General features: G+C 38.3%; 2 protein-coding genes and 1 non-coding gene across 4 annotated transcripts; 1 reads left to right on the top strand and 2 right to left on the bottom strand.

The window, feature by feature from the left end:
• Positions 1-8,120: 8,120 nt before the first annotated feature.
• On the bottom strand, positions 8,121-9,787 carry IAA31 (indole-3-acetic acid inducible 31). 2 transcript variants are annotated; one of them, XM_088982682.1, is made up of 4 exons: positions 9,362-9,787; positions 8,796-9,001; positions 8,458-8,554; positions 8,121-8,351 (listed from the first exon to the last, which is right to left on the bottom strand). In XM_088982682.1, the coding sequence occupies exons 1-4, from the start codon at positions 9,529-9,531 to the stop codon at positions 8,297-8,299; spliced, it is 528 nt and encodes a 175-aa protein (XP_088838808.1). In that variant the 5' UTR covers positions 9,532-9,787; the 3' UTR covers positions 8,121-8,296. The 2 variants fall into 2 exon arrangements, with proteins under 2 accessions (XP_088838808.1, XP_088838809.1); XM_088982683.1 differs by having other exon boundaries at positions 8,458-8,527; positions 9,362-9,612.
• A 7,511-nt stretch (positions 9,788-17,298) lies between these two features.
• On the bottom strand, positions 17,299-49,014 carry LOC148860939 (Flavin containing amine oxidoreductase family). The gene is made up of 9 exons (XM_088941791.1): positions 48,449-49,014; positions 46,573-46,758; positions 46,342-46,426; positions 34,402-34,549; positions 34,238-34,318; positions 33,812-33,983; positions 32,140-32,299; positions 31,906-32,009; positions 17,299-17,828 (listed from the first exon to the last, which is right to left on the bottom strand). Exons 1-9 carry the CDS (start codon positions 48,926-48,928, stop codon positions 17,529-17,531), a joined length of 1,716 nt encoding a protein of 571 aa, XP_088797917.1. The 5' UTR covers positions 48,929-49,014; the 3' UTR covers positions 17,299-17,528.
• Positions 49,015-61,010: 11,996 nt separating this feature from the next.
• On the top strand, positions 61,011-61,117 carry LOC148860938 (small nucleolar RNA R71). Its single transcript, XR_016095336.1, has one exon. It is a non-coding gene; the product is annotated as a small nucleolar RNA R71 (small nucleolar RNA).
• The last annotated feature ends 4,778 nt before the right edge of the window (positions 61,118-65,895 follow it).

Raw genomic sequence — 65,895 nt, 5'->3', positions numbered from 1 at the left:
TTGGAGGCTTATGATGAAGAAACGATTGATGACAAGCTCACATTTGGATTGTAGTTTACCAACAAAGAGTAGCTCGGTATTATAACGCCCGGGTTAGAAAATGACACTTCCGTGCTGGCGACCTGGTTCTTCGAAAGGTTATGGTACCTGAGCCCGGTGCAGGTAAGCTCGGACTGAATTGGTAATGTCTGTATCGAGTAAAGCGGGTATTCGGGGAACACATATGAGCTCGAGACATTGGAAGGGAAGCAGGTACATTGAGCATGGAATATCGATAACCTAAGAAGGTAATACTTATGAACTCGTGACTCTAAGGCAAAATTTCTCAAAGTCTATGTGACCACCGAACTGGTTGAAGAAAACAACTGATTGGAGAGAGGACTGTGAGTCACTCCCAGAAGCCTAAGGGCTATGGTGCCAAACTGACAAAAGACCTCGGCACTACAATAAGTCCTAGTCGCCTCTTCGACATAGGCAGACAAGTCCTAGTTGCCTCTTCGGCATAGAAAGACAAGTCCTAGTCACCTATGAGGCATAGACAGCTCGGGTACAAACCCTACGATGTCTATCCACCTCGGCATACAACAACGTAAGGTTAATCCCACCTGGAGTCCAGCTCGTTAGCTCGACACTAAGGGATAACCAACACTTAGGCAAGTGAGTAGCCCGTGCACAAACAAGTTGTGTATGTACCCTACAGTGTCTATCCACCTTGGCATACAACGGTACGAGGTTATTCCTACTTGGAGTCGAGCTCATTAGCTTGGCACTTCGGGATAACCAATATTTAGAAAAATTTTTACTCAAAAAAGATTTTATTGTACTCACACACATGAAAATTTTGGAGTATTGCACTTCATTAACAAAAGTTCCGAGTACAAAAAAAAAGCTTCTACAATCGAGCTCGGAGGCCCGGGATATACATCATATATAGGGGGTCCAAGAAAAGAGGCACGTCTAAGCATCAGATCTGCCAGAAGCTCCTCCAGCAGGTAGGTCGATCTCCATGTGGTCCTCCTCCACGTCATCTCGGCCTGCCTCCCTTGATGGTCTCACCTCAAGATTTTTGTCATCACTTTCTCCCTTGGAGGAGTCAGGTTCCTCGTCAGCCTCCTTCACCATCTCAGGAGTGATGGTGGACATGGAGATAGATCTGAAGTCGAGCTCAGGAAACTTCTGCCACATCAACCACTTGCAGAGCCTGAAGCCCAACCAGTACGAGCTAAAGCCATACTCGACCTAGAGGTCGTGAAACTCAGGGGACTCCTTGAACTCCTTGGTGGTGCGATCTCTCTCTTGCATTCGCGCCTCTTGAATGGCAGTGTCAAAGATCTCAGTGCACTCCTTGATCATCGCCTCGAGGTTTTTGTTCTCCTAGAGGAGAGCTTCCTTCTCCCCCTTGAGCTTCTTCTTCGACTCCGTCAGCACAAGGATCAGTTCCTCCTGGCTCCGAGCTCCCTTCTTAGCTCTAAGAACTTCACCCCAAGCTAAATCTAGCTCGCAGTAAAGCTTCCAAGCATTTTTTTTCGGCCTCCTGAGCTTGCTTCAAGCGGATCTCAGACTGGTAGATGAGTGAGTGGATAAGCAAATGTAAGTACCATTAACAAAAGATTAAGAAAGTAAACAAAGGGCCAGGTTACTTACCACCATACAATAGCTAGCTGCTCTCCCTCCGAGCTGACTCGTTGGCATGTCAGCCCACTCCGTGACCTTCACAGGAAACACAGAATTCTTGCTCTTAAGAAGCCCGACTCGTCGAGTCATTATGCTCTCCTTCGCTGAGGGGAGCTGAGGCTCGGGCACCAAAGTACCCTTGGGCTCGTGAGGTGGGGTCCCCTTATCTTGGTCCTCATCTAGGTCAACAACCGGAGGCTGGGGCCGAACCTCCTCCCCCGGGAGCTCGACAGAGATTGGCTCTGGTGCTGCGACCTCGGGTTTGATAGGAATCAAAGAATCGGCCTCCTCTCGACGAGACCTCTTTGAGGCCTTTCTCTTCTTTCCCTTCTGAACACTCCTCAGAAGGTTAGCAGCGTCAACACCCGTCATAGCTTTTGCAAGAGAGAAGAAAAAGAGTTAGCTGCGAACTGAAGTAAGTGTGAAAAGAAAAAAGGAGAAGTAATGTGTGTGTCGAGGTGGAGGCCTACCAGGAGGACTCAGCCCAACTCGCACAAGCTTTTCCTCAGCCAAGAAATCTTTCATTTCAAGGCCGAGGTCCCTCCAAGAGTTGATGACCACCCTAGTCTCAACATGCAACCTCACCCTAGGGTCCTTAATGGCCACTCGCTAGTGAGTCAGGAATGGCCATCCTTCAGGATTCCGAACAAAGAAGTACCTCCTCTTCCAGGCCGATACCTTGTTTGGGTTACCGAATAGAACCTTGAACCCAAGGCGAGGGGAGATGTAATAGCTCTGCCAGGTGTCCCCGCGCAGGCAAGAAGAGTTCTTGATGGAGCAAATCGAGCTAAAGATGTCTAGGGTAAGAGGTCGGTTATACTCATGGAAAAGTGAGGTCGTGCCAACAATGGTACGGATGGAGTTCGGGTGTAGCTGGTCAATAGTGATGTTAAAGAATTTAATGATTTATATGATGAAAGGGTGGAGCGGGAAGCACAACCCAGCTACGAGCTGCTCCTCAAAAACTGTGAGCTCATGATGACCATGAACCCAAGGGTATTGACCCAAAGGAATACTGAAGACAAGAGTGTCGGGGAGATGGTAACGGGCTACCAAGGACAACAATCTGTCTGAGGTCATCGTGGAAGGGCCAAAGTTGTTTGGATCCCGGCCTCGAGAAGAAGATGGGACCCCCTCTCTAGAGGTCAGTTGCTCTACTTGAGGTTTGGGTTCCTTAAGCCGAGATGTCTCGACGTCAGGTAAAGGCATTTCTCCTAAAAGGCGTAAAGAGGAGCTCTCTAGCGAAGAACTGGCCCCATCGGCGGGAGCTGAGGACAGCACCTCGGCACCCTCGGCCTCACTAGAATCACTAAGTAACCTATCTATGCTAGCACTAGACATATTGGACAGGAAAAGGAAAAGGAAACAACTAGTGAAAGAAGATGAACTCACCAAAAAGACGATAACGACTTCAGACACAAAGAGAAGAATGGTGAGCTGAAGGACTTTGACGTGATCTCAGGAGAGCTCAATTACACGATTTATGGCGAAGGTAATGGGCCCTTCCACCCTCTATTTATAGTCCACCACATTCAGCAATCAACGGTTGAGACCTGTACAATCCAACGACTCCCTTGAAAACCAGCTGCATGCTACCCGAGGAGGAAATCGGTTGAGCTTGCCCTTTGGCGTTCGCAGAGTTTATAAATAGTGTGACATCCGCACGTACTCGAAACGCGACCTGGGTCATTTCATGGTTGAGCCAGATGGTTGAACAGGCCCGACCAACGGTTTGCCCTTCAAATTGTCTAGACTTTGTGCCAAATCAACCTAGACTTGTCATGAACTCCCTGCACCGGGTTAGGACCCTTGGCACAAGGAGTGGGGGGCAATTGATGACGGGTAATTTGGCACGACCTAGTAAGAAGGGGACACGTAGACGTGATCTGCTCGAGGGGTGTCAACTCATCCTAACGAACCCATTTCGCAACATTCGGAGCTCGAGTATCCAGTCATCTCGGCCTAAAAGACCACCTTGGCATAGAGACACCTCGATACCCATTCCAATTCGGGACTAAAGAATCGAAGTGCTAGTTCAGAGTTAATGAGCCGAAACGCCACATAACCGACTTCAAAGGCCTCCCCAACGGACCCCAAATTTCTCGGGATCACGATGAGACTCGTCCTAGCACCGCCTGAATCGGAGGTAAACGATAAACCTTATCAACATATTGTTCTCCTTAAAAAATGGAACAAACCTTATCTACATAGCCCGGAGATCCCATAGCTCTTTCGTAAGGCCCACGACTACTCCTTTATATAAGGACATGAAACCTTAATGCAAAGGTATGCGTGATTATTTTACTCACTAGCACTCAAGCACTCATGTATTCAACTCACATTCGTAGTATAATACTGACTTAAGCATCAGAGTGACCTCGCCGGGTTAGCTACCTCGGGTTCTCTGATCCACTATTTTGCAGATTGGTCCAACTTGTCGCACAATTGGAGTTTGGATCATCTTCTAACTAAGAGTATCTAGATCGCACACCATCAAATATCATTTCAACTAGAAAAATGCATGTATAGGAGAAATATCATATTTAATGTTTTAAATAGAAATAACAATTTGTATGATAAATTTAAAAGTTTCATTAAAATTTTCTCACACAGATTTTATTTGATCAACCCAAAACACAATCACAACACAACACCACCATACAAACCATCCCCTAGCTAGTGGTCATAATTGGTAGTTAGGTAGGAAAGGCCCTATAACCAAATCATTGCACTTATTTCTTCATGGCTGATTAGTATAAGACCATAAATTTTGAGAGAGAGAGATTATATAGTATCTATCCTATATTAGCCTTTTATGGGAGTGAAAGCATGCATGTCTTTGTTTTTAAAAGCTAATTTTTCTTTCTTTTTTTCTAATTTTACAAATAATAATATTTTCTGAATTAAATTATAATGTTTTATTTTATTTGAAAAAAAACCATGTATTCATATATATATATATATATATATTATGGTGTGGTATATTTTAGAAACAAGAAAAACAAAAACATACACGTTCATTACCTTTCGTCAAACATTACTGTTTCTGTGATGGGCTTGAAATGGAGATAGAATTGAATTCCACCTGAATCAACAAAATATATTTTGTGTCCATGAGAACATTCTAGAAAGAATATGAATGAAGTCAACCCCCGCTTTGAAGTTTGGGGAATTCAGGTATATATATGGTTGTAAACTCCAATCAATAAATAATAATCCCCAAAAATCGTAGTTTGAGTACCAAAACGATCCGTAAGTGTGAAAAGCATAAAAATGAATAAATTAATTAAATTCTCTGGCCACCATGTGAACCAAATTATAGTCTGATCCTTGATGGAGTGCGTGAAATTAACTTTTGACCTAGAAAGCTGAGGACTATGTTTCGGTAGGTTCAGCATATCCATGCTAGATGTGATATGGTCTGTCTCTAACTCTTTATAAAGCAAATTAAAGCTATATATTGCCATTGGTATTGGACCAGTTTGCCTGGCCACCTTTCCGAGTACGTAAGTGGAGATCTACCCATTTTCTTTTTTAGCCCTAAGACAAATTCCATTCATCAAATCAAAAGCTACATCTCATCATGCTTACCTTACAAAGTCTGGAGTGATCGACCAGATCATGGAGCAATGGTTTTGGATGGCAAAGTTGTTAGCCCATGGGCCAGAGTCTATTACACGAATGAGATGTGAAAAGAGAGACATTGGGCAACGAGGATCTGCCCAAGTTTATAAGCTTGAGAGTTGAAATATTGTAAAATAAAGTTTTGATTGAAATTAAGAAATGGGGTGCATTTAAAAGCTCAAAGTACCAACCCATGGGTCTTCATGCATGTGATTTGGTAACGAATACATTGTTTGAGCATCTTTTGAAATGAGCCATGTCAATATATATTAATACCAGCGGCCCCTGTGCGGTGTATAGAATTGGACTTAAAATTTATTGTGCTATGGAGCTATACAATCCATGGGTAGGGATGGCAATTTTCTCCATCCCTACCAAGTACCTGGCCTCCCCAATCAGGTGGGGATGGGATGGAGATTGTCTTAACGGGGACAGGGTGGGGATGGAATTAATAGGAATACCTAATTGGGGATGGGAAGTGAAGTCCACACCATGCCCTAATCCTGATTATTTATATTAAATATATAATGTTATTTATATTATATATATAATATCAAAATATATTTAAAATATTATTTGCATTTTAATGTTTCCTTTGTTTTAAATAAATACCTTTATAAAAACAAACTTTTAGTAAAAAAGTTTAGGGGATTCACGTTCCTGATAGGGATGCAAGCTAAAATTTTTTATAAGGATTAATTTAAAACTCGAGGTTGGGATGTGGAGTATAAGCCCCGCCCCAAACCCGTCCATTGCCATTCTGACTCCACCCCAACCCCAATTATTTATATTAAATATATGCGTATATGTGCATATATAATATTATTTATGTTATTTATAATATTGTTTTATTATATATATCAAAATATGTTTAAAATATTATTTGCATTTTAATTTTTCCTTTGTTTTAAATAAATATCTTTCTAAAAACAAACTTTTAATCAAAAAATTCAAGGGATTCAGGTACCTGATAGGGAAGCCCTCTCTATCGAGGACTGGGGATGTAGGCTAAAATTTTTGACATGGATTAATTTAAAACTCAAGGTCGGGATGGAGTATGATCCTTGCCCCAAACCTGCCCATTGCCATTCCTACCCTGGGGATCATCCCCTAAACCCATAACACCCCCCAAACCCATAAATATAGTTCCATTAATTATGGTAATTATAAATGTAGTATCCGATACTTATGGAAATAATTAAAATTTTCCAATTATTTATTTGTAAAATTGGAAGTTTTATAATTTAAGTTTCACTAAATTAAAAAAATCACTAATTATTGCTCAAAATTAAATTATAGTAAATATCAAAATTACTGAAAATATAAAAAATAAATTTATATTTATTGAAATTAATTTTCCACTAAAAAGTTAGTGAATTTTCTAATTATTGTTTGATAATATCATTAAATATTAATAAATTGGTCAAAATTACTGATAATATCAATAACTACTTATTGCTAAAAATTACTGATAATTTTTAATTATTAAATTTGTATTTATTAATACTATAATTAATTATTATTTTTTTTTGTAGTTATTGATTTGAATAATTAATTTTCAAAAAATTCTGAAATTAAATTACCAAAATCAGTAATTTTCAGAAAGTAATTCTTAGTAATTAAAATTTTCAATTTACCAGAATTATGAAAAATTATAGTTTAGGTGTTGACATTTACTAAATAATATTCAATAATATCAGTAATTATTGAAAATATAAAAGATACTTCAAAAATTAATTTAACTACCCAAATTAATTTAATTAATTAATTTACCCACATTTTTTTTGGATGATTTATAATATAAATTAAGAGGTGTTTTAGGAGAAATTTTAGGAGGGGGTTGAGCTGATTGGTAACATCTGAGAAAGAGACTTGGAGTGGAACTCTAGTGAAGAAGAGAGGGATGCCACGTGGCAATATAGATTAAGATGTGTTTTAGGAAGAATTTTAGGTGGGAGGGGGTTGGCTAAGTGATTGAAAACATGACGGAGAGATTTGGAGTGGCCCTCTAGTGTAGAAGAGAGGGCTGCGACATGGCTACATGAAAATGCTAGGAAGGGGCAAGGGAGAAAGGAGAGAAGAGAAAAGAAGAAATGGGAGAAGGAAAAGTCTGCTAACATGGGACCTAATCGGTTTATAATATAGTATAGATTACAGCAGCAATAAGCATAGACCTAAGGGGGTTGTTAATTAATTTGCTCTTGATGAAGTTGCCAGGTGGAATAGTTTAATTAGCAATATATATCGACCAGAGCTGTTTGATAAAAGCCACTACCTAACGTAGCTTAGCTAGGATTGGATTTGATAGTTGATAGTTGATGTAAGCATGCGGATTTCTTCACATTTCCTCAGTACGAAGGCAGTCAAGGCACCTTTTATTTTGTGATACGCACGTTGAATGAGCACTGGGGCTAGAGCTAGCACAGATTTAATGTTCAAGCAAACATCTTCTTGGGTGTGGGTGCTCTAGGAAGATTCTAATCTACAACTACTGATGGTGCTGATCACAAGGAAGTCTTTTGTATTTGATTATATATTTATATCAGTGCACACGCTTACGCAACTATGTGTCTTCTAATTAGCATCCAAATCCATTAATTAACGAGCATTAAGCAGGACCACATCCACTTAACAAAGCAAAAGAAGAATTGAAAGAAAAAGGACTGAGAAATATGAAAGCTAGCTACTACCCATCTTCATTATCAGACTATAGGTTAATTACAGGCTTCAGCTTTGCTTTCTTTCTATATCTCACATTTGACGACTCTGGTATTCGACCCTTAATTAAATTATATTGAAATTGAATAGCCAAAGGAGAAAGATAAATTAAAAAGCTATATTTATTACTTGATCATCATTTTGGTGTGTATATTGCCTGTACATCTATTCTGTAATTAAACAAATTCCTAGTTTGGTTTCTCTCGGGTATCACCCATGAAGACAAAAATGTATAGAGAGAGAGAAAAAGAGAGGAGATGGTGGATGACGCTTATGAACATTAACATTGGTTTGCCCTAGTGATCTTCAGTCTCTTCACAGTGGTCAAGAACATCCTGGTAAAGGAAAAGAAGAGCCAATTGAATAAATATTAGATTTAATTAGATTTAGAGTACTGAAAACCAGAGAAACAGACCAAGAAGGTGAAGAGGTTGAACTTACTCCCAAGGAACATCTCCCACCATCATCCAATCTCCTTCCTTATCTTCATAGGTTAACACATGATCATTGCCTGAAAGAACCTCATCGATATCAGGGCCTGTATCAAGAATTTAATCTCTAAATTAAAATTAAGAACGTAGAGGAATCCTTAATTACTTTTTAAATTAAACCATAGGGACTAATATAATTAAGATTAACTATCAGAAAAAATCGCATAAATGTTTTGTATTCTGCAGTGTGATAAACAAATAATTAGATTAGATTGAGTCATAGAATCAATCCAAACTCAGATCTTTAATCTCTTTATCCATGTCTCAGTCTCACTGATCTTCACTTACAGAGGATGGTCGTCCTGAACATTTGGCTAAGAGTTCTGACTAGGCTATCATAATTATTGTGAGCAAACAGATCCAATTTCCTTCCAATCGGAATTCCTTCCATGTAGACCTTGACAAACAATGTGGAGTGTTGCCGGTTATTTCCTTTCTCTGCAATCGTACACCGCAGGAGAGGTTTAAGCGATGGCCAATCGGATGGTTGCTCCCTGTTATCCAATAAATAAATAAGAGGATGCCGCAGTAGAATTTAGAATGAAATCATATGTGCAAAACTGAATAATATTGGAAGAATTTCTAGCAGAAGAGAAAAAGGTGAAAAAAGAAAAATCAGGTGCAGCAACTTATAGGGGAATGAAGCGCCGCTAAAACAAGGGAATAAAGAAGTAGAAGGAATGAATAAGAATGATTGATTGAATGAGATCATGACTGATGGGTTTTGGTTCTAATTGAAATTCCAGCACCGTTATAGATCAAAAGAGAGAAAGAAAGAAAGAAATGAAATGGGTATTAGTACAAAGCTTGAAAAAGGAAAAATAGTAGAAGGGTTTGAGTTTGTTGAATCTAACCTTGAATTGGATGATGAGTCATCAGGTTGAGAGGTTGAAATGCTGAGTCCAAGTCTTAGATCGGTACTGAGGTCTCTCTTTGGTTGAGGAAGAGAAGAAGTTGCAGAGGAAATAGACGGGTGATTGCTGCTATCAATTGATGAAGATGAAGAGTTGGTAATCTTGCCCATTGCAGCGTTCGTCTGATAAAATTAGAGAAACAGAGAAAGAGAGAGAGAGAGAGGGCCGCCACCTTAGGCTTAAATAGGGGATGAAGAGAGAAAGAGAGAGAGAGCAGAGAGGAATATCGACAGACTCGTTGGGTTGAATTGTCGTTAGGGTGGCCGACATTTACACGTGGCATATACTCTCAGGCTCTCTTAATGTAATCGGGTCGGCTATTCGCTGTCCCTCCTATTACTGTTATTTAGCTTGGAAGCTGAAACCTCCTCTCTATTCTTCTCCTCTTTTTCTTCATTCTTCTGATTTTTTTTTTTAGTTTAGTTTTGGCGTGGGGCTTATGACTTAGACAAGTTGATGGTCCAAACAAGGAAGTTTTCAAATATAAAAATTTGATTTGATTGAATGATCTCAACCGTCGATGGGGGGTGAAAAGTAAAACCTGTATTAGGAAGTGAATAGATACATGAGCTCGTAGGGGTGTGGGAGACCACTACACACTACAGTGATGATATACTGACATGAATCGGACGTCCTTGTTCCTTTAATTCTTGCTGTGAACTCCCTTAAATCCCTGTCTCCTTAGATATATGCTACTCCACATGGAGTAATATTAATTAGAGTAGTTCATAGACATAGATGACATAGAGTGCTGATAATATAACAGTATGGCAGTAGTACTAGTTTTGTGGGTACATGTCCTCAACAACATTAACATGCATGCCATCAACATTAAGGATTTGCGACACTTGGGGCTCAACGCCGTGGCTTGTTATCATATTTCACAAATTTGAAGACAAATGGCACAAAGCCGGGATATCATCACAGAAATTAATATTGTCTTTGTTTGCTTGGCAGTAGCAACCAGCAGCAGATCTGGACTGACGACTCCTACCAGCCCATATGCATCACCAACCGACAGACGGCCGGGACTAACTTGTTCACTGTCTTTGCCTCTCTGCTGCTGCTTTGAGCCTTTTTAGGGTGGTAAGTATGGTAGTTGGTGAATGAATATTGGTGATGTTCCCAATTCTCAATTCCCAATTCCCAATCCTGGCCGCCTTCATCATGATGGGGTGGTGGTCTTGAGATGGTTTCATTTGGAGTCATGGAGTGGGATGGTGGGCGCGTAGCCTCACTTCTTCATGAATGTGTTTATAAGTTATAACTTAGTGGCCCGGCCCCTTGAATCCTTTGAGCATACCAAAGCACCCCATGAATCCCACAGGCGTTTAGTTTGTTTATGATGAATATGACATATACACTACCTTTGCTTGGTTGGCTAATATTCTTGATTTAGTCGTTCTCAATTCAGTTTCGAGTTTGGACCATATCTATTCTTTATAAATATATTTGTTTTCTCGATTCATGAATGCAAAGAGTAATTCAATTTTTTTTTTTTTTTTTTTTATGTTTGTTTGAAATTTGTACAAAATATGGATTTCATTATTAAAAATGTCTTAATCATTACATTTTTGTATGACAACAAAACACTTACAAATGTGAATCAAGGTTCATAAATACCCCGATTCAGTGTTTAATTTGCAAACAAACGCAGCCTTAATTTCCAGATTTTAGTGGTAGAGTAATTTGGGGGGTTGGCTGATTTGACTTGGTATTTTCTTCCATCTATCTCGTTCTACGAGACCCCGACGACTCTAAAATAATTTCATTTCATTATAAAGATAAGATGAAGCGATTTTCAATCAAATCTTTTCCGGCCGGTGGTGGTGGTGGTGATGGTGGGGAGGAGGGGTTAAATTAATTTGGTTGGTTATCGAGTTAAACAATGTGAAGGGAACTGCAATTGTCAAATTGATCTTTGCTTCTTCAACAATAATAAATCAAATTAAAGCAAAATGGTACATGAGCACGGGTTGAAGTGAGTCACATGGGTCTTGAGTCTTGACCCCAGAATGAACAAATTCTAATTAAGCACCATGTGTACGTAATATGAATGTCTCGTCAGTAAGGTGGCACAGCATGTAATAAATGTAGGTAAAAGAGGTCCTGTCCGGGTCACAATATTGACTCAGCCTACATATAATGCCAATTTTGTGTTAGCTATTTTAGGGGTGTTTTCTCAACGTGAAGTGTGTTTGTTGTACAATTTTACTTAATTTGTTACGTGTAGCAAAATAAATTGGTTATATTAAAACAAAAGCATAGAAAACTTGATATTCTTAGTAATACATGTTTTTTTTTTCTTCAAAAGTTCAAATAAAAAGCATACTCTTGAATATATCTCTGTTTGAAGGAACATGTTTTTGATCTGGTTATTTAATACCATGTTTCATAAATCATATAATTTATATATTACAAAACATATTATTGTTTTAAAAACTTGTTTTTTTAGGGATAACTAAACTGCACTGCTCCTTAGAAATATGAAATTACAGTCCCCTCCTACTCTACTATTAGCCCCTATAAATCACATGTGTTCGTGAATTCGACATCAATCCACAGTCGGGATTCATTCAATTTGTATGGTGGAACTAAGAATTTTTTTTTATTTTTTTTTATTTGCTGATGTTACTATTTTAGAAACAGATGAAAAACCAAACTAGTCAAGGGGTATATAGAACATTCTCTTAGTCTCTTTGAAAATAAAGCTCTTCTCGTGCATTGCAGTGACATGGAAATAGGGGTACAAATGGACTGGTTTTGGATATTATTTAGACAGATTAAATGGACCAACAAGATAAATTGAATTGGACCAGCCTAGACTCAATGCTCCAAAATATCTATTGGATTGGATTGGACCTGATCCATCTATAATAGATTTATATTGGATTGGATCAGATTGAACCAATATCCAATCCATTGCTAAAAGATAAGAATACAGATGTCAATAAACCAACTTTGAATTGGAACCAATCAAAATTAAAATCAATTTAAATAAATTAGAGGGTCCAAACATTTAACATTTGGTTATAGTATAAAGGCAACTACTTTCGAAAAGAAAAAAAATAATACCAAAAGCTTAGTTTGTATCCAATTCCAATCTACCCCCTCCCAAGACCCAGATATCTTCGGCCAACATTGGGACATTGGCTAATGGCCTTTTATACTAATCTGATGAACAGATAATAGATAGATATTCTATGTTGAAAGCTATATACATCTGTGAATATCATCAATAAGATTACATTCATTGTATATATGCAATTGGTTTTTAAATTCTTTGGTCGATGAGAATCCAAGTAGTGCTGGTTTGGTTTTCTTTGAAAGTTCCAAAAAAAAAGTAAGATAGAGATAAGTGTGTGGGGACTACTTGCTAGGGACAAGGGACAAGTAAGCATTTAACTCTCCATCTCCTTTATGAAGTTCAGATGAACAACTCTGTCGACTGTAGCCAAGGCTGGACACTCGCTTTCTGTATAGCCTGACTGACCAGCTACACCGCTATAGACTATAGTAACAGGAGGAGGTTTGGTATATATCCACATCTCTTAGACTATTGAGACAATAAATAAATAAAGCAGTTAGAGCTTCAAAATATTTGGTTTTCTAACATGTCTATATGAGTGTGTGCAACGCCAAACACAACGAAGTAAGTTTATGTGAAAGTAGTGGATTTTAGCGAGCTCCAGGCTTTGAGAAATTAATGGACACAGGGTCGTCGATAATGGAGACCATATATATATATATGGGTTACGAGAAACCATGATGAATTCGATTAGATTTTAACCATAAGTTGCATAAATGTTCAATATATCACTCCATCGAGTCACGTAGGGAAGAAAATAAATAATACATTATTAATTAAGGAGGTTTAGCTAGATAATGTTTGTATGCTCGATATTGACCAGATTAAGATTATTAAATTAAGATCTATCTATCGCATACTCTACTCGTATAATAAAAAAAATTAATTAATTAAATGGCATGTATCCATAATTTAAAAAAAAAAATGATCAGTAGTAATTCATTAGTGAAATATATATGAAATGCTAGGAGACCTTATCTTCTCCACCATGGCGGATACAACGCATGATTACTGATTGCAGAGTTCTTCTCCAAAATTTCCCTCTTGGCTCAGTGAGCTTTATCCCGAGGAACCCCAATCAAGTGGGCCATATCCTGGATAAATTTGGCTTAAATCTTCAAAATGTTCACACCCGGTTGGTGTGCCTCGATTTTTTCTCTGATTGTATTTCTTTTGACTGCTCTCTGAGTTCCCTTAATGAATTCACCTTATTAGGCTTCAAAAAAAAGCAAATGAACTCAAAATTAATTTCTCTCAAAATAAAAGGGAGAGAGAGAGAATGGTTTTTATTTTATTTTTTGAGAATGGGGTTGTAAGGTAAGATTGATATTGTTTTTTTTTTTATCAGTTAACTGAATTGAGAATGTTGTTTATAGGTTATTGAGAGAGCAAGAGACAATAAAGGACATGGGGTTTGAACTTTTGAAACCTGGGGGTTAGAAAAGTGAATTCTTAGGAGGTTGCTGTTGGTGGGGGTTGTCTGATAATGAGGCCTTGTAAACTAATCTCAAACACCTCCTAAAAGAAAGACATGAGAGCGACTCTAGGAGACATGCACTCAACTCAATCCCTGAAATGGGGGAAGGGGGGAATAGGAAAATGGAATTGTACTCTCTCTCTCTCATTGTTTCACAGTAACCATGGTCCATGAACGTGTGAGAAGCAGAGAGTAGATGCCATCACATATAAAGGACTTCTGGCCTCTGAAAGCCAAGGGGGTTCAAATTAATTCAAAGATCAGAAAGTTGAGGGATGTTAATGAAATTCACGCAGTATATTATTAATCCCTCAAATGCTTTTGCTTTGTGGCCTTACTAGTAAAGGTTTTCATTCTCTTCCTACTGAAGCTTCATATCTAACAGGATAGCGCGTGCTTTAATTCTAGAAGTAGATGAGTCATGAGCCAAAACAAGCCACCTTTAAACAGGTCAAAATTCCCTTACATTCTTCTGTTCCCTGTTGCCCATATAAGGGGAAACAAGTTGTCTAGCTTGCTCCTGAAGAAAGCTCAGATGGTGTGGAGAAGATTTGGGTTATAACAAACAAGGGAAAGAAAGTAAAGTCGGTTGTTTCCCCTCCCCTATGTTGCTTCCCTTGCCCATCTTTCTCTTGCTCCAATGACTTCAATTTTAATTTGTGGCGCAATGCACTTTGTGTACAATTCAAGCATATCTGTCTCTCTCTCATCCAAATACCCAAAGACCAGAGACCACAGAGAGTGAGAGGGGGACTAGTTTGAAATGTCAAGTTAAGGGGAGGAAGCCAGAAAGAAGCATCGTAGGAGGCGCCCCATCGCCCATTGTCCAGGCCCCTATGGACCACCCTCCCAACATCTCATCACATTGCCCCCCATACTCCCGTACATTGCTTTTATTTTAATAATATAACTGCAATTTCATAAAGCCCACTAGAAACCTCTCTTTCACTTTCTTTACTTTCTTCTCTCCCAAGCTGTGGATTCCATTTGGTTTCATCATGTCTAATCCTTGGGGTTCGGTTTACCCCCTTTATTTGCTAGAACTTTTATTCTTAGTCAAACTTGGTAATACAGTTGATGGATTCCCACAGTCAAGCACCAAGCTGGTTAGTTTCCATGAGTTGTTTGGGAGTAGGGGTGTCAATGGACCGATTTTGGATTGAACTCCAATCAAATCAAAATCAATTTAGATAGATTGGATGGACCAACAAGACATATTGGATTGGATTCAACCTGGTCCATCTGTAATGTATTTATATTGGATTAGGTTGAATTGAGTCAATATCTAATCCATTGATAGAAGATAAGAATATAGGTGTCAATGGACCAGGCTTGAGTTAGAACTAATCTAAATAAAACAAATTTGAATAGATTAAAGCCGTCCAAACATTGAATTGGACCAATCCAAAATATTCATTGGAGTAGACTGAACCTGATCCATTTGTAATGGACTCACATTGGACCGGATCGGATTAGACCCAATTCAGTCCAATTGACCCCGTAGGGAGGCGCATGGGCATGAACCCATTTAATTTCTTTGGATTTTACACCAACAGTTGAAAGCTTTTTTCTTTTTTAAATAATGGCAATTTGGCAAAGCAGAGCTGCATCAGTCTAGGTCTAGGGCTTCATTACAGTCTACAGGACCCATAAACTGTGGAATGTCAATGGGGATCTCATCAACAGCTTCAGCATGCTTTGGGTACTAACCTGAACCCGTCAAATAGTTAATAGATTTATAGAGCTAAGCCGGGGCAATGTCGGGCTATGAAACCATATAACATAAGATAATATAAAGACTATAAGAGATTAAAGAAATGTTTATAATAAAATAAGGGGGATAAAGGGAAATAAAAAACGATTTCCAAATTGGTCAAGTACGGCCTTTCTCTACATACCTTTTACCTATTTCTGTCACGTTGAGAAATGATGTGGGATATCCAGAAAGTATGGGGGACCCACCGTGATGAAATATGTCTCCAATTAATTAACACGTAACATTGTTGCCAAAGTTTATTGTATTGGAGTTCTGTCGATTTTTTTTTTCCCAAAATGTGAGAAGAAAAGAAAATGGAGACTTGAAATTCAAGTGAGGTTGTTCGCCAATATGTACGATTTTATATTTTCAACACAACAAATATTGTAGCTTGCTGATGTGACAGTTGTTTTTGCTTGAACTTTTAAGAAACAAAATCTTATGTACAGACAAACACCCCCCTAAAGTTGCAATGCAGATTGCAGAAGATTAATGGGTTGTGTACGTAACCTCACTAAACAGACTCGATTAGAAGGCAAACCCATCCACCAAAGCAAGAAATCGAATATGCAATGTTTTGGATTTCAAAATGCAAACAAAAGCCACACGTTGAAGCATGTGATGGGCCAATAAATCCATCTCGCATTCTAACTAAGTTTCCAAAGTTCTACAGTACCTCATATTGGGCACCTTAGCACCTCAGGCTGGAGTGGCGGTTTAGATCAACCATCTGGTTCAAGAAGGAATTTATTTTCAAAAGTGACTAAAAGATCTTACGTTCAGTTTTGAAGTTCAAATACAAATATATAGAGTGCAAAATCTTATATTTTGTATCATTTTGTATGTATTTGGAAATTTGGAAATTTGTATTTGTACTCTTATGTTTGGTTGCAGTGCAAATTTATTTGCACTAGTACAAATGCATGAGACTGTAAATTAAAAAAAAAAGAAATGCAAATTCTTGTTTTAATTTCCTTCATTTGTACTACAATCAAACAAAATAAACTAAAGTTTGAAACAAAAATAGGTCAGAATTTACACTCTAATCATTTACACTGCCATGGTTTTGCATCAGTGCAAATTTATTTGCATTGCAATCAAACACAGCCTAAATAACTAACTGGCATTACAGGCAGAATCAATATTGTGGCCCAGACTAGACCTCTTTTTACATACTTTTATCATGTTCTACGACCTTACTGCCAAAACATTAATTACAGATGGGTGGCTAAACTAGAATTTGTTCATTCTGGGGCCAAGCCCATGTGACACTTGAAGCAGTTCCTGACCCTTCAAACTAGAATGATTTTCACATGGCTTGTAAAACAGCTCAACGCTTGGAGTGACTTTTAGGCACTGGTAGATGATGACTTCTTGAGCTCATACTTGAAAATCCAAATAAGGTTATAGGAGTTCCAATAAAATGGAATGACTGGCTTAGAATATAAACTGGTTTCTAGTTTTACGAATATTCTGCCAGTGACTCCACTTAGATCTGATTAAGTGGACAATAATAAAAATGATGTCATTTTGGATGAAGCATGTGTGGATTCAAGTTCTACCAAATCAAAACTGAGATGATTACATTCAAGGTGAATTCTAGACAGGTAATTATGGTCGTTGGCTTAAACCAATATAAGACAAACAACATAATCCGTCTCACAAAATTGATACTGCCCAAAACTTCTCCTGTCCTCTTATTTCACCCGATGCCATATCCTTTTATACCCAATTGCCAAAAAAAAAAAAAAAAAATTAAAGACTCTAGCCTCTATCCAACATGATTTCACTTACACAAATACTTGGACAAGAAAGTAGACACTTCCTCTGCACTTTCATAAGCACCCTCTACGCATCGGCCCAGTGCAACACCAGACACATAGTTGCCACCAAGAAACAGCCCTTGAAATCCACCACTCTCAAGAGCAACTTTGGAAGCTTCAAGAAGATCCAGATGACCAGTCAAGAATTGGGGAATGGCCTGTGGCCATACTCTAACGCCAAGAACAAAGGGGTCCTCTGCGTTTGGATTTATAAGCATCTTCCTCAGATCCCGGTTGACTGCCTCTACAAGGTCGCTCTTAGTCTGCAGTCATCAATTTATATTAGGAAACATAGAAAACAAGATGGCTCATGGAATAAACTTTGAAGAATTATGACAAACCACAAGCAGAAAAAAAAAATAAAGAACATATAATACAAGCCAAAAAACACTCCGGACTAGGCTCAGTTTTCCCTGATGGCACCATGGGCCAGCCTTAGGTCTAATAATGAGAATCAATGTATAGCTTTAACTGGACAACTAACTAGTGATGAGCTTGACCTGCACTGCATATCCCAAGATTGGATAAAGGAGATTGTGAGTTTGGAAACCAGCATAAATATATTTTCCATGAACATAAGTCTGAAATATTGATCCTTGAGGAGAATGGCAAGCATGTATAATGCCTCACATGTATCATGCCTCGTATGATTGATGTAAGGCTTTATCTGGTTGAATATAGGAACCAACCCTGCTTCTGTACAGTAGTCATGTGCAACTACACAAGGACTATACTTGTTTTCACCCATGAGAAATGATTTTGGTTCTTCAGTTATTGGGTTAACTCAAACTTTCCTTTACCCAAATGAGGGGCAACCCTCAGATTCCTAATTAGCTCATCCCTACAGACCTGCTGATGAATCTGTAGTGGAGATGGTTGAGTAACATAATAAATGAAATTCTAAAAAATCATTCAACTGCGCTTGTTTGAGGTGTAAATGCAAACATGTACGGTGGAAATCAATCATGCACCAGTTTAGGTGAATGCAAATGGGGACTGAATTATCAGACCCATTTGCATCCACTTCGTTTGGTAACCAACGATGCAAAGAGGCTCCTATTGGGCATGACGGAAGATGTAAACTGAAATCTACCATTAAAGCTGTGAACTGAAATGGTTTCCTCGCAGGACGAATAGCTTAGAGCGCCACACCTCAGTCTCTCCATGCTTGCATCTGTTTCTGCAGAGACGAGAGAGACAGAGAGAGAAAGAGAGAGAAAGATGGAGAGAGAGAGAGAGAGAGCTCTGAACCGGAACTGGAATATTGTTATCTGTCACCGATGGTAGAGAAGGTAGATGCAAGGTGACCATTGTATCATATCCAATGGGAAGAAGAGAGGAGATGAAACAAGTTTTTACTTGGATGGAGAAGAAGATAAGGTTTTACATCAATTTTATTTATTTATTTACTAGTAATTAAGCACATGCGTTGCATGTGAGAAAATTTTCTTCATATTAATTACTTGAATTTTAGATATATCATAGTTAAGATAGAAATTGAAAATTAACAAAAGTAACAATATGGTTAAAAATAAACTTAAATGCTTATAGCAAATAACAACTATTATTCTTATTATTATTATTATTATTATTATTATTATTATTATTATTATTATTATTATTATTGTTGTTGTTGTTGTTGTTGTTGTTGTTGTTGTTGTTGTAAAATTTTGTATTGCATTTTTATCATAAATAAAAATAACTTTTATTTTAACAATTATTTTTATTTAATATGATGAATATATAATACCAAAAACGTTCTCAAATGTTTTCGAAAAAATTCTATACATTTTCATTTTTGGTGTTCTATCTTTTTTTTAAATATTTATTATTCAATTATGACATCATGGGTTTCTTTGAAAAGTTGGATAGACAAGGAAAGAATGGTTATAAATTACTTCACGAAGCTCTTTAAGGAAGATTGGAAAAAAAGACCTCTGCCAGAGGGAGTTAATTTCAAAAGAATTCTTGAGGACCAACAAAGATGCTTGGAAGCTCCTTTTTCGGAAGAGGAAGTTTGGTAGGTGATAAAGAATCTAGATCCAGAGAAGTCCCCGGGTCCGGACGGACTTTATTTTACAAAAGCTATTGGGAAGTGGTGAAATTAGATGTGATGCAGGTTTTCCAAGATTTCCATAGGAATGCCTCATTGGAAAGAAGCCTGAATGCCACATTCATCTCTTTGATCCCGAAAATTGAAGGAGATACAAACTTGAAGGATTTCAGACCTATTAGCCTCCTGAACAGCTTCTAAAAGATTTTGGCCAAGGTTTTGGCAAAGAGGTTGAAAAAGGTGTTGCCAAGTGTGATCTCTCAAAATCAGTTTGCGTTTGTCCCCGGTTGTCAAATGATGGACAGTGTCTTGGTAGCCAATGAATTAATTAATTCAAGGTTAAGGGAGGGAAATCCAGGCTTGCTTTGCAAACTTGACCTCGACAAGGCCTATGACAATGTCAATTGGAGATGTTTGGACTGCGTGTAGGATAAAATGAATTTTGGGCAGACTTGGGGGAACTGGATAAAAGTTTGTCACCTCTCCTAAGTTTTCAGTCATCCTAAATGGCCAATCAATAGGATTTTTTAAAAATTCTTAGGGGCTCAGACAAGGAGACCTTCTCTCCCCTCTTTTGTTCATTTGTGTGATGGAAATACTTACAATTTTCATTCAAAAAACAGGGGAGGGGTGATTGAAGGGCTTTGAGGTGGTGCCAGGAGGGGAGAAGGTTCAGGTACTGCAATTTGCAGATGACACCTTATGTTTTATGGAAGCCAATGAAGAACACTTAGACCTATTAGTGGGAATTCTAAGCTGGTTGGAAGTGGTGACAGGACTGAAAGTTAATTCGAGTAAAAGCTGTTTGATCCCAGTGGGAAAAGTGGAAAATGCAGAGGTCTTGGCAGAGAGATTAGCTTGTCAGGTGGGGTTCCTTCCAATAAAGTATATGGGACTCCCACTAGGAGCAAAATGCACTTCTGCATTGATCTGGGAACCAGTCTTAGAGCAGCTAGAAAAGAAATTGGCAACTTGGAAGGCTAAATATTTGTCCTTGGGGGGGCAAAATTACCCTGTTAAAAAGCTCCTTATCCAACTTGCCAGCATTTTATCTCTGCTTATTCCCAATTCCAAGCAAAGTGGCCCAAAGAATTGAGAGGTGCAAAGGGACTTTTTATGGAAAGGTTGGGAGGAGGATAGGAAGAAAATCCACTTGGTGAGTTGGGAGAAGGTGTGCTCTCCAAAAAGTAAAGGAGGTTTGGGTATTAGGTGAATGAGGACCTTTAATAAAGCTCTTCTTGGGAAATGGATCCGGAGGTTTGGGTTGGAAAGAAACCACTGGTGGAGGAAGTTAATAGAAACAAAATACAACACAGATAGAGGAGATTGGATCACCACTTCTTCTCCCCCATCCTTAGGCTGTTCGGTATGGAGGAAAATAATGGACACTCTTCCCATTCTCAATAGAGGTTTAAGCCCCAACCTTGGGAAGGGTGACAGGCTGTCCTTCTGGAAAGATCCCTGGTGTGAAAACACTCCTCTTTCAGAGTTATTCCCACATCTATTCTAGTTAGCAAGCCATCAAGATGCAGTTATTGCTGAATGTTATGAGGTGGTGGGGAACTCAGTAGCCCGGTGCCCTTCTTTCAAAAGGAATTTTCAGGATTGGGAAATTCTTGTCCTGGCTGGTCTACTCGATCTGCTGTCTCTTCAACCCCTAAATCTGCTCAAAGAAGACAGATGGTCCTGGACTTGGAGTACAGATGGCCTCTTCTCAGTCAAGTCATTTGCCACTCACTTGACAATGAGTACTTCAGAAGATATGTCTGCTTCCAGAATCTGGAATCCAACCTCTCCCTCAAAAATCAATGCTCTAATGTGGGCTGCAGTTCTAGACAGGTGTTTAACTAAAGCCCACCTATGTAAGAGAGGGGTTCATATTCAGGACCAGATGTGTGTGTTATGTGGTCAAGGAGTGGAAGATAGCAGTCATCTGTTTCTGCACTGCTCAATATCTGCTAGAATTTGGAATCACTTTCTTGGTTCGGTGGGTCTTGCCTGGTCAATGCCAGCTTCGGTGAAGGAGATGATGTGGAGCTGGGGATTACAGGGATTGTCAAAGCTTGCTTCAGTAGTGTGGATGTCCATTCCGCTGCAATTATCAGTACCATTTGGGCAGAAAGGAACAAAAGACTATTTCAGAATATCTATAAGGATCTAGAAGACCTAATATCTATTTCTTTTGGAAAGCTGATTTCTTGGGTCTCAGCTTCGAAGGGAATTCAGGCCGCTCAGTTGGGGGCTAGGCCGAATTCTAGGAGCCTATGGCATCTGTAATTTTGCTATGTTTGGGTTGTTTTCCCTTCTAAGGTGTTTAGTTGGGGGGGGGAGGGGGGCTTTGTACTAGTATTTTCTATCAATAAAATTACATTACCCTTTCTCAAAAAAAATTTAAAATTAGGCTACAAGTTGGTCCATAAACCAACAAAACTCTGACAACCAGCTCTACATTTCAAATTATAAAAACCCTTGCCATGTCATCGGAGGCTTATGCGGTTGTTGCCAACATAGGACTCTTAATCCATATTGGACACAACAAAAAGCTTATACCGAAATTGCCCTTTAATGTTAGGTGATTGAAAAAATAAAAAAGGGTTTTTAGTCTCTCTCTCTCTCTCTCTCTCTCTCTCTCACACACACACACACACAATCATCTTTATCTGCTCAATGACTGTGTGATTTGAAAATAAATAAAAATGGTTTTTGGTTTCTATATTTACATTCTCTATATCAATATCTCTCTCTACTTATCGTTCTCTTTCTCAGTCAATCTCTCCTTCCTTAATTTCTATTATTTTCCCTCAGTTTTTCTCTCGCTCCCTCTCTCGTTCTTTTTTTTTTATTTTCTTACACACTTATATGTTAATCAGATTGCATAAAAGAACATGAGACCAACTTGGTATGGTTCAAAAATCATTACACCAATTTGATAAAAATTCACAAGAAACTCTTGTCTATGAAATTTACACCAATTGGAGAATGATAGAGATTGAGGGAGAAGGTGATATTGACCAAGAGGGAGAGTAAGGAAGAAGAAAATGAGAGATTGAGGGAGAACGATAGAGAGAGAGAGAGAGGGGTTTTGATTTGGCTATATACCAAAGCTGAAAGAGTAGGAGAGATAGGAGCGAGAGATCAAGAGATGACTGTGAGAGTGTGAGAAGGGAGGAAGATCAAGAGATAGATGGATTGGGAGAGATTGAAAACCTATTTTTGGTATAGGCTTTTTGTTGTGTCCAACATGGACTAAGAGTCCCATGTTGGCAACAGCCATATAATCCTTCGATAACATGGCAGGTTTTTTTTTATAATTTGAAATGTAGAGCCAGTTGTCAGAGTTTTGTTCGTTTCTATACAAACCTACAACCTAAAATTAAATGTACAACCAACTTTGACTATAACTTTGACTATAACGTTCCCTTTAGATTATATATTTCATTTACATTATATAAAATATTTTTTACTTATTGCACTAAATTTTTGTTTGTTTGTGGTATCATTTGACTCAATACACTAACCAACTATCTAAAAAAGAAAAATAGTTTGATTTCTAGGTTGACATTAAATTTTGTATTACATTTCCATCATTGATAAAATTATTTCTTATGTATAAAACTTATTTTTGTTCAATATAATGAATGCACAATATTAGATGTGTACCCAATATTTTATTTTTTATAAATATATAACATTAGATATGTGCCCAAAATTTTCTTTATCTTTTTTTTTTTTTGTGATTCTTTGTATTTTCTATTATTAAAAAAATTATTATTGACTATGACATCATTTCATTTCTAGGTAGGTTTTAAATTTAGCATTTCATTTTCATCATTAATAAAAATACTTCTTACATTTCATAGTTATTTATTTTAATTTTTTATTATTTAATTATGGCATTATTTATTATTAATCCATTTGACCCTCAAATGGTCGAGTTTCTTGCCCACCACTAGGAGGGAAGAAAAGGGTTTTGTTTTCAAATTACTTTCCAAAATATTTACTTTTATACTATTAAAATTAATATTATGGATTTAATAGAAACATTCCTCATTTATTATACTTATTATTGTTTAATATGTATGTTAAAAAGTTTTCAATTTTTTTAATTTCTATTTTTTCATTTTATCTATTTTTGAATTTCATTATTTAATCGTGACAACATGGATTGACCCATTTGACCCAAAATGATTTAATTTCTTACCATCACCTAGATGAAAACACTATTTTTGTTGGGTAGACTTTAAAATTATAAGTTTTTACGTTATTGGAATTATTAATTTATTAACTATTTAATTAATAAAACTTAATGATGAGAAAAAACAAAAATGACCTAAATATATGATTCAATGAACATGAATGCAAGTTAATAACTTAAAATTACCTCTTTTAAACTCATTTAATATCAAGAACCGATTACCCTATTTGCCCTCATTTTTTATCAATAAATTTAAATATAGAGGGGTAAATTTTGTCCTTAGAAAAGTAGGAATCTGCTGAATTAAAAAATATGAAAGAAAGTAGTTTCTTGAAGAGAGGAGGAAAGAAGGAGAAGAAGAGAAGTTGAAAAGAAAAGAGAGCAATAATCTGACCTTATAGGGCGGCAAAACATAAAACAGCATATATAACACTCAAAGAACATAATAAAATTTGGAATCACATAACTACTGTGGTCCTCAAAGTGTCTATCAACTTCAATGTGTTTTGTCCTATCATGCTGAATTGGATTGTGGGCAATATTGATTGCAGCCTGGTTGTCACAGTATAACATCATAGGTTCCTCTACTTTCACCCTAATCTCACTCAAAAGAGATCTAACCCAAAGAAGTTCTGAGACACCATGAGCCATGGGTCTATACTCAGCCTCTACACTTGACCTTGCCATAACCGCTTGCTTCTTACTCTTCCAGGAGATCAAGTTTCCACCTACAAAGGTACACACTCCTGATGTAGACCTCCTGTCATCTAAGCATCTTGCCCAGTCTGCATCTGTATAGGATTCTAGCTTCAGATTCTCATTATTTGAGAAAAGAATGCCTCTGCCAAGGTGCTTTTTCAGATATGCAAGTATTCTCTCAATAGTTTCCCAGTGCTGAACCCGAGGTGCATGCATGTACTGACTCACAACACTGACAGTATAAGAAATATTTGGTCGTGTCATACACAAATACAGTAGTTGGCCCACCATTCTTTAATATCTCCCTAGATCCTCTGCCAATTCACCATCCACACCATTAATTCTGTGATTTGGATCAATAGGAGTGGTTGCTGGTTTGGTCCCCAGCTTCCCAGTCTCTCACAGTAGGTCAAGTACATACTTTCTCTGTGAAATGAAGATCCCATGCTTGGATCTTGCAACTTCAATCCCTAAGAAGTATTTGAGCTCACCAAGATCTTTGATCTCAAATTCTTGCTGCAATGATTTTTGAGATCATCAATCTCCTCCAGATCATTTACTGTTACCACTATATCATCCACATACACAATCAGAATTGACACCAAAGCATCTCTCCTCTTCACAAAGAGGGTGTGATCAGATTGTGTCTGTGTGTATCCAAAACGGACGAGTGCCACTTTGAACCTGTCAAACCAAGCCCTAGGTGACTATTTCAGTCCATACAAAGATTTTCTTAGTCTGCACACCTTTCCTTTACCAACATTTTCATAAAAGCCTGCTGGAATGTCCATATATACCTCCTCTTGTAAGTCACCATTGAGGAAAGCATTTTTGACATCAAGCTGGAACAAGGGCCATGAATAGGTGGCTGCTAGAGATAAAATGATACAAACTGAACTCATCTTAGCTACTGGTGAAAAGGTTTCCAGATAATCAACACCATAGGTCTGAGTATACCCTTTTGCTACCAACCTTGCCTTGTGCCTTGTACCTCTCTATCTTGCCATCGGCCTTATACTTCACTATGAATACCATCAACATCCGATTGTCTCCTTGTCTGGGGGGAGATCAACTATTTCCCAAGTTTGGTTTTTGACCAAAGCATCCATCTCATCTTGCATGGCTGTTTTACACTCAAGTTTGGAGAGAGCCTCAATAACATTCCTGGGCATAGACACAGAATCCAAGGAAGAAAGAAAAGCACGGTAAGAGGGTGATAAGGAACTGTAGGAAAGATGGTGTGAAATGCAGTGGGCTGTACACTTTGTCTTCCCCTTACGAAGTGCAATGGGAAGATCAAGGTCAGTGGGATCAGCTGCAACAATGGTGTTAGGGACAGAAACATTATCATCAGAAAACATAACAGGCTCAGGCTCAAGAGGAATACCTGGAACTGTATCTGTCGAATCTGGAGTTTCAGAAGGACTGACAGAGAGTGGTGTGGGTCGAGAATGTGTGGAGTCAACCATCATCTGCCGACACTGATATTGCTATGAGTCTACCCATAGTGGCTCAGGTAATGAAACCGGAGGTGCAGGTGCTGGCTAAACTGATGGTGCAGGTGGTGACTGAACTGATGTAGATGCTGGCTAGGGGTGTTCACGAGTCGGGTTGGGTCGGTTTATTGGGGTTTTCCCAATCGACCCGACCTGGTTGGGTTACTTGAGGTGGAAACCGAAACCGACCCACTAATAGGCCAAACCGACTTGGTCGATTTGAGTTGGATTGGGTCGGTTTCGGTCGGTTTCGGTTTTGCTTCTGTACAAAAGGACACCTAATTGAATTCTAATTGTAATTGCCTAATGGGTTGCCTATTTGGTGTAAAAGATTATAGAAAGTTAGAAACTAGGATAGATTGCCTATTCTAATTGTAATTGCCTAATGGGCCTTCTAGTTCTAGTAGAAGACTAGTAATAGTTAAGTAGGAAATCACTCAAACTAGGAACTACCGAACTAGTAGAAGACTAGTTCGGTTCGGGTCGGGTTGGTTTCGGTTTTCACACAAGAAGACCGAAACCGGCCCGATATATCGGTTTACATATTTGCCCAACCCGAAACCGACTGGTACTGATGAAAACCCGGCCGACTCAGGTTGGGTCGGTTCGGGTTGGTCGGTTTGGTCGGGTTGGGCATTCCTATGAACAGCCCTAATGCTGGCTAAATAGATGGAGGCACCACAGAAACAGGAAGAGGAACAGATTGTGAGTTCTCCCCAAAACTCTCCCCCTGAGGAGAACCACTCGAGAAGAAGAATGTGGATTCAAAAAAGGTAACATCCATAGTGACAAATCTGCTCCTCGACGCTGGGTCATAACAGCAATACCCCATTTGGTTCTGAGCATACCCAAGAAAAACACATTTCATGGCCTTAGGATCCAATTTCTTGCGATGAGGGCCAAGAATGTGAACAAAAGAAACACAACCAAAAACTCTCAGAGGTATATGAAATAACTCTCCATCTGGAAAAAGAAGGCTAAAGGCACCTTAAACCCCAAAGTCCGTGAAGGAACACGGTTAATCACATTTATGGCTGTAAGAACTGCATCTCCCCAGAACTGCATAGGAACTGAAGCACACACCATAAGACTCCTTGCCACCTCCACAATGTGTATGTTTTTCCTCTCAGCAACTCCATTCTGTTGCGATGTATATGCAAAACTCCTCTGATGAACTACATCATGTTCTAAGAGATACATGGTTAAGTCCTTCTCAAAGTACTCACTGGCATTATCTGATCTAAAAGCCTTAGTTCTCACTCCAAATTGTGTGAGAACCATTAGGTGGAATTGTCGTACTAAGTTAGGAACCTCATCACATGATCTCATCAAATATATCCAAGAATGTCGTGTATAATCATCCACAAATAAGAGAAAGTAATGGAATCCTCCCATGGAAGGGATTTGATATGGCCCCCATACATTAGTGTGAACAATATTAAAAGCAGTACTTCTTTTATTACTTGGTTTAAAAGACTGCCTACAATACTTTCCTAACTGACAACTCTCACACTCCAAAGTAGATAATTGAACAGACTCAAACAGCTTTGGGAAAAGACATTTCAAAGAACTAAAAGAAAGATGTCCCAAGCGATTGTGCCAAAGCATAATCTGGTTCACTGACTCTGACCCACTACTATTGCTGCTGCTAACATGATGGCCCTGATGTCTCGGAATTTCATCTAGAAGGTAGACTCCATTCACTCTAGCAAAACACAATTACCAGGAAGAAAGGTCGTAGAACAATTCAATTTTTTTGTCAAAGAACTAACAGACAGTAGGTTGGCATGAAGTCTAAGGACATGTAAAACAAAAGACATAGTTACATCATCGGTCACTCTAACTGTCCCCTTCCCAACAATGGGCATATGTGAACCATCAGCTGTAGAGACTCTATCAGAGCACAACTGATAGGAACTGAAAATGGTAGGGGCATTAGTCATATGCTCAGATGCTCTTAAGTCTATAATCCAGGGAGGTCCCTCATTACCTGAAGTGGATGCAAGATTTGCAGTTGCATATGAACTAACTGTATGTGCAAAGGAAGTGGTGTAGTTGGCTCCTACATTCTGCTGTTCATTTGGAAAGGCTAGAGCTGGGTGAATCTTTCTTACTCATAAGCTGTCCAAATCTCTCCAATTCTGTTCTCATTGTTGCTACTGCAATGGATTCCCAATCAGTTTGTGAGAGAGGGGCTGAAGAGTCTCCTGTAGTGGCTACATTTGCATTTCCCTTCTTGTTTCTTATCCGAGCAGGCATAAGATTTGGATGAAGATTCCAACAAGTGTCCTTGGTATGCTTAGGCTTCTTGCAATAATCACACACCAAGTCTTTCTTATCTTCCCTTCTAGTCTCACTACTCCCCCTGTCTCCATTCGGCTTAGGTTTTGTTGTATCAACCATAGCCGACTGGTCAATCCCAGGCTGTCTCAGCATTACATTCCTCCTACTCTCCTCTCCGGAGACAAAGGCATAGGACTGAGAGAGTGTCACACCCTCCCTAGAAAGAATATGTTGCCTAGCAATGTCAAATTCAGGGTTCAGCCCTACCAAGAACTCAAAAACCCTATTCCTCTCTACCAATTTGTGATAAGTTGCCGCATCATTTACACTTTCCCATACCATAGTTTCTAAGTGATCTATTTCCTACCATAGGGTTTTCAGCATGGAGAAATACACAGCAAGAGGTTTTTCTCCCTGTTTCATACTTATCACATGATTTCTTAATTGATAGGCTCTGGCTTCATTTTGCTTATGAGAGTAGGTTTCAGTCACTCCATCCCAAATCTCCTTAGCAGTATTAGCCCATAGGAATTTTTTTGCAATATGAGGTAACATAGAATTACACAGCCAGGACATTACCATGTAATTCTCTTGCACCCATTGGGAAGAGTCAGTATCAGGTTTCTTCTCCCCAGTGAGATACCCTAATTTTCCACGGGCACCAATAGCCATTTTAGTTGATTGTGCTCACTCCAAATAATTTGTACCATCAAGTTTTACTGTAGTTATGATCCCAGACCCAAAAATATCACTACTACCTCCAACACCCAGTCCCACAGTACCGGTAGATTTCATCTCGGTATTCCAACTCTCCATTTTACTTCAAAGAGTTCAATTGTAAGAAAAAATAGATTGGAGACCATCAAAAAATAATTTAATACAACACACACAGAAACCAACCCTTCCGGAAGAAGAAAACCCTAGCTGGAGGGAAATCTCTCTCCTTCCCACGCCTCCCAACAGAGAGAAGTGAATCGATCACTCCGGGAGGCCTAGAAAATTTTAGAAACCAAACTGCCATCTTCAGAAAATCAAAAGAAAACTAGCAATACTTGGGCGCCCAAGATCAAATAAAAAACAAAGAGTCCAACTTTTCTGGGACTCTTCCCCGTACTCTAATTCTTCCTGATTTTGATGTCGAACAGTAGATCACCTTCCTGATGTCTAGATCCCACCAAAAACACCAAGAACTGGGCAATCTATAGTAGATCGATCAACCCTTTACTACTTCATGCAGTCGGCTGATCTAGGGCTGCATGAGAATGATTCAAGAAACCCTAGCCAATGCTCTGATACCAAGTAGGAATCTGCTGAATTAAAAAAAAATATGAAAGAAAGTAATTTCTTGGAGAGAGGAGGAGAGAAGGAAAAGAAGAGAAGAAGAGAAGTTGAAAAGAAAAGACAGCAATAATCTGGCCACCTCCTTCACTTATTATTTATACTAAAATAATAGAACAATACAAAGACAACTATGCCCTTGTAGGGCGGCAAAACATAAAACAGCATATATAACAACTATCTAAAACTAACATAAAACATCTACTCAGAAAAACATCATAAAACTAATTAATCTTCAACAACAAAATTCCAAAAATATTCTTGAGGCCACTGGTGCTTTTTAAAGTAGTATAGATTTTTTGAAGATAAACTTCCCACTGATTTTCGAGGGAAAAACTGACATGAATGGAGTTTTATACCGATTTATGAGGTATATTAACACCTCTACCAAACTCCTACAAAACCGGATCAGAGTGCAATATTACACTGGTCCAGAGTTTACACCACAAACAAATGTAGCCTCAAAGAAAAATATATGTCGCAGCCACTAAAAGCATTCAAAAGTGTCAAACATTTACCAAAACAATTTTTTTGGTAATAAATAACCTTCATTAAACCAACAAGAACAATGAGGGAAAGAACAGGAATACAATGAGTATGAGACAATACAGACAAAAAACCAACTACACCACAACACATCCAATTACACCGACCTATTAGAATAAGAACTAGTAGAGTCCACCATAGATGATCAACCAACCAGTCAGGACAACAATTGACAAAAAAATCCCTTCATTCAATCCCTTTTGGGGGAAGGGACCCACTACTCAACAAATCCATTAGAGATGCCATTGATGAACTCAAGTGATAATAACCTTCAGTCTTCTTTTTTCCTACTTTTTCCAAGGAGGGTTGGAAGGCCATAGCCTATAGCATTGCGCCCTGTATGATAAGTTTATAGACTACAGCCACATTTGGCAGGGCTTAACCTTTGGTTGAGTTGCTTCAGCTTAGCTGCTTTGAAGAAGCCACTAAAAGAAGCTCCAATGGAAAGCCATGTATGAAGCTGAATGATAGCAAGTTTGGGCTCTCCAGATTTTTCACCAGACATTTCTTAGTCTTTTTGGGTGGGCCCACCTTGCAAAGCCAAAAGAAACCACGACTCACGTGAAACCTCCAAAATGAGCACTACAAAGGCGCATTTAAGCTTCGGTTAACTCCTTGATGCTTGCTCACAAGTAGACCTGTTCACAGACTGGGCTTTGGGCTCAGCCCATGACATTTTACACTGTTTCTGGCTCAGGCTTTGGGCTGGGCCCATTCAAATTTTGGCAAAAGCTCAACCTGAGCCCTGCCCGTGAACAGATCTGCTCACAAAGCCTTCACCTCACAGGTATTAGCCTTGGTGATCTAGACAGGAATCTGGTGGAAACACTGCATTCATCCCCATCTGTTCCTCATATCAGTATTCCCCTCTCTCCAAGATCTCCTAATAACTCTGTTCTGTGATTTGATGGTAGTCTAAGGAAAGATCAAGACAGCCAGATGGCATCAGGAATAGGGGGAGTCATTTTGAGCCCTAAGAGTAGCCTACAATGGGTGTTTAGTCTTCAGTGCCCAATTAAAGTAGCCGATGCCTCAGAATCTGAGGTTAAAGCTTTCCTGGAAGGTCTTCAATTAGTTATTCCTTCCTAGTAAAAGATGATTCAGCTGGATAAACTCGAAGGGGACTGAGCCTTGGATGCTGGCTCACTTTGTGCACGAAATTTCATACATTTTAGCTTCTATTACTTGCAGATTCAGATGGATTTTGAGAGAGCTCAATCAGTCAGCTGACACTTTAGCTAAATCTGAGCTGGGAAGGGTTAGTTTGTATAGTGCTAATGGTCTTCCTTGTTTTTGAAAGGGCTCTTTTCTTTTTGGTTGTTTTGAGCCCTTTTGTACATCATCTCATGTACACTCCCCTTCCTTTTTGGCTTAATGAATTTTTTTTTCTCAAATAAAAAGAAAATGAGCACTACAAATATGCACCTGGGTTGGGATTCACATTAAAGGTCTACTAGAGAAGACCAACCAAATGGTTGGCCTAGAGTCCTTTGACAGGCATAGCATTGCAGAAAAGTTCTCAATTCCTAACTTCAAGGATCACCTAGAATTTTGTTTTTTTGTTTTTTTTTTTTTTTTTTTTTGATGAACTGTGAAATTAAGGATCACCTAGATTTTCCTTGAAGAAAAAACATCAATATGATTTTTTTCAGATAGAAATTTGCATTTCTACCTCACAATGTGCTGAGAATCATGTGAGTTGTATTTCCCACTAAACTTTTAAAGCTCACCTTGGTCAAGATTCCAGGATTGGTAGCCCCTCCAATGTAGTTCAAGAGCAAAACTCTTCCAGGTGGTGCTCGGTTAGGAAAAAGTGATGAACTGTATATCGTCCCTGTATTGCACAAGAAAAACCAGCATTATCTGAAACTATTGTGCAACATCCCTTTGTGGAACATTTTGCTCTCCTCAATGCTTTCATAATAACCCTGGTCGGTTATTGTTCTAAAGGAAAGAAGATATACCTAAAGTCTCCACTCCTTGACTACGGGGATGCAATTGTCCAAACCCCTTAAGCTCACCATCTATTAAGCATTCTCTCCGGATTGCTTCTTTTGAATATGAAATAGAAACTGCGGCCACTGGAGGGTAATAAAACTTTGAGAGGGCATCTGCAGCAGCGCTCTGCAAACAATAAGGTAGAGAGTTTTAAAGAACATTCTCATGAATGTCATACTTGGTTGATCAAGGAAAAAAAAAAAAAGAGCACAGAAAGAATTCCATATTTAGCAAGTGCTTTGCCTGATTCCTCAGCCAGAGAAGGGATTTAAAGGTTGATATGCTTCATGGTCACATCAACCAGGTTTTTTTTTTTCTGTTTTCAGATCAATCTCATGGACCACTTTCAAGGTCCTTGTATCCTTTTACACTACAGACTTTTTGTGTCAACACAAATTATTCAAGGTGAAATATTTGAGCCAAATGTGTGCCCCTTTTTCAATGAAAAATTCATTTTCCTTGGCATTTACATCAAAACAAATTACAAGGGGTGGAGAACAAAGTCTTTACTGTAGAAGGGATAGAAATAACAGTTAACATATTTCAGTCTGAAAATCTTATATCCATTTTACAGAGAAATAAAACAGCCTTAATGGAACCTTTTTGTCTCATAAGAGAATAAGTTAATAAAGGAATAAACAAGATAATACGTGTGAGGTATATACCTTAGGACTTGCCTTGAGATGAGGCTTACAGAAACTGATCGGATGGGTTTTGAGGTTAATGGGATGATTATCATCTTTTTTTTATCAATATTCCTTTTTTGTCAATAGGGATAGTTATCATGTTGGAAGAGGACAAGAAAATAAGGCAGTCCAAAATATGAGAAGGAAAGAAACTGATGGGATGGGCTTTGAGGTCAAAGTGAGAAAAAGTCAAAGGGGATACTATAGGACTGAAGATAGGATAGTCAGGTTTAAGATTTCAGGCTAAGAGGAAATTATGTGAAGCTTTCAAGAAATGTCTCAGATCAGAAAAATCCAATGCTTCATAATCTCTAGGATTTTGAGAGAAGAATTGCTGCACTGGTTAGGGTTCTAGGATTAAGACTTCATAAACTAAAACTTTGGATAGAGCCCAGAGAAAGAAACATAAAGTACCCAAACACCCTTGCATGGTTATCCTTCCAAGTCTTGCCTATATAAAATATTTAATCCTTAATTATCTTTTTTTTTATAGGAAATGGTAATTTTCATTAGATAATTGAAAAGATTACAGGCTTACCACCCACAAAATGGATGGAAAAAGAAAATAAAAAACTTACAAACAGGCCCAAAACAAAGCCTCCCTAGTAACTCCTTGCTTAGCTAAAGTGTCAGCCATTCCATTTGCTGACCTTCTTACCCAATTAAAGTGCACCCCAATCTCCCTTGCTAAGCTAATAGTCTCTCTTAGAAGCTGTCTAAGAGACCACACTCCCAGGTTTCCAGTTTGCACCCACCCTATTTAATCCTTAATTATCCTTTCAAGTTTTGCCTACATTTATCATTTTTCTCTTTATGTACAAGGTGAAAGTCCATGAGATGCCTCAAGCATTGAAGTAAACTATATGCACTTCATTTAGGAAATCCATTTTGCACTGTTGCACAAATACCAAAAATATGAACCAGACTCCATAGGACTAAAAATGGAATGTACCGAAAGAGGACGCAACAAGCTACTTGCAACATAGGATGGAACAGTCAACACCACACTTTTTGTCAGAACAGAAACAATTCCTTCTGGTGTTTCATATGTCAAGGTATAACTCCCACCATCTGACTTTTTAATGCTTGAAAGCTTCCAAGACAATTTGACTTTGCCACCCAACCTGAAAGACTAAATGTAACTTCATCACTGTCATTATAATTTCAAAGAAAAACCATAAAAAAAGAGGAATTGCAGTATAAAACTAACATAAAATCAATGCTGAGTTGCAAAAAAAAATATTCTTGAATATGCATGGAGTACTTATCCTTCCAAAGGTAAATTCTGTGAAGTGCAAAGCTAATGGAACTCCAAAATAGCATGCTGAACAGGAATAATGATATTCCAAAACCCTTGTATTCTAACAATATAGCCTACCTAGTAGAAATTGCATTTGGCAGCATAGCAAGTCCTTTTCTAAAAGATCCAACGGTTTGGCCCTTTGGTTTTGGCAAACGCCTGCATGCTAACTCAATTCAGTGTCTTGAAAATACATGGAAGAAGGCTATTGTAAAGGATAAGCTTCAATACATAAGTCTTACGGGTCTCGAGGAGGTTTGGGGTTTTTTTTACTCTCTTGAATTGCTTTGAAGGTCCCACCAATGATACTACCTCCATTCTGTTCAAGTTTCCAAACTTTTCCAAATGCCGCTTTCATACTCAGCTTTGCAGGATCACCAGCATAAACACCTGCAGGCAACAATATTGGCTCAACTAAATCTAAAAATATACAAGTTCCATTATAAAACTACACCATGGATATGACTTCTAAACACTAACATAGACAGCTTGACCAGAACTCACTGTGCATGACAACCTGAAGTTTTACATGGTGACAACAAAAGTAATAGCTCATGATATTAAATTTTTTAACAGAGGTAAAAGGTAAAAGATAAAAGATAAAAGATATTGTGTAGTAAAATAAAAAGAAATTTTATTAAAATAAGAAATAGAAACCTAACAAAACAAAGGAAATAGCAAATAAACAAATAAAAAAGAAAGCGGAAAAGAACAACAGTTTCTCATAAAGCAAATTCTTGGAATATTTTCTTTTGGGTTTTGTAGTAGGGTTCAACCATGGGTTGTGGAAAGTGGGCATCTGAGAAGAGAACCCACTTAATTTGCGACAACTTAGTACAGCATCCCCATGGATATGGGCCCAAAACCCCATAAATACAACATCAGCATGTATATATGCACACCCATAAATGTCTTGTCATAATATAAGATGGAACCTTTTATTTATAAAGAAAAACACATAACAATTAATAATTCATTACTCCATCACCACATGCCTATATGCCCTTTTACAAACTATGTAAATACATATACCATTTAATGTTCAATTTCACATGTCAAGTCTCTCATGGAGATGCAAGTAAGGTTCAAGTTAAGAAGAAAATTGGGACAAATATAGTGAAAGCAGTCTTAATTATGCTCTTCAAGATGTTAAAAAAAAAAAAAAAAAAAACAGAGAAGGTGATGTAGGACCAGCTCAGTTCTAGTCCTTAGAGAATGTTGAATGGTCTTCTTGATCAGAGTTTTATGGTTGTCGATGGCTGTAATGGCTTCTTTAAGGAATAAGAGAGAAGTTAGGGAGAGAAAGAAGAGAGAAAATACCTAGAATCACTCACAGGGTGCCTACAATCACTCTAGGGCATGGGAATCACTCACCATAGCTAGCATAAGCTGAAGAAAGCTCAATATATATTTCATTGCCTTTGTGTAAAACGTCCATACATATTTATAGACTCTAAACTCAATAATCCTAGGAGTCAAACTATTAGATTCATAATAGTCTTAGGAATCAAACTGTTAGACTTGATAACTGTTACTAGGACTCAAAGTAAGCTGTCATATCCTATTTCAATTCAAAGAAGACTTAATAACTCCTAATCCTACTAATGCAATGACCCTGAAATTTTAAACATAAACAAACTATAACTAGAAAATTAAACCCTATAATTGGACCCTACAGAAAAATTATATAATGGCAAAAATACCCTTGGTGTTCAATTCAGTCCAAATCCCAAGTACCATCACTATGCCACAACAGGACCTGTTGTAAGGCCTTCTTTCTAGAACAAGTATTCAAGGGTGCTGATCGATCCCTATTAAAAGGCATTATCCTATGCAACGTTTTCAGTTGGGGATATATGAGGCCATAATACAATTGTCAGTATTAGATATCTAGAAGATTTATAATTCATTCTGCATACTTGGCAAGGATTTTTGTATTGAATTTTTCCCATGAATAAAGAATGGGTTGAGAAATAGTGACAGGTGAGAAGAAATTTTATGTGGGCTGAAACGGCTTATGAGATCTGGGAACAAACAAAGTTAACATTTTCTGAATTGCGTCACTATGCAAAGATTTACCAATTACAGGCAGAATCATCTACTTGAAAACATGGACTATCAATTCGATAGGGCTTCTGAGGCCCATAGGAGGGACTATCAAGAATGGGAGGAGAAAAATTCTCTTGCCCGGTGCTATATCATAGCCTCCTTAGATAATTAGATACAATGGATATCTTGGATAATCTAAGGACAATGTATGAGGAGTAGAATCATTCTACTCGTCAGAAGGTCTTGAAACAGTTCATGACCGCACAAATGACCAAGAACCAGCTGGTTCATGACCATTGTCTTAAGATGATGTGATACATCAATGAACTGGAGGCTCTTGGATCTGGGCTAGATCATGTCACCAAAGTTGATGCCATCCTCAACTCTTTGCCTCCTTCCTTCAATCCGTTCATCATGAACTATAATATGAACAAGCTAAATGTTAGTATCCAGGAACTCAGCAATATGTTGCAGAGGGTCGAAGAACTGATAAAGAAGGATAATCCCATTGCCATGCTTGTTGAAGATGGCATCGAGCAAGAAGAAGAGGAAGGCAAAGAAGAAGCGTCAGAAGAAAATTAGCAAGCCCAAAAGGTAGAGGAAGGATAAAGCATCAGATGCTTGTCATTTTTGCAAACAGGTCGGCCACTGGAAGAGGAATTGTCCTCAGTACCTGGAGACCAAGAAATAAGGTAATTTCGAATCCTTTGTTATAGAAACCAATATGTTGGTAACTTCTGCTTCCTGGTGTATTGACTCTGGGGCTTCTACTCATGCATGTAATACATTGTAGGGGTTCAGGACAAGCAGAAGGCTGAGTGATGGAGAGGTGATTCTTTACTTGGGGACTTCTGCAAGTGTTGCAGCTACAGCCATATAAACTGTAAAATTGTATTTCAGAGAAGGAACAATTGCATTAAAAGATTGTCTTTAGTAATATGATTACTATCAAAAGAACTAACAAATTCCTCACATACGGAGAACTTGAGAATGGTCTCTATGTTCTCTATCATTCTCTGGAAACAAATATAACCGAAACTATGTCGAATAATAACCCCAAGAAAAGAACCTGTGATACAGTTAATCCCACGTGCTTGTGGCATTACCGACTTGGCCACATAAACATAGATCATATCACAAGGCTGGTAAATGATGGTCTTTTGGATTTTCTAATTGTAGAAGATCTTCCAACCTGTGAACCTTGCCTTTAGGGTAAGATGACGAAATGGTCATTTAACGGTAAGCCTGAAAGATCAACAGGCACAATTGACCTTATACGTACTGATGCATGTGGTTCCATGAATGTTAGGACACGAAACCAGCACGTTTATTTCATAACCTTTACCGATGATTACTCACGGTATGGTTACGTGTACCTAATGAGACACAAGTCTGAATCTTTTGAAAAGTACAAGCACAATTGACCTTATACGTACTGATACATGTGGTCCCATGAATGTTAGGACACGAAACTAGCACGTTTATTTCATAACCTTTACCGATGATTATTCACGGTATGGTTATGTGTACCTAATGAGACACAAGTCTGAATCTTTTGAAAAGTACAAAGAATTCAGACATGAAGTCGAGAAACAGTTAGGGAGAGAAATTAAGATCCTTCGATCAGATCGAAGTGGCGAGTATCTGTCTGATGAATTCAGGGACTACTTAAAGGACAATGGGATAGTATCACAACTAGCCCCTCTTGCTACACCACAGTTAAACGGTGTGTCAAAAAGGAGGAATCGGACTTTATTGGATATGGTCCGATCACTTCTCGTATACTCAAAGCTACCCACATCCTTTTGGGGTTACGCATTAGAGACTACGATGTACGTGCTGAACCGGGTTCCTACCAAATCCATTCCGAACACTCCCTATGAGCTTTGGACCGATAAGAAACAAAGTGTAAGACACTTGAAGATTTGGGGTTGCCTGGCACATGTTAAAATAATAAGTGCTGACAAATTGGAATCCAAGACTAGTCGTTGCCTATTTATAGGTTACCTAAAAGGCTTTGTAGGGTATTTATTCTATGACCCAAGAGAATAGAAGGTGTTCTGTAGCTGAAATGCCCATTTCTTGGAAGATGATTACATCCTGAACAATCATCGTCAAGAAGTTGTTCTTGATGAGCAAAGCTCAGGAGTAGTGGGAGATGTCCCACAAGCTCCAATTAATAACCAACCTAGGAGATCTACCCGGAATTCCAGGCCTCCAGTTCGTTACGGCTATGACCAAGAAAGTTACTTGGTGGAAGCCACGACCAATGAGGAGGACCCTGTGACTTGTACGGAAGCTATGTTGGATATAGATTCCTTGAAGTGGGTAGATGCCATGAGAGCAGAAATGGAATCAATGAAGACCAATGGAGTCTAGACTCTAGTAGATCCGCCCCCTGGGGTAAAAGCAATTGGTTGCAAATTGATTTATAAGAGGAAGAAGGGCTTTGATGGTAAGGTTGAGACCTACAAGGCTCGTCTCTTGTGGCGAAAGGGTATACTCAGAAAGAAGGAATCGATTATGAGGAAACCTTTTCGCCCGTGGCCATGCTTAAATCCATTAGGATCCTGTTAGTTGTAGCAACATACCATGATTATGAGATTTGGCAAATGGATGTCAAAACTGCATTCCTGAATGGAGATCTTACTGAAGACATCAATATGCAACAACCGCAAGGTTTTATAGCTGCAGGTCAGGAGCACATGGTATGTAAACTAAATCGATCCATATATGGACTTAAGCAAGCTTCTAGGAGTTGGAACATCCGGTTTGACTCTACCGTCAAACAGTTTGACTTTGAGCAAAATCCGGATGAGCCCTGTGTTTATAGGAAAACCAGTAGGGATAAGGTTACGTTCTTGGATCTGTATGTAGATGACAATTTACTCATTAGGAATGATGTACGAATGTTGACTACGGTGAAAGTGTGGCTTTCACAGCAGTTCTCCATGAAAGATCTTGGAGAAGCCTCCTACATATTGGGTCTTCGACTCTATAGAGATAGATCGAAGAGGATAATAGGATTATCCAACCTGCTTACATTGACACAATAGTCAAGAGATATAGCATGTAGAACTCCAAGAAAGGAAATGTTCCTTTCAGGCATGGAGTCACTCTCTCCAGGGGTATGTCTCCCAAAACTCCCGAAGAGACTAAGGGTATGAAAGAGGTTCCCCATACCTCAGCCATAGGGAGCATCATGTATGCCATGCTGTGCACTCGTCCTGACATTTTTCAGGTAGTGAGTGTAGTAAGCAGGTACCAATCTAACCCAAGGCAGGAGCATTGGACCGCTGTGAAAAACATACTAAAATACCTTCGAAGGACAAAAGAGTTTTGTCTGGTATTCGATGGTAGTTCACTATAGATCCAGGGGTATACTAATGCCGATTTTCAGTCAGATCCAGATGATAGAAAGTCTACATCTGGTTATATCTTCACGATAGGATCGTGTGTTGTTTGCTGGAAAAGCAGCAAATAGGGGTTCACGACGGATTCTACAACCGAAGCCGAATACATTGCTGCAAGTGAAGCTACCAAAGAAGTCGTATAGATGAAGAAGTTCATTCAGGAATTGGGAGTAGTTCCATCCAGCACATCACCCATTCCATTGTTGTGTGACAACACTAGATCCATTGCTCAGGCTAAGGAGCCACGAGCCCACTCGAAGTCGAAGCACATCGAGAGGAAGTACCACGTACTACGGGAGATAGTTGGTAGAGGGGACGTCCTGATTCAGAAGGTAGCATCAGCAGAAAATGTAGCAGACCCATTGACTAAGCCACTGACACAGAAAGTGTTTGAGAAACACGTGGAAAGCATGGGACTCCGGCTTATACCCGATTGGACCTAAGTGCAAGTGGGAGCTATTAGACAATGTATGCCCTTAGCTCCAATCAGAATGATGTACACTATGACATTTAATGTAAATGAATAAAGTACATATTTTATTCATGTTATTATGGTGTGATTCTATGTAATACCCTTAAATTGGACACATATGAGACTCGTGTTAGTTTAGAATCGTCACAGCCGTTGGATAGATCTAGGGAGATTTTATCCTGCCAAGGCTAACACTGATGTGTCACCAAATTGGTTAGGGTGGTTTGTCTCAACTACCCGGGTGAGACCTGAGATACATGCAGTGTGGGTTTTCTTGAAACCCTGAACCGGACCAAAATTCTAGTATTGCCCTGGACCTTGGAGATAGATGGGCAAAACTGGAATGTTACACCTGACACCTAGACTCGATTATGGTACTGCACTAGGTGTCGGATTGGGCTGTCTTTGATAATGCCAATCAATGAGATCCTTAGAGAGGGTCAAAACCTGGGTATGTTGGGACAGTTCAAGAATTCATCTGAGTGGGTGATTATAGTGACAGGATCAGCCCCTTTATCGGACAAAGTGAATGATCGGGGATGCACTCTCTGATGGAAACCAAAACTACCAACAGTCGATTTCAACCGTTGAAATTTGTTTTGCAAAATATATTTATATAGAGATATACATATATATTATGGTTTCAAAGTGTTTGCAAAAGGTTTTAATTCCCGAGATCCATGTGAGTAGAGAGTGCAGCATTGTACCTTGTAGCCGAGGGAGAGGTCCTCTCTTGTCGGGCAGTGTTTGATCATTATGGGCTGAGAGGTTAAGTGTAAAACCATTAAGGGTAATACCTGATGGGCTAATCTTGCATCTGCCCACAGTCCTTGGGTTTTTATAAGGTGGCTTGACCCAAGGACCATTTAGTGTAAATGTTCGGCCCATTAACAGCCCATGGTGATGGACTCAGGGGTTCACTGTCTCCTACAGTGAATTCAGCCAGGCCTTGTGACAGAGGCTGGGCTTAACCCATGTGGCTGATGTGTAGATCAATGTTTGGGTCCCACACCATACAAGAATAACCAATTGGGCAACAGATTAAGAGGTTAAGTGAGCACATAGACTTAATGGGCCTAAAGCCCATTGGAATTGGGTTAATAAGATTAATTAAATAAGGGGGCGGTTCTAGGATTTGGATCAGCTGATAGGATAAGGGATTATCCCTATCCACTCAAAGAGTCCAGATCCAAATAAAGATTTGGATCAGGAAACTCCTAATTGGATTAGGATGGTTGATCTTTATATGTAGATAAGATAAGGGGTTATCCTTATCTCTTAAAGAGAGTCCAGATCCAAATATAAGATTTGGATTAGGAAACTCCTAATGGGATTAGGAGAACCTCTCTTTAAGGCTATAAATAGAAGAGCAGGGCGAACCTCCAAATCATCTGACAATCTGCTGAATTACAGAGAGAAGTCAACATACAGTTCGACTGCTTTTGTCTTCTACTCTTGTTCCTGCTCTTGCCACCCTCCTAGTTCGATCTCCACCAGTGGGACTGATCAAGAACGGTTCTTGATATTGCCTTTCTCTAGAAGAGGCAATCTGAAGTCGTGCTCACCAGCCTTCCATCATATTCTTGTTGAAGAATCCAGTTCTTGCTGAAGAACCGTCCTGCTGATTCTGCTTCACCTCGCATCGTGTCATCTTCGATGGAAGCAGTCTTTGCTCCTCTCCTTGGGCGTTAACACCTTCATTAGGGGTTTACTATTACTCCGTATCAGGTATATCCCTCTACTCCCTTTTGGTTTCAGATCTGATCCAGTTTGGTTTCAAGATTGATCATTGAAAATATAGTTTTCTAAAATAGGGAATGTGATTCCCACATGGGAGAGAGAAATTTTTGAAATTTCGCCCAACCTTCTTGCAGGGTTCGGCCATCCATATGATGGATCTCTCATCCCTTCATTTCTTTCGTCACCACAAACAAGTTCAGCCAAGTTCAAGAGTTGTTAAGCATCCAGAAGTTGTACAACCAATGCCATCGAATTCCATGGGGGTGGATCATACCCAACCAAGTACCGTTGTTCCTATTGATGTATTCGATCCTATTACTATTGATACCTCTGTTGCTAATGACCTAAACCCTCATATTGCTCAAAGGAAGGGAGTTAGGTCTTGCACCACTAAACATCCCATATCCCATTGTGTTTCTTATGAAAACATTTCACCTTCGTTTTGTGCCTTTCATTCTTCCATTAACAGTGTCCCTATTCCTAAGAATGTGGCAGAATCCCTCTTAGCCCCTAAATGGACAAATGCAATGAAAGAGGAAATCAATGCATTACATAAAAATGGTACATGAGACTTGGTGGATCTTCCTAAAGGAAAGAAACTAGTTGGATGTAAGTGGGTGTTTATAGTAAAACATAAGACTGACGGCACTGTGGAATGGTATAAAGCTCAATTAGTGGCAAAAGGGTTTACTCAAGTGTATGGGTTAGATTATGTATAAACTTTTGCGCCAATTGCTAGGATGAACTCTATTAGAGTCATTTTTCTCCTTGGTTGCTAATTTTGACTGGGATCTTCATCAACTTGATATCAAGAATGCTTTCCTAAATGGTGACATTGAAGAAGAGGTATACATGGTGCAACCTCCTGGTTTTCGGGCTCAAAGCAATGAACAAAAGTTGTGCAGGTTGAAGAAGTCATTATATGGCCTAAAACAATCACCAAGGGCCTGGTCCAGCAGATTTCATATAGTTGTATAGTAGAGAGGCTATAAACAGTGTCAACTTGATCGAGAGAAGGAAAAATTGCAGCCTTGATAGTATATGTTGATGATATACTTATCACTAGTGACTGGAAAGATGAAATTCATAAGTTAGAAGAGTTCCTAGCTACTCAGTTTGAGGTGAAAGATCTAGGTCCTCTAAGATATTTTCTTGGGATTGAAGTTGCCCGCTCACAGAAGGAGGTCTTCATTTCCTAGAGAAAATATATGCTAGATCTGTTACAGGATATAGGAAAGTTGGGAGTAAAACCTACTGATTCTCTTATTGATCCAAACCACAAATTAGGTGATTGTTAGGGTGAGGTTGTCAAGGATGTGAAGTAGTTTCAAAGGCTTATAGGAAGATTGTTATATTTGTCTATGACCCGACCAGACATTGCTTAGGTTGTGGGTGTTTTAAGTCAAATCATGCATGCCCCTAAGACCACCCATAGTGAAGCAACTTAAAGAGTTCTTAGATATCTTAAAAAATTTCCAAGTGCTGGTTTGTTGTTTGAAAGGCATGGACATTTGAAGGTTGAGGTGTATATGGATGCTGACTTGGCTGAATCGCTAAATGACAAGAAATCTACTAATGGCTATTGTACCTTTGTGGGGGTAATCTAGTCACATGGAAGAGTAAAAAATAAAATGTGGTGGCTCGATCTAGTGTTGAAGCAGAATATAGGGCAATGCCTCATGGAGTGGTTGAAAATTTTGTGGAGTGAGCTAAGATTTATTGTTGATGAACCTATGACTTTATATTGTTATAATAAAGCTGCTATTAGTATTGCTACCAACCCAGTTCTATATGATAGAACCAAACACATAGAAAGTTGACAAACATTTTATCAGGGAAAAGGTTGTCAAAGGGGAAGTGTGTACACCTTATATCTGATCTGAAAAGCAACTTGCAGATATATTCACAAAGGGGTTACATCACTTGTGGCAAAATGACTTATGTGACAAGTTGGGCATGATTGACATCTATGTCCCAACTTAGGGGGAGTGTTAAAAGGCTGTTTATGTAATGATTTATGTCAGTATTAGTACTGTAGGGGTACTATTACAACTTTCTGATTATTTTATGATCACCCTAATATAAATATGAGAATTGGTGGCTTTGGCTCTCAACTCTCTTCTCTCCTCCCTCTTCTCTCTTCTTCCTTCTCTCTTCAGTCGCTCTCTTCTCTGTTTAATAGTTCACAAAGAGGTTAGCAAGTTGGAAGAGAAATTACATCTCACTAGGGGGTAAAATCACTCCAATCAAGTCTACTTTGGCCAACTTACCGATATATTTCTTGTTTACTTTCAAGCTTCCTATTAAGGTTGCAACTAAAATTCGAAATCTTATGAGGGATTTTCTTTGAGAACTGGGAAATTCAGAAAAGGATCATCTAGTGAAGTGGGAAGTTGTCACTAGAAAGTGAAGGGGTTTAGGCATTGGTAATATTAGATTAAGAAACTTAACCTTGTTAGGGAAGTGATCATGGAGGTTTCCTTTAGAGCAGGATAGCTTGTGGCATCAGGTGGTAGTAAGCATTCACGGTATGGCAGCAAATGGATGGGATGCTTGTATCAACCCTAGGGCTTCTCACTTATCCCCTTAAAAAGCAATTATTGGAGTCCTACCTTCTTTTCAACCTTTCATATGGTATGACACTTGCTCAGGTAACAAAATTTTGTTTTGGGAGGACACTTGGGTTGGGAATGCTCCTCTTAAGGGCACGTTCCCGCTTATGTATTTTCTTTCTTTAAATAAATTGGAGGTTATCTCCTCTGTTCGTGTGAATGAGGCTTCTTGGGACTTGGAACTAATGAGAGGGTTGAGGGACTCAAAGGTGGCCTTCACAAATGAGCTGTTCTCTCTACTGAGTGTTGTTTTTCTAGATCAGTTTTGCCCAGATAATAGAGTATGGTCCGAGTCCTCCTTAGGGGTCTTTTCTTGCTCTTCGTTTTTCAATGCTTTACTTCACCTTGATGTTGTGCCTACCCCTTTCCCTATTAAACAAGTGTGGGGTACTCGTGTTCCACCAAAGGTTAGGGCTTTCTATTGGAAAGTGGTTCTCCAAAAGGTTAATACTTTGGACGTACTTCAAAGAAAAAGCAAAGATTTGTGTCTCTCCCCACAAGTTTGTTGCCTTTTCCTAAGGAGTGGTAAGCAAGGTTCAAAATTTCGATACGCCTCCGTCTATCGGCAAAGGCGTATTGGAACTTAGAAACACATGGAAACTCTTTTTCTTTAGTTTTTTTAAATTTAGTTTTTGGGGACTTAAAAACATGTTTTTTTATTGAAAAGGAGTGGGGTCCCGAAACACTTGGAAACAGGTGTATTGGGACCCAAAAGATACGACACGATACACCCAATACAAGGCATATCGTATCAAAATTTTGAACCTTGGTGGTGAGACAGTGGCTCATTTACTTATTTCCTGTCCTTATACTTCTTATATTTGGGATTGGTTCCCCTATCTCTTTGGTTGTAGATGGACTCCTTTGTGTGTGCAGAACCTTTTGAACTCTAGTTTCTTCCAATTACCAAAGAAAAGAGGTAGGGTGATGTGACAAACAACAAGAGCAGTTGTCATTTGGTCGCTGTGGGAGGAGAGAAATAATAGGATCTTCCAAGGACAAGAAAGATCCAAGGAAGCACTTATTGAGAGCATCACCTCCAAAATCATACATTGGCTGAAAGCTTTGGAGCATTTTAAAGACTTTTCTTTTATCGATTGTACTAGAGGATGGAGTGCCATAGCTGGTTCCTCATCCTTCTCTCCTTCAGTACAAGAAAGTTGGACCCCACCACCTTGCTCTAGAGTGAAATTGAATTTTGACAGAAGCTCTCTAGGTAACCTAGGCCCCTCAAGTATAGGGGGTGTTTTTAGAGATGAGGAGGGTAGAGTGCTGGCCCTTTACTCAAGCCCTGTAGGGGTGGGAAGACTCCTTAAGGGCAGAAGTTTTTGCTTTACTCCAAGGTCTCAAACTGGCAAAGCAATGGGGAATGCAACAACTAGAAGTGGAGGGAGACTTCAAACTGGTAATAGGCTGGTTGCAAGCAAGAAGCTTGGGCACATGGCTCTTTAGACAACAGCTAAGAGAAATCTCGAGCTTAGCAAGGTACATTGGGGTGAGGTTTAATTGGGCAAGAAGACCAGCAAATGGAATGGCTTATGCTTTATCTAAGCACGGAGTCAATAGGCAGGAGTTGTTTTGGGCTTGTTTGTGAGACTGATTTTGTCAAAGGGTTCTCCATCCGGCCTTTGAATGGTGACTGTTGTAACCTTTATCCATTATTATTAATGAAATCTACTGTTTCCCATAAAAAATTACGGAGATATTTCTCATTGTAAACCTGATATAACTGTTTAAAACAAAATTTATGACACTGAGGTAAGAAAACATATGCTGAAAGACAAAGTATGTTGGTATCTCAAACGATGGATACCTCCTAAATAGAAAATGAGACTTGAGAGAATAATACAAACTATATATATTAAATCTCAAAAGATCCATTTATGCAGATTATACCTGAACAAAATGGTTCTATCAATCGTTCGAAAACCTCATCACCAAGATTACGACGAACAAACTCTTCAACTGATTCCTCATCACCCTGTCACCTTTGTCAAAAAGTAAAATAAGAACCGATCCAGGGATGTAGTTAATATAGGTATACATATACATATATTTCTTCACATGTGCAAATGTACTAGCAAAGATATTCTAATGCAATTGCAGAGAAGAGTTAAGAGGACAAACTGGTGGTGGAGGCCGAATGCCAATTGCACCAAATCCAGCCCTCAGTTTCCCAGGAAAGCTCATCAAATCAAAGAAAGGTAGATCAGTTAGCTTTGAAGGCACAGGCCTCAACTTTCCATCCCACAATACAAAACGTGGTGCATTCGGGTCCCCTAGAACAAGATCATTCTTCAAACCACTATCCACCTGTAATGAGAAAGAAGCTACTACACTTTATATAATCAAGGAAGAAGAATAGGAGAAATAAACTACAGAGATTTTTTATAACTACATGGTTATTACTTATTCCTCAAATTGATAAATAATTAAATATTTATTAGAAGAGCATAACTCATTCAAAAGAAGAAAGATATAGAATTATGGTGTAATAAATTGCAGATAAGGTCTACAGCCTATCGCTATTCATCGAATAGGTAATTCACACACACATAAGTCTGAAATAAGAACAAATTTGAACATTAGGTCATGCTCCTAGCATCAACAATACCAATATCAAGCGCACATAAGTCCAGGACTGGATGACTGGGAATAGGAAAAGAACATCTGCACAAGAATGTCTGGACTAAGAACAGAACTGAACATGTTTGCAAACTCATTCAGTAAATTGGAGAATATTTAACTTTCTTTTTTATCATTTTCCTTATTTCCCTGTATAAAGAATGCCTTTAGGCCCTTTACCATTTTGGTCACTTCAGTAATTTTTTTCCTAACTAACCTCTGTTGGTTTGATGTATGTCTGGACTAAGAACAGAACTGAACATGTTTGCAAACTCATTCAGTAAATTGGAGAATATTTAACTTTCTTTTTTATCATTTTCCTTATTTCCCTGTATAAAGAATGCCTTTAGGCCCTTTACCATTTTGGCCACTTCAGCAATTGTTTTCCTAACTAACCTCTGTTGGTTTGATGTTTTTTATTTCAAATATTCCTCCTAAACTATAAAGACAAGCTCACAAGGTGTATAGATTACTCCTTTAGCACATTTAGCATACTCAAGTCATGTGTGCATCAATGAGACTAATGAGACTGTTTGAGCAGTAGTCCACCTACTGGTAGTCTGTAGCTAAAAATGATGTTGATCTTGTGCTACTACACATAACACTCTCATGTGTAAGACCGGCAGGAAATATAGAATGATCCCAATTGCTTTTATTAGTATCCTTTGCATTCTCAGTGTTGCTCACTATTTTTTCTCCATTTTAGGCTGGCTTTTTTAACCTATGTATTATTTGTATGTTTTCTATAAAATCCAACTTTAAGCTTAGGATCACTTATGGCACAACAAGTGGCTTTGACTTTGCACCATTGCAATGTCCCCTATCATCACCATCATCCAATAACTATATGGGATCGGCTACATTAATCCTGTTTCGCCCGTTCGGTTTAAAGCCATATCCATCGTTAAATTGCATGTCCCCCATATAGTGTGAATATAGGGAAGCACAATCTACATCTAGTGAGACTACCATAACAGAAATGCGTATATACGTCTCATAAAAGGTAACGAACAAATGTACACGGCAAAATTGCACCCAAATATGCAAAGGTGAATGTGTTCAGCCTTTACAAGCAAAGACAGGGTTCTCGTCTTCTTCTTACCTCTTTTCAACTATTGGAGATTGACAGGTAATCCAACTACAGCAAGGTGTTAATCGTAAAGAGCCAAAAATATAACTGAAAGTTTGAAACTTAACAGATTCAAAAATGCCGACCCCCTTAAGCAGAAATGTGTTTTGTATTAATATAGTTGTACATTGATCACGGAATTAAGCTTCAAATCAGCAAAACCAAAGAAAAGCTTTCCAATAAATGACGTTAGAGAATGTAAAGCACGAATGGGGAGAAAGAAGTAAAAACCCTAGTTTTAATACGCACCACCATGGTTAGAATAGGATCGGACGGCTGGAAACTGTTGGGACCTTCTTCCCAGAGATATCCATCCCTCTCCATCGTCGTGATGTTTCCTCCAACGCGATCTCTCGCTTCTGTCACCAGAACCTTCCCTGCAATTTCTCCGTGTTTCGTCTCAAGAGCTTGCGCGATGCAGAGACCGCTAATTCCAGCACCAACGATGACACAGTCGACGGAATAACCGTTCGAATTGTCTCCATCGACCTTCGACGGTGAAACGGTGGATTCCTTGGCGATGGAGCACCGTATTCTCGAGACACTGTAATCCGCCACATGGTGTTTGGAAGGTTTGTGCGTGAGAGGAAACAAAGAAATGCTTGGCCTTGGCCGGGGATTGAGTAAGGTTGGCGCTCTACCTCTACCTCTACAGGAATTCTGACGAGAATGTGTGGTAATAAAATTATAGCAGCTTGTGAAAGGATGAATGTCAGTGAGGGTGCCCATGGCGGGAGCCGGGAGGGGAGCTTCAGAGGCAGAACAACAAACGACTCGTTATCCTTCTAGCGAGTCAGCTGCTCTCTGGAGTTGGAAGTTGGAACTTCGAGAAGCCTTCTTTTAAAGGGGGGGTCTGCCAGGTGTCAGACAGACGACAATTGGACTCGAATCTTAGAATCCATTGAGAACATGACACGTCAAGTCGAGAAATATCGACCTGGATAATCTTCATGTTTCACACTTTCACTGTGCATTATTAGGGTGATCATTAATTCATTACTAGGCTATGAACTATTTTCAATTTTCAATTTTTAAATCATTTATATTAAAATTTTAGGTTAGATTTTTCATTTGATTTTTTGATAGATTTTTATTTGATTTAAGAGATTTATCATATTTTATCTAGCGTTTGACCCTATTATGGGGAGTCATATCTGAGTTTGGATTTCTACCCTGCCCACATTTATCATAGCCACACATAGAGAAATCCGGAGTCGTTCCATGTATGTATCATTTTGATTTTTATATTTTTTGCTTATTATAGTAATATTATTTTATTTGAGTTTCACTATTTATTTAACAATAATATTTATATTTGAATTGAGAAATTGAATTACTAAGATTTAGTTAGTGAACGGTCCCATACTAAAGTATGGGAAAATTCACTCAAGTTTGATTTCCAACATTTGTATTAATTGTTTAGTCATTTTTATTTAATTTTTTATTGTTTTCATTCATAATTCATTTATTAATTTTTAATCATTTTAAGCTAATTCATTATTTAATAAAATTTTAATAGCTTAAGTACATTTACAAATTTTTAATCTATTTTAGTAATTAATTAATTTTTTTTGTTATTTAATAATATTATTAATTTAATTAATTATTTAAAGAATACTATTATTATTATTATTATTATTATTATTATTAAGTTGTAATAGTAGTAATAGTAGTAATAGTGATTATTATTGTAAAGCAAATTGATTTCCAATATAATTATTATTTCTTGTATTTGTTAATTATTATTTTTTTATTCATGAATAATCATTAATGATTATTATTAATATTATTAATTACTATTTATAAATATTGATTATTAATTAATGTGTACGAAAGATGTAGTGGGACCCAGTATTATCAATCAAAATGTTGTCTTCTCAGGCAATGGTTCATGCAAAACTCGACCACCAGTGGCATCATCAACAACGATGGTATGACCTTCTTGGCCACCCATAAATGATTGCCGGTGGTCGGCGATCTCATCTAACCTTAAAGAAGAGACAGTGGTCGCCTGTATTTAAAAAAAAAAAAAAAAATTCGTATCTGGCTTCATATACACTGGTCGTATGCACTTCCCAGCCACCGGCGAACACCCATAAGTGATCGCTCGTGGCCGACGATCTCATCTAACGTTAAAGAACAACCAATATTCGTTTGTAATAAAAAAAGGCTCGAATTCTACCTTCTTCTCAGGCATGGATTTGCAATAACAGTAAATAGGGCCGCCGTATTCTACCTTCATATGACCCTCCCGACCACCGGCGGCAACCCATAACTGATCACTGATGGTCGGCGATCTCATATACATTATAATAGCAATCGTTGGTCGCTAATAGTAAAAACAAAAACGTATGGTTTTCTTCTAAGAGGACCCTGTCTTCCCAAGTAACGATTTGGGCTAAATTTTAACAGACCGGACTATTGCTATTTGTTATGACCACCAGCGGTCACACAGAAGTTTCTCGGTTGTAGTTTGGATGCAGGAGGTGTTGATGAGTTTGTTGGAACAAATGTTTTGAAATTTATATAAATGTTTTGACATATATTTTTTCATGAGATAGGATTCATGAGATAAAGATTGAGAAAACAGAGTTCAACATGATAAAATAAATGAAACATGTCTGCCAAAACTGAAGCTCAAAACTCTATACATATAAATTAAAGTGTGATGAAATGTAAAACTAACCTAAGTGGTTGAAGTTGAAAACATCCAAGTAAAAATTCCAATGAACTTGTAAGCTCTAAGAAATTATAGATTTGGAGAAGATCGTATGCAAAGACTGTGGAGACTGGAGTAGAATTTAGAGTTTGAAACTGATAGATTGTGATAGATTGAATGAGAATGTAGATTTCTGGACGTGACTTAGAGTCTGACATGAACGTGGGGATGAGTTTGTTGCAACACAAGTTTTGAATTTTTCTCCTAAAATTAGATTATATTATATCTGAATAGTGGTAGTGGATCGTGGGCTTTAGCAGTAATTTTTCAGAAATGCCACGTGTGTAGCTTTCTAGAAAAATGAAAAGGCCACATATTTGAATGGCGGGGGGTTGTAGCCTAGTAGTGAGTTGTGGGCTTTAACAACAACTTCTCAAAAAATGTCATATGTCTAAATTTGAAAAAGTCACATGTTTGAATAGTGGGGGTTGTAGCTTGAGAGCCTATATATATATATATATTATAGATTAGCCTGGCCCAATTCTCTCCAATAAACCTAGCTCGGGTAGGAAGCCAACTGGTTGAAAAAACTTTTTTTTTAATGTTGAGAAAACCGGATTAAGCATAGATGAGAGAGAGGGTTGGGTTAGAGGTTCAACGGTAATGATATATATAATATATTATAAATTAGCTGTTTTGGTGCAAAACTTCAATAGCAAAAATAGTCTTAATGGATTTTCTTTTAGTACTACTTGGATTTAGTAATTGAAGTATGGTCTTTAGCATCAATTTCTTTCCTTTTGTATTTGCCAAATAAACTAGCAAATGAGTAGGTTTTACCCAAAACCAATTGAAACCAACCTCAATTGACATAAGTTGGATTGGCTAGACATGGTACCACCTCAGCGTTGTCGCAATGCCCATGCTCAAAGGGTTGTGCTCATAAATACAAAGTTCATCCAACCAAGACGAAGTGGCCTTCTCACCTATGTCGAGACACCTCAACTCGTACTCTTTGGGGATATAATAAAGGGCTCTAATACGGGCCAGGTCTTGGGGTGTTAACCTAGGGAGAAGAAGCGAAGTGACTTCTGAACCATGCAGAGGCGTCAAGCCCCTCTTTTGGACACCACCTCTACATCTACCTCAGCCTCATTGGTTTCCTCGACTTTGGCATCCTAAAGGACCTCGGCCTCCTCCACCGTGGTACCCTTGACCTCGGCACCATGGGCGTCAGTCTCGTGGACCATGAGTGCAGTGACCTCAGGGTGAGACCCTGGCTTGGACTCACTACCCAACATACAAGAGCTGGACGAAGAAGAGGAAGAGCAAGAAGACGAGAAGGAAGATGAAGACATCTTACCAAAAAGTAACACCACGAAACACCTAAAGCACCAGCCGAGGAATAACACCCGTTGAGCTCCTATGATTGCTTTCACTAAATGACAAAATGAAATTGCTTGCCACCTCCCTTTATATAGAGGTAGCCAATGGTTCAAATCAATCCAAATCAACGTCGTAGGATTTCTACCGTACTTTGCACGCGTGTAAACCTCAGGAAGAAGAAATGACTCGTTTATCGACCCGTAATGGAAATGGCACAAGCGTCGAACCACCCAATCCACCCATCAAACTGATCTCACCCCGGACAACCAACTCAAGGACACTAGAGTTCCTCAACTGAGGACTCTAGACTCTTCCACCCAACCGCAGTTGATGAGAATACAACATATCATATTTTTATCCCTTAATATTTAGTCTTTTATATTCATTTAGCACCTAAATGGACTCATTATTCTTATATTTTGATTTAGGACACGAAATGAGGCGTTAAGTAGAAAACAAGGCTACAAGGCTAATCGGGTAATTCTGGATAGTTTCGTCACCGTGTCTTAAGTTGGATATAACTTTCTCATCCGGACTCCAATTGAGATTATTCAAGATGTGTTGGAAAGATAAGGAAAAGTTCTACAAATTTTTATGTTTTGAGTTTTGATAGATATGGAATGCATCGAAGTCAAAATCGGGACTCTATAACTGCACTGCTAACGTGCTGGAAACATTCCTAGCCTGCAAGTTTTCATGAGTGAAATCACCACTCTCCCACTTACACGAGAACCTTGGTTTTATCTTATTTTTGAATTATTTCTTGATGAGTCAGACTTGTATGACTGTTATCTAGAGAAATTTTAGGAGATTTTGTAGGCTTCTCTTGGGGGAAGTAGAGAAAAAGAAAAGAAAAGAAAATCAAGAAAGCAATCAGACATAGGGCTGTCGCACCTCTCTTCTCTGATTTTTCTTGAGTTTTCACCATGACCATGATTGTTTGATTTATACTTTAAATATCGAATGTTCTTCTATGTTTATGTTCATGATTGTTTCGTTTGATTGCTAGGAGGCCTACTAGCTTATTATTCATTGCAATCTACTGCTAGGTTAGGTATCAGATCCGTAATTGTTTAATTCCTCTAATCTGCGAAGCAACTAGGGTTTAATGATTTGCTACTTCAGAAATTGTTAGATCTTAGGAAGAACACTCGACTGAATTAAATGCAACCGACTGTACTTGTGTTGTTTAGCTTCATCGATCTCTAATGCTTAGGGCTACTGCTGGATTAAATCTTTAACGCTTGTTTAGGGGTTGTTCAATAGTAAGGGTTAAGAGGATCGCTTGTTTTCTGATTAACTATGATAGGGAGATACATGAAAATAATTCTTACGATGAATATTCAAAGTCTGAATTGATTTATCTTTGCATCGATGAGCAATAGTAAAATTCTTATGGTGAATTGCCTTGTTTCCCATTTGAATTCCGTTCTTTTCAATTTTGATTTTCTTTCTTTTTAATTCTGGTTTTCGTTACGTACAACCCTCGCTCCATCTGTGCCTACGACAGCACGCCAGTAGCCGAGAACTATACTCATCAAGTTTGAAAGTGGGGGAGTGGTGCTTGGGTGATTGCCAAGTTGGCCTAAGGGTGCCATGTGGCAAACTTCGTGGCTGCCCTATTTGGGCCGCGCCAGCATCAACCGCATAACGGAAGAGCATGACCAGGAAGGAATGTCCCACACGAACAACGAAGTAGACTTTGTTGGAGAAGAGGGAACCCCCTAAAGACATCGGTGGAAAACATCATCCCAACAACCCTGAAAGCCCTATCTAACCAACTATAAATAGACATTCTCCGCTTGAGGTATGGGACTTTTGGAACTCTTCACTCACTACCTCTTCACCCTATCTCTATCTCTTTGACTCAAAATTAGCATTGTCTCAACCTACTTGTCCCAACCAACCCTTTTACTCTACTGACTTGAGCATCAAAGTGCCTACCCGGGGAATAATTCCTCGGGCCTCTAACTCTTCCTATGGTTGTAGATATTGATGTGTGTGACTTCATCCTTCCACCTCGGCCTCGTTCAGTTGATAGGACTATCTGACTGTGTCCTCGATTCAAAACACATCGGACCGAACAATATCAAGCTCTTGAAAGAGATTGGAACAAAAGATGGCGCACATAATATACAATATTTGGAAAGAAAGTAGTGACCGAGGAAGGGCCAAAAGGCTCTCCTTATGCACCATTGCTGATGAATTTCCAGCATAGCAACAACTTAGAGAAAGTTTATGGAAGAAGGTTAGTGTAACCTGAAATATTTGCTGACTTCAAAACTAAGTTCTTTTCAATTGGTATTCACAAACAAAATCTTCCATGTTCTTAGTTCTTTAGCAAGTTATAATTTTTTGATATGTTTGCTGGTCTGTGAACTAAAACTCTTTTACTTTTCTTTCCTTATAACTTGCAGGATTATGCTGGTGATTTTAAGAAGTCATGTATCAGGAAATCATTGCCTGTTGTGGAAGATATTGATAAAAAAAAAAATTCTCAATCATCATCCGAAGAAAGGAATGCTAAGAACTTGGAAGAAGATATCTTCAACAAAGGTTTCACTCTACCTTTTACATGCATAAATGCGGGGTTATTCTTGCATGCATTGATATATCATTTGTGTATTGACAAATATCTGTATCACAAAATTACCTTTAATTCCACTAAAATGAAAAGTAGAATACTATAAACAAAGTTACTTTGCTAAATTTAGGCCATGTTTGGTTCATTGCTCTGGGCCTCATTCTTTTAATTCTTGATCATTCTAGGCAAGAATGGGCAAGAATGAATATCATTAGTGTTTGGTTACAAAATTCTTGCCATGGGCCACATTCTTTTTAGAATGAAAAATCAGCTCTATAGCACAAAAATTGAGTAGCCTACAACATGAAAAATAATCATGCTCGATGTTGCTCATTTTACAAAAGCACTTTTATAAAAGTATATACATGAAAGAACTTTTATAAAAGTACGTTTACATGAAAGCACTTTTGTAAAAGTAAATTTGTGGAAAGTACTTTTGCGAAAGTAAAGTACTTTTACAAAAGTATTTTTATGAAGGACTTTTATAAAAGTACTTTTATGAAAGTACTTTAATAAAAATACTTTTACGAAAGCACTTTTACAAAAGTACTTTTATAAAAGCACTTTTATGAAAGTACTTTTTATGAAAGCACTTTTACAAAACATCCATGCATAGTTTTGGAGACCTAGGCTAGTGGTCTATGAATATCGACATAGTTTTTTTAATAATGAAAATGAGCAACATAGGACACTTGTTAGTATGAAAAGAATTTATCCTTAAGAAAAAAAGTGTTCGGTTCATGGCAATATTTTCTCATTCTGCCTATTTTTACCCATTCTTGTCCATTTTAGAATTTCATCTTGGGTAAAATTGAGAAAGAATGAGAATTGAAATAAAAATCGCCTTAATTTAATTGAGTTAAAGATTTACTTAATAGTAGGGGTGAATTCGAGCCGAGCCAAGCCGAATACTTGGCTATTCAAGCTTGGCATGCTGAAATAGTCTTAGGCTTGGTTCAGAGCTCGCAGGTTCAACCTTGGCTCGGCTCGAGCTCGACTACGAGCCAAGTTTTTTCCAAAAAATAAAAATTATACGTATAAAAATATATTTTTTTATTTTACTTACAACAAAATAATAATTATAAAAATTACTTACTATTATACATAAAAAATAAAAACATTATATAAAAATATTATTATATATAATAAAAATTATTTATTTTATATATATATATATATATATATATATATATATATATATATATATGTCTACATGCATGTACGTATGTATGTGTGTGTGCCTATATAATAAAAAATATTTATTTATTATACTAGACCCGTAAGCCTCACAAGTCGAGCTTCATTGGGCTTGAGCTCATTCGAAGCTCAGTTTAAACTGAGCCGAGCCGAGCTCGAATAGCTCATGAGAAGCTCAGCTCATGGCCACCCCTACTTAACAAAAATGGAGAACGGATGAAGTTGATCAGCTAGTAGACTTCAACATACATCAAAACAATTATTCTCGCACTCCTTATCTATGCCCTTTTTGTATTTCTTGAACTACGCTAACATGATTCTTACATTTGGCTATAATATTTTGATGTCATTCAAACAGTTTTTCCCCTACTACTATTATATCTTTTTTTGGGTATTAAGTTGATGTTTGATAACACTTTTCAGACCTCTAAAGTTTGAAAATGTTGCTTTTCAGATGACAGAGGTGTTTGGAAGTGTATCTGAATTTGAATATTTAAAATAATATAATAAGACTTGGGCCAGGTGCTACATGCATTCAAATGCATTTCAGACCTGGCTAAAAGTCCAAAATATCCTTGAAAACATGCTTGCGTTTCTCCCTCTCACCATTCATCTTCTCCACTTGAAGCAGTGGCGAACTAGCGGCGACAAGTGACTCCTCCGACGAACTAGGGCATAGATAAGGAATGTAAGAATAATTGTTTTAATGTATGTTGTAGTCTGCTAGCTACTCAACTTCATCTATTCTCCATTTTTGTTAAGTATTCAACTCGATTAGAATTAAAATGCATTAAGCAATTTGCTTTGGGCCTCATTCTTTTAATTCTTGTTCATTCTAGGCAATAATGGGCAAGAATGAATAACATTAGAGTGTTTGGTTACAAAATTCTTTCCATGGACCACATTCTTTTTAGAATGAAAAATCAGTCCATAGCACAAAAATTGAGTAGCCTGCCGCATGAAAAATAATCATGCCCCATTTTGCTCATCATTCTTTGAGGAAACTCTGCCTACAAAACTATTGTCATATATATTTTCTTTTATGAAAGCACTTCTATGAAAGCACTTTTACAAAAGAACTTTTACGAAAACACTTCTATAAAAGTACTTTTATGAAATCACTTTTATAATGTACTTTTATATGAAAGCACTTTTATACAAGTAAATTTATGAAAAGTACTTTTGCGAAAGTAAAGTACTTTTACAAGAGTTTTTATGAAATCACTTTTATGAAAGTACTTTAATAAAAATACTTTTACAAAAGCACTTTTATAAAAGTACTTTTATCAAAGCACTTTTACAAAAGTACTTTTGTAAAAGCACTTTTATGGAAGTACTTTTTATGAAAGCACTTTTACGGAAGTGCTTTTATAAAAGCACTTACATGAAAGTACTTTTATAAAAGCAGTTTTACAAAACATCTATACCAATTGGTAAACATTGATGGCCAGCCATCCATCGGTAAACATCTATGCCAACAATTTTGGAGACCTAGGCTAGCAGTTTATGAATATTGACATAATTTTTTTTAATAAAACGAAAATGAGCAACATAGGACACTTGTTAGTCTGAAAAGAATTCATTCTTAGGAAAAAAAGACAAGAATGGGTAAAAATAGGCAGAATGAGAAAATATTGCCATGAATCAAACGCTTTTTTCCTAAAAATGAAATCTTTTCAAACTAATAACTGTCCTATGTTGCTCACTTTTATTCTTAAAAAAAAAAATCTATTGGTATTCGTAAACTGTCAGCCTAGGTCTCCAACAATCAATGTTTACAAGTTGGCATAAATGTTTTGTAAAAGTACTTTGGCGTGCTGTCGTAGGCACCCAAAAATAAAACCTGTACTCATAAAAATTAAATGAAGTAGCGCGAGTAAGAATCGTTCCCATAGAGAGTATCTAACCTGAATTATGTGCTGCGTGAACAAAGGTGGAGAGTATCAGAATTTCACTACTGCTCATCGATGCAAAAATAAATCAATTCAGACTTTGAATATTCATCGTAGGAATTGGTTTCCTGTATCTCCCTACTACAGTTAATCAGAAAACAAGCGATCCTCTTAACTCTTACTACTGAACAACCCTTACACAAGCGTTAAAGATTTAATCCAATAATAGCCTTCAGCATTACCCGATTAGCCTTGTTTTTCACCTAACGCCTCATTTCGTGCCCTAAATCGAAATATAAGAATAGTGAGTCCAATTAGGCACAAAATAAGTATAAAAGCCTAAATGTTAAGGGATAAAAATATGATAATTTTCATTCTCATCAAATCCCCCCACAATTAGACCTTGTACGTCCTCGAGCAAGACAGAATTTAAGCAAAAATAAATGAACCTTCCTACAAAACTTTAAACTCAACTTTCCTTCTTATTTTTCCACAAATATTCTAGGTTAACTGTTGCAAACCGTTAAATCAACACGACTAAGTCATACACAACTCATCTATCAACCAATTCAATTTTTGCTACTACAAACCAGGTAGTAAACTAGGGACAACATTTTTATCTTCACTCGCTCTTTTTTCTCTTCTTGGTGAAAGTGAGTGAATTTTATGCTCCATCTCACTTTTGGGATTACTTGGCCACTAGGTGCATTTTATGCTCCATCCTACTTTCGAATTGCTGATTTAGTAGGTGCATTTTATGCTCCATCCTACTTTTGCATTGCTGACTAGTAGGTGCATTTTATGCTCCATCCTACTAGGTTACCTCAATTGTATGGTAAAAATATTTATCCTATTTACTTAAACCTGAATTTAGGGCTAGCTCAAAAGGAAATGGCTTTAGATAAGTCATGGATTCCATCACTGCACCTCATTACTAGGTTCACAAGAATTTTCCCAGAATATTGTTTCAATTGATTTCAAGAGAGTTGAGTTTTTTTTTTTCAACATTTGCAGAAAAACATAACCTAAATCAAATTTTAAAACGCAACCTAAATTCTAACCTAAATCCCCTGCCCCACACTTAAAACTTGCATTTTCCCCAATGTAAGGTAAAATGCAAAGAAAATGTGGAAATAATTAAACTATAAATGCAAAAACAAGAAGAAAAAGAAAAAACAAACTTCCATGTTTTTAATCATCATAAACTGGATCCTTTAACTCTTGTAATTGCAACTTTCGGTGTTCTCCCCTTTCATCTGCCATGGGTGGGTTCAAATCTGAAATAGCGGCCTACAAAACAGAGGGTAAAGGTCTCCTGTCAGAGATTGGCAACATAATATAAGGAGCATTACCTGATTGTTGTAGCTCTGAAAAACCATTCAATGTTGCAACAGTTTCCTGCAATTTAGAACTCAAGGTTAACTCCTCTTTCTCAGGATGCTTATTAATGGCAATCTCCAATCCATCATTCCCATCAAGTTCAAAAACTTCCTATGCTAAAGAATCAATCACATCAACAGAATAAACATGATTATTATCCGTAGGATATTTCATGGCATCATAAATATTAAACTTAAAAATCTTACCATCAAATTCTATGGTGAGTGTGCCACTATAAACATCTATCTTAATCTTGGGTGTTTTTAAAAATGGTCTTCCTAGCAAAATAGGAGTGGTTTGATCACCATTATCCATATCAAGTACATAAAAAACAGTAGGAAAAACCAAATCATTTACTTTCACAATAACATCCTCAACTACACCCTTAAGATAGGCATTAGATCTATCAGCTAATTGAATCACAACACTAGTTTTATTTAAAGGTCCAAGTTTCAAAGAAGCATATATAGAATATGGCATGACATTGGTAGAAGCTCCTAAGTCTAACATGAACTTCTCAATTCTAGTGTTACCTATCATGCAAGGGATAGTGAACATACCTAGATCTTCGCACTTCGTAGAGAGTTTTTTAATGACTGCAGAAACATTTTCCCCTACTCTCACCTTCTTACATCCTTTCAGTTTCTGTTTCCTTTTATGTGTATACAATTCTTTCAAGAATTTAGCATAATGAGGTACTTGTTTAAGAGCATTAAAAAGGGGAATATTTGCTTCGCATCTACGAAAAATCTCTTAAAAATCTTTATACTGCTCATCTTTTCTAGAACTTGCTAAAGCATTAGGAAAATGAGGTACCGGTTTATAATCAGAAAGGGGTGGAAACTTACGCTTAGGTACTTCATCATCATCGGGAATGATGCCTTTCTCCTTTTCTTGATTCGACGATGCAGGGGCTGCCTTTGTTGGAGTCCTAACCTCTTTATTACTTCTCAAAACGATTGCACTTACATTTTCTTTTGGATTCACAATCGTTTGAGAGGGTAATTTCTTTGAACTTTGCGCCTCTAACCGATTAATTGCGATCGCCATCTGGCCTATCTGGTTGTCCAAACGTTGGATACTGGCCCTTGTCTTCTGCTGAAATTGCAAAGTGTTAGTAGTAAGAGATTTGACAATATCCTCTAAAGACATACCTGAATTAGAAGTTTGGGCTGGCTGTTGTATAGGGGGTGCGACTGATATTGCTGGAAAGTTGGATGATATTGCAGGAAACTTGGGTGGTTCTATGGATTCCCATAGTTGAGATCGGGATGATCCCTCCATCCCAGATTATACGTGTTTGAATAGGGATGATATTTCCTTTGCGGTTGCCCTGGAAAACCACCTGCTGCATTTACTTGCTCAATGGGCTCCTCTTGAAGAGTTGGTCACATATCAATTGGATGCCCTACTACCGAACATATCCCACAAGCCTTTACCGTTTGCATGTTACCTACAGCCATTTGACGAACAAGAGAAGTCAGACTTGCAATTTGTTGTTCTAGGGAAGAGATACTTACCTCATTAGCATGCTTTGATGGAGGGTTGAGCCTATAGCCGAACTGTTGAGAATTGGCCGCCATGTTTGCAATAAGATTTCTCGCAGCCTCAGGAGTTTTATCCACTAAAGCTCCTCCACTAGCGGCATCAATCATACTCCTATCAGTGGGTTGAAGACCCTCATAGAAATATTGGATCAGTAGCTGCTCGTTGATTTGATGATGGGGGCAGCTTGCACATAATTTCTTAAAACGTTCCCAGTATTCATGTAGGGACTCCCCGTTGTACTACCTTACACTATAGATTTTCTTTCTAATGTTAGCTGCCGTTGAAGCTGGGAAGTACTTCTCTAAGAATAGCCTCTTCATTTTGTTCCATGTGATAATACTCCCGGGGGGTAAATAATAAAGCCAATCCTTAGCTGAATCCTTTAGAGAAAACAGAAAGTCTCTCAATTTGATTTGTTCTTCAGTCACCTCCGTGGGTTTCATACTCGTGAATACCACATGCATCTCCTTCAGATGCTTGTGAGGATCCTCACCTGCAAAACTGTGAAAAGTGGGCAAGAGATGTATCAGTCAAGATTTCAATTCAAAATTATCATCAACATCTAAAGCAAGAAAAATTATGCATAAGGGTTACTGATTCAAATCAGGTGCAACAAGCTCTTTCAAGGTTCGATTTCCAACCATGATGTGCTCTTCTCTCAAATCAGAACTATTAATAGACAAGGAATCAAGATCTAGATTTTCTCTTTAGAATGACTCCGAACTTCCCTCCTTAACTTGCGCAAAGTCCCCTCTATTTTTGGATCGAACTGCAAATCACGTTTCTTAGAGAATCGAGTTACAGGCATAAATCAAGGGAACCCAAATAAATCATGAACAACATACCATAAAAATAAAAAAAGAAAAAAAATCTAGAATGAATAAATAAATCAAAAAATACAATAGAAAATGCTCTTCGCTAAAAAAATCAAGAAACTAAACAACGATCACGAAAAGCACAAAATCGATTAGAAAAACTCCCTGGCAACGACACCAAAATTTGGTGTGTTGTCGTAGGAACCCAAAAATAAAACCTATACTTGTAAAAATTAAATGCAGTAGCCCGAGTAAGGATCATTCCCACAGACCTATATATTATGGTTTCAAAATGTTTGCAAAAAGGTTTTAATTCCCGGGATCCATGTTAGTAGAGAGTGCAGCACTATTCCTTGCAGCTGAGGGAGATGTCCCCTCTTATCGGGTAGTGTTTGATCATTATGGGCTGAGAGGTTAAGTGTAAAACCATTGAGGGTAATACCTGATGGGCTAATCTTACATCTGCCCATAGTCCTTGGGCCAAGCCCAAGGACCACTTAGTGTAAGTGTTGGGCCCATTAAGAGCCCATGTGATGGGCTTAGGGGGTTCATTGTCCATAACAGTGTATTCGTCAGGCCTTGTAACAAAGGCTGGACTGAACCCATGTGGCTAATGTGTAGATCAATGTTTGGGTCCCACGCCATACAAAGAAGCCCAACTGGGCAGCAGTTTGGAAGGCCACTGAGCACATAAGACATATTGGGCCTAAAGTCCATTTCGAACTGGTTTAGTTAGACTAATTAAAGTGGGACGGATCTAGGATTTGGATCAGCAGATAGGATAGGGTTTTACCCTATCCACTCAGAGAGTCTAGATCCAAATAGAGATTTGGATCTGGCAACCTCCTAATGAGTTTAGGAGAGAGCTGATCTAATCTGCAGATAAGATAAGGATTTATCCTTATCACTTGAAGAGAGTCTAGATTCAAAAAGGATTTGAATCAGGAAACTCCTAATGGGATTAGTAGCTGATCTCTTTAAGTCTGTAATAGGAGGAGGGGGTGAACCTCCATTCATCTCAATAAATACAATCTGATCTCAGATACAAGAGAGAAGACAACTATAGTAAGACTGTGCCATCTTCTGCTTTTGTGCCCTCCTCCTGCTGCCGCTATTGCCAATTCGATCTCCATTCTTGTAGGAGTGATCAAGAATAGTTCTTGAAATCAGTCTTTGGAGAAAGGCTGATCTGAAGTTGTGCTCACGACCTCCATCGAATTCTTGCTGAAGGATTTGGTTCTTGGGAAGAACACTGTTGATTCTGCTCCATCCTACACTGTGTCATCTTCAGTGAGAGCGTTTTTGGAGACTTCTTTGGGCGTGAACACCTTCATTGGAGGATACTGTTTCTTTGTATCAAGTATATCCCTCTTCTACCTTTTGGTTTCAGATTTGGTTTAGTTCTTGGTTCAAGATTGATCCTTAAAAATGCAAATTTTCTAAAACAGGGAATGTGATTCCTAGGTGGGAAAGAGAAATTTTTCAAATTTTGCCCTACCTTCCTGCAGGGTTTAGCCATCCATATGATGGATCTCTCATCCCTTCAGTGGTATCAAAGCCATGGTTCAAATCTTGAACCGAAATAGACCAAATCTGAACCTACGCAAATGGGTAGAAGGTGTTCTACCCGATTTGTGCAGATTATGGTTTTTCTGAGAAATCGGTTCCCAATTAAAGGGCGAATGATCTGAAATTAATTTTTATAAATCTAGAATATATTTAGATATGTTCTTTATAATTTTTTTGATTTATGGGATGCTCGTACAAAGGAGATCGAAATCTTTAATGGCACAAGAAATCTGCGATTTCGTAGTTCTATTCATTCTAGTTTGTAATTATTTTTTTTTATTTTTAGACTGAATGTATAGATATTTGATCTGATGTAATATTAATAGAAAAATAGGGTTTTTTTCTATTTTTTTATTCAAGTTCGAAGCTACATGCACTGGAGAAGGAGAATTCGTAGAAAGAGAAATCGCTATCTGTGATTTGTAGTTTGTGAAACTGCAAACTGTGATCTAACATCTGTTTTGTAGGTTTGAGATGTGCGAACAACCCTGTCACTGGTTTTTGATTGTCTTTGATCAATAAATTTAATTTCAGATCATTTCTTGAATTAATTATTTAGTTAAAAATCAAACCCTAGACCCATTCGAACCAGATTAGTCTAAACTGGTTGGACCGAATCTGTTGTTCGATGGAGGCTGATGTCAGCCCTAATTTCCCACTTTTGGGCCAAGGGATTGATATTTAATTGAGAGATTTAATTCGGCCCACACCTGTAAGGCCCAGTTAGGGCTGTTCATAAGAAGGCCCAACCCGACCAAACCGACCAACCCGAACTAACCCAACCCGAGTTGTCCGGGTTTTCATCAGCACGAGTCAGTTTTAGGTTGTGCAAATTCTTAAACCGATGATTCGGGTCGGTTTCGGTTCTCACACAAGATAACCAAAATCTACCCGAACTGAACTGACTTAGTTCCTAGTTCAAACATAAAGTTCCAAAGCTCATTAGGCCACTTAGTTTTTGAATGGTTGTAAGAAACTTTGGATTAGTGAATGGTGATTAATGAACAACTTTTGTGATTAACTTTTCATTTAAGTTTTATCATAGGAGATGGCTGAAATGATGTTCAATTTATGACTGTTTTTAAAATTAGCAAGATTTTATCACAGGGATGAACTTAGAACCGAAATCGACCCAAACCGACCCAACCCGACTCAAACCGATCAGGTCGGTTTTGCCTAACATTGGGTCGGTTTCGGTTTCTATGTCAGGTAACTCGATCAAGTCGGGTCGGTTGGATAAACTGCAGTAAACTAACCCAATCCGACCCATGAACATCCATAGGCCCAGTTTTAAAGAGTTAAAACTACTAAAAGCCCACTAACTGCAAGAAAGCAATATGGGCCAAACTGCTAACTGTTATTCAGCCCATATACCTAGATAATATTAATCAGTAATATTATGGATTAAAATGGGCTTTATAGATATTAATTGATTTGATCAATTTTATCCTTGCATGTGATGTACGGATGTGTGATGTGCAACGTACATGGGCCATAAGTACTTGGCCCATGCAGATACAAGAGCGGCTCTTGCGCACACCATGGCTGAATGCACATCATTGCCATGGTGTCCCTAAAGATTATTAGATGATCTCCCTTTGTGGTGGGCCCCACACCTCCTAAAGAGGACCTGTGCAAAACCCTAGCCGTTTAGGGCCCATCGAAATCTGGCTTTATGAAAGTCAGTGGGAGCCACTTTGGTTCCCTCCTGCAATATGAGTGCATGTGATAAGGAGATTCATATGATGAACTCTCTAAAGGTCTTCCATCATTAGCATGAAGATGGATTCTTCAGTAATGAGGAAACACACTATAAAATTGGGCTATTCATTTGCTGTTGGATCTGTTGAAATGTTTCATAAGATGATAGGGGCGTCATAGACCGATGTGGGAGGGGCTTACCAGAAAATGGAAGTCTCTCTCATGGTACCTTGGCGTTCACGAATATGATGGGTGAGCACTCACTGGACAGAAAGGTTTAACCTAAAATGGCAGTGAACCTTGTCTGATAGAGGCCAAAAGGAAAGCTCATATGATGAGTGGATATGATTCTTCACAGAAAGGTGGTGGGGTTATGTAGCTGAAACCGTTGGCTCCATGCACCCTATGTGATTTTCCACATTTCTAGAGACATAAGTCGCTATCTCCATCACTAAGATAGAAGGGAAATCTTAGAGATGAATAAATGGGAAAGGAACATAGATTAAAAGCCATATCTATGTAATAAACATGAATCAAATTAGGTTGTGGAATAATGTTTGTTTTTTATCAGAAATGGAAAACAGACAATTTGCAAAGTTGTTGGATGACAATAAACTTAAGGGCCAAAATTATGCTGACTGGTACTGAAACCTTATGTTGGTCCTGACTTCTGAGAAGTTGGACAAAGTGGCTAAAAATCCTACCCCCGAGCGTCCGGCTGATAGGGCTTCTGAGGCCCGAAGAAAGGACTATCAAGAATGGGAGGAGAAAAACTCCATAGCCCGGTGCTATATCATTGCCTCACTGGACAATCCGATACAGAGGCAGTTTGATTAGATCGAACTTGCCAAGGACATATTGGATAGTTTAAAGACAATGTATGAATAGGGGCAGCAAGTTCATGACCATTGTCTTCGGATGATGGGTTACATCAATGAACTTGAGGCTCTTGGATCCGGGCTGGA

This window comes from Nelumbo lutea, chromosome 4 (genome assembly GCF_056320005.1).
Source record: "Nelumbo lutea isolate HS-2025 chromosome 4, American lotus-T2T, whole genome shotgun sequence".
Lineage (NCBI taxonomy): Eukaryota > Viridiplantae > Streptophyta > Magnoliopsida > Proteales > Nelumbonaceae > Nelumbo > Nelumbo lutea.
This window is presented reverse-complemented; position numbering and strand designations above follow the sequence as displayed.

Coding starts and splice junctions, on each gene's coding strand:
- LOC148860939 (XM_088941791.1), bottom strand. CDS start 48,928: ATGGGCACCCTCACTGACATTCATCCTTTCACAAGCTGCTATAATTTT. Junction 34,319..34,401: donor CCCAAACCTCCTCGAGACCC/GTAAGACTTATG, acceptor GTTAGCATGCAG/GCGTTTGCCAAAACCAAAGG. Junction 17,829..31,905: donor ATCCTGGAATCTTGACCAAG/GTGAGCTTTAAA, acceptor TGATGACTGCAG/ACTAAGAGCGACCTTGTAGA.
- IAA31 (XM_088982682.1), bottom strand. CDS start 9,531: ATGGGCAAGATTACCAACTCTTCATCTTCATCAATTGATAGCAGCAAT. Junction 8,555..8,795: donor GTTCAGGACGACCATCCTCT/GTAAGTGAAGAT, acceptor TTCTTGATACAG/GCCCTGATATCGATGAGGTT. Junction 8,352..8,457: donor GTGGGAGATGTTCCTTGGGA/GTAAGTTCAACC, acceptor TTCCTTTACCAG/GATGTTCTTGACCACTGTGA.